Raw genomic sequence first — 72,089 nt, forward strand, 5'->3', positions numbered from 1 at the left:
AACAGGTCCTCCTCAGAAACCAGGCGGTTAGCTGCAGGAGTTCCACTTCTGGATGACTTACTGTCCCCTGGGATAACAGATCTTTTCTGAGTGGTAACCTCCATGGGGGCTTCGAGGCTAGGTTTCGAAGACCCGCGAACCAGGGTCTTTTTGGCCAAAAAGGAGTGACTAGTATTAAGTCTGTCCTTTCTTCCCTGAATTTCCTCAGTACTAGTGGAATTAGAGGAAAGGGGGGAAAGGCATAGCACAGCTGGTAATGCCAGGGGTGAGCGAATGCATCCAACCCTATTGCTGCATCTCCTCGGTGAAGAGAAAAAAATCTGTCCACCTTTGAGTTCTGCTGGCTGGCAAAAAGGTCTACCTGTGGAACCCCCCAGGCCTCGGAGATCATCAGGAACACTTCCTGATTCAGACTCCATTCTGCCTCTAGCAATTTGCGCCTGCTTAGGAGGTCCGCAAACAAATTCTGAGAGCCCTTCAGATGCACTGCCGATAGTGAGGCTGTGTTCTGTTCTGCCCAGGCTAACAACAGATTGGCCAGCTCCATCAAGCTCCTGCTTCTGGTTCCCCCTTGCTTCATAATGTAGGTAACCGCTGTTGTGTTGTCTGACAACACCTGAACATGGTGGCCTCTCAAACTCTGCTGAAATGCCACTAAACCCAGAAAGATCGCCTTCAACTCCCTCCAGTTGGATGATCTTTGAGCTTCCTGTTTGGACCAGACCCCCTGAGATGTCTGACCATCCAGATGGGCTCCCCAGCCCCAGGCACTTGCGTCTGTAGTAAGGCGCTTGTCCACAGGAAAGGTCCACACCAGGCCCCTTGAGAGGTTTGCCTGGTCTCTCCACCACCAAAGAGCCCTTTTCGTCTTTGACGAAATTTTTAGCTGTTTTTCCAAAGGATCCTGATGGGACCAGCTTGACAGAACCTCCCTCTGAAGGGGTCTGGAATGGAACCTGGCCCACTGAACAGCCGGGATTGCTGCCGTAAGCAGGCCCAGAACTGCCATAGCCATCCTGACTGAGACTGTCTGGTTGCTCTGTATCCGCTGTACAGCTAGCTGTAACTTTTCCTGTTTTTCCAACGGCAGGAAAACTTTCTGGAGAATCGAATTTAATGTATACCCCAGAAATTTCATTTCCTGTGAGGGGGTCAGGATTGACTTCTCTAGGTTTAGAAGCCATCCCAGGCCCTCGAGGTGAGACTGGGCCCTCTGGAGATTGACTAGGACCTGCTCCCTGGAGTCTGCAAAAAACAAAAGGTCGTCCAGATAAGGAACAACTGGAATCCCCTTCAATTTCAGGGGTTCCAAAGCCTCTGCCATAATCTTCGTAAAGACCCTGGGAGAGGACGAGAGTCCGAACGGCAGAGCCCTGAATTGGAGGTGCCATACCGAACTCCCTACCTTCAATGCCAGGCGCAGGAACTGCTGCGATGCCTGATGAATTGGTATATGAAGGTAGGCATCCCTTAGGTCCAGGGATGCCATGAAGCATTCTGGGGTCAACAGCTTTGTGATGGAGAAAATTGTATCCATCCTGAAATGTTTGTACCGAATGAACCTGTTCAGGAATTTCAGATTCAGGATTAGACGGTACTTCCCTGAGGGTTTTTTCACCAGAAAAATATGTGAATAAAAACCCCCGCCCTGCTGGCTTACTGGGACTTGAATCAGAACCTCTTGCTGTATCAGCTCCTGTAACAACAGCTTCATTGCAGAGGCCTTCTCCTGATCCCTTGGCAATGTTGTCACATAAAACCTGCTCGGGGGTGGTTCTGAAAACTCCAACCTGTACCCCTGATCGACAACGCTCTTCACGAACAGATTTGGAGACAGCCTGTCCCATTGTTCGCGAAAAGCTGACAGTCTCCCCCCCACTGGGGAGATATTGTCACTTGTTCTTAGGGGACTGCTCTGGGGGAGATCTAAAGAGGACTCCACCCCTGCCTTTGCCCTTCTGTGAACCCCATCTGCTCTTGTGCTCCTGGTCTTTTTTATGGGACTGCTGAAAAGCACGAAAATTCTTTTTAGCCATCTGCTTTTTCTTAACTGGAAAAGCCTTCTTTTTATCGGCTGTTCTATCCAGCACAGACTCTAAATCAGGACCAAAGAGCAAGTCACCCGAGAAGGGAAGACCACACAGCTTGACCTTAGAGGCAGTGTCCCCAGACCATGTTTTCAGCCAAACTGCTCTCCTGGCTGAATTTACAAGAGCCGAAGACCTAGCGGCCAGTTTAACTGATTCTGCTGATGCATCCGCCATGTATTTGACTGCATTCAGGATCAGTGGAAAGGACTCTAAGAGATCCTTGCGGGGTGTCCCCGCCTCAATATGGCTCTTCAGCTTCTCTACCCAACATTCCAGATTCCTGGCCACCACCGTAGCTGCCATTGCTGGTTTTAGACTGACTGACGCAGCATCCCAAGCTTTTTTAAGGATGGAGTCAGCTTTTTTGTCCATTGGGTCTTTAAGGATCCCCATATCTTCAAAGGCTAGATCCGTTCGTCTGGATACCTGCGAGAAAGCTGCATCGACTCTGGGTTTCTTATTCCAAACCTCTGAGTCCTTATCTTCGAAGGGAAACCTTCTTTTGAGAGCTTTAGAGAAGAAAGGGGCTTTTTCTGGGTCCTTCCACTCCTTTCTCACTGAGTCTGAGAGGACCCTGTGGACAGGAAAAACTCGCCGTTTTGTTTCGTCCAACCCCTGGTACATTTTGTCATGAACTGACAGTTGTACTCTTTCTTCCTGAATTTCTAGAGTAGTGTAGATTGCTTTTAAAATATCATCTACTTCCTCTAGTGATAGCTTGAATTTGGAGCCCCTGCTATCTTCTTCCTCTTCCTCCTCCTCAGAATCCCTGAAGGAGATGAGAGTACTACCCCCCTTCGTCTCCAGACTCTTCAGTTTCCACCTGTCTGGATGACGACGCCCTGGGGCTGGGCGGTAAGTTCTGAGGCTCGGTCTGTGCGGGAGGGTTTTGTATCAGGATGGACTTGACTGAACTCAAAGAGTTTGTCAGCTCTTTAACCGAAGAAAACAAATCCTTATATTGTTGAGATGTTTCCTCTTCCACCAATTCTCTGATACAATTTCTGCACATTGCCTTCTGCCATGAATCTCTGAGGGGGGTTTTGCAGGAAGGACATTTTCTCTGACCTGGTCTAGCTTTTCCTAGTGATTTTTCCTGAAACGACATACAGGTTTAATTCACTAAAAGCTCTCAACAACCAGTTGCTTAACACCAAGCCAGTGCAGAGACCCACCACCAAACAGACCTACTAGTGAGACCCCAGAACTAGGCTGCAAAAGGTCAGAGCGAAGTCCACCTCTGACCTGCAGCGACAGGCCCCCAAGAGGGGGGAACAAACAAAGACATACCCACAGTAAAGCAGAGGGTGCCAGTGCACCTTACGTACCTGGGCTGGACCGGTGCTGGGGGCGCCTGTCTCCGCCATAGCTGGCTTGCACTCTTCCATCGTTTGAGTGAGGCAGCTATTTTACAAACAGCTCTCATTTTAAATTTTCCCGGCCGCCGCGTCATCAAGGCCGGCCGGAAGCGGAAGCACACGGTCACCTGACCCGCCCCATGACCCCTGCGTTCCAGGCGCTGAACCACGGCGCCACGCCCCCTCAGAGCGCCCGCGCGTCACCGTGAACGACGCCGTCGCCGCCCGGGACCCGGCGCCGAAAACGGAGCCATGCCGCTGACCTGCAGCGGCCTCCGCCAGCAACAGAGCCCTCCCTGCGCTAACAAGCGGACACCGGGCACCCGACGCCGGCACTCCGAGGGTCCTTACTCCCGTGAGATGGCGGGACCAGGAGCTCCAGGAGTCCTCTCCCCGTGGAGATGCTGCTGGGGGTCAAAGAGAAACAACCTGCAACAAAAGGTAAGCCTTACTCCCCTGCAGAGAGTGTAGCTCTCCCTGGTTCAGGCACATGCTTCCTCCAAGGAGGAAACACAATAACTGAAGCCATGGAGGAGGAGGAGGTGTTTTTAAAGTGGGCATGTGTTTCCTGATTGCAAGGTGGAGCTACTCTCTCCGTGGTTGTCCTGAAAGGCGATTTGAGAAAATCTGTCAAAATGTAAGCTTTGATATCCATCATTGATTCCACACAAAAAGAAGGCAGCAAGCCACGTACAAGAAACTCGAGACCTCTTAAGAAATGGTCAACATTGTTAATAAATATTTTAGAATACAAACAGTAGTAGTGTATGCAAAAAAAGTTGACATAAACAGACTATAATATATAGTTGACATAAAACATAGATTATAATATATTAAGTTATGCAGTCTACAAATACATGTTTAATACAGAGAAATTTAGTTCCAGGATTTTAATCCAAGTCCAGTATATTTTCAATGTTACAAAATAAAAATAGGAAGACAAAAGTGACCGCTGCAAGAATTTAGCAAAAGTATCTTCCAATATTAGAACTAATTTGCAGCGCCCCTGCTGGTGAAATGTGAGAATTTTCAGTCATATCTAAAATAGACAACGTGTCCATTTATGAAGGATATTTATCATGAAAGTATCTACAAATACAATATTTAATAAGACACTAAATATTACATAAAACGGTCAGCTTTCCAGTTATTATACCAAATGGGAGCATAAAGCAGTCTTTGCATTGCAATGTAAAATCCACTAAAGTGGCTGCATCCACCTCCCGCCAGTCAAAACATTGCGTTACAGGAAATCCTTACAGTAACTTCACCTTGAGGGGGGGGGACACACACAATTCCCCCTCTGGGTGATCTATGTGCATTACAAGTATTTTTACAAACAGTTTCAGATTCCTACCTTTTGTTATTCTGAAGGAACAGCTGTTTGTCTATGTCCATGTGCACAGTAATGCCTCGTGCACACAATCGGAAAAAACGGTGATGGGGTTCCCGACGAAATTGCAACGGGATTTCGCTCAAGCTGTCTTGCCTACACGCGGTCACACCAAATTCCGACCGTCAAGAACGCGGTGACATACAACACGTAACACGGGACTAGAAAAAGTAAGTTCAATACCCAGTAGCCAAATCCTATGAGAACACTCTTCTGTACCATGCAGTAGTGTCTCTCCACCCCCCCACCCCCCCTTCTGAAGATCCCTCTGTGAGGCTCAGTGATACAGAGTAGCTGGAACTCAACTTGTATTAGTGTATTTTTTTTACTTATTACTGTAATACAATGAACTGGGCGGTTGGGGGCAGCCACATTATATGGACCTGGCATCTTAGTGCAAGGTTCACTTTAACCCACTAAATATATACAGATACATAATCTAACCAGGAGCAGAATCCTAGAGGGGGGGGGGGAATAAAAAAATAAAAAAGGTGCCTGCACCATTTTAAGAATCGTGCAGGACCAAAAAACACATGTACATTGGTACCATGTGTTTTGGCCCACACAAAAAAATGCAGTATCAAGATGTGCGGGGGTGCCCTTAAGAATTAATGTCACTGCTGCACATCTACAAAAGAGCTGCAGAGTTTGGAAGGATTACAATCAGTGTCTATTTGCATAGGTGATAATACCTGAAACAGAAAGTGATTTTGCAGTTGCAAAGAAAAAAAAAAAAAAAAAAAAAGCAAAATCTTTCAAACGATTGTGGCGACAGCTAATTCCCCTCACTTTATAGATATTTCTACAACCCCAATTCCAAAAAAAAGTAGGGGCTCTGTGTAAAATCAACTTAAAAACAGAACACAATGATTTGCAAATCTCATAAACCCATATTTTATTCACAATAGAAAACATATGTTTAAAACGGCCAAAAAAAATAAAAACGTGTGAAATTGATGACAGCAACACGTCTCAAAAAGCTGGCAAAATTAGTTAACAAGGAAGAGCTAGAAGAACATTTTGCAACAGGTCAGTAACACGACTTGGTTTAAAAAACAAAAAGCATCTTAGGCCGCGTACACACGGGCGGACTGTTCGCTCAACTTTGTCCGCTGAACAGTGTTTCAGCGGACAGTCCGCTCGTGTGTGGGGCTTCAGCGGACAGTTTGACGACCAAAGTTTTTCGGAAATTCCGAAAAACTGTCCGCTGAAACTTGGTTTGAGCGGACAGTCCGCCCGTGTGTAGGCCACTTTCGAAATGAGCAAACTGTTCCCGCTCGGAGGAAAGTCTGCTCATTTCGAGCGCGTCTCCAGGTAGGCGGGGCCCGCGAGGGAGAAGTCGCGGGCCCCGCCGCCTGGTATGGACTTAAAGGGGAACCCCAACGCCGAAAAAAAAATCGGCGTGGGGGTCCCCCCAAAGTCCACAACAGACCCTTGTCCGAGCACGCTACCCGGCCGGCCAGGAAAGGGGGGCGAGCGAGCGCTCCCCCCCTCCCGAGCCGTACCAGGCCGCGTGCCCTCAACATGGGGGGTGCCTTGGGGAAGGGGGGGCCGCGCGGCCCCCCCACCCCAAAGCACCTTGTCCCCATGTTGATGAGGACAAGGGCCTCTTCCCGACAACCCTGGCCGTTGGTTGTCGGGGTCTGCGGGTGGGGGGCTTATCGGAATCCGGGAGCCCCCTTTAATAAGGGGGCCCCCGGATACCGGCCCCCCCACCCTATGTGAATGAGTATGGGGTACAATGTACCCCTACCCATTCACCTGTAAAATAAAAGTACCCAAAAAAAAAAAACAACACACGAGATAAAATATTTTATTGCACAGCTCCGGGGGTCTTCCGTCTTCGGGGGTCTTCTCGCCGGACTCCTCTGCTATCTTCTTGTAGCTCTTTTGCTAGCGGAGGAGTCCGGCTTTCTTCCTCCCCGCCGCCGGCCTCTTCTCCCGACTTCGGGGGTCTTGTCCCCCTCTTCGGTTCTTCTGCCGGGCCACCGCGCCTTCTTATAGCTCTTTTGCAGGCGGTGGCCCGGTCTTCTGTCGCCGCCGCCTTCCGTTCTTCTGCCGGGCCACCGCGCCTTCTTATAGCTCTTTTAGAGGCAGTGGCCCGGTCTTCTGTCGCCGCTGTCGCCTTCCGTTCTTCTTCTTCTCCAGGAGATGTTGACACGTCGCTCTCTCCGGCCGGAATGCCAGAGCCGCGCTGTGCGGCCACTTATATAGTGACAATGGGGCGGTGTCACATGGTATATGTCACATGGGTTGATGTCACATGGGGACTATGACATCGTAAGGGGGCGGGGTCACCATGTGACCAACCCATGTGACATATACCATGTGACACCACCCCATTGTCACTATATAAGTGGCCGCACAGCGCGGCTCTGGCATTCCGGCCGGAGAGAGCGACGTGTCAACATCTCCTGGAGAAGAAGAAGAAGAACAACAAGAAGAAGAAGAACGGAAGGCGACAGCGGCGACAGAAGACCGGGCCACCGCCTCTAAAAGAGCTATAAGAAGGCGCGGTGGCCCGGCAGAAGAACGGAAGGCGGCGGCGACAGAAGACCGGGCCACCGCCTGCAAAAGAGCTATAAGAAGGCGCGGTGGCCCGGCAGAAGAACCGAAGAGGGGGACAAGACCCCCGAAGTCGGGAGAAGAGGCCGGCGGCGGGGAGAAAGAAAGCCGGACTCCTCCGCTAGCAAAAGAGCTACAAGAAGATAGCGGAGGAGTCCGGCGAGAAGACCCCCGAAGACGGAAGACCCCCGGAGCTGTGCAATAAAATATTTTATCTCGTGTGTTGTGTTCTTTTTTTGGGTACTTTTATTTTACAGGTGAATGGGTAGGGGTACATTGTACCCCATACTCATTCACATAGGGTGGGGGGCCGGTATCCGGGGGCCCCCTTATTAAAGGGGGCTCCCGGATTCCGATAAGCCCCCCGCCCGCAGACCCCGACAACCAACGGCCAGGGTTGTCGGGAAGAGGCCCTTGTCCTCATCAACATGGGGACAAGGTGCTTTGGGGTGGGGGGGCCGCACGGCCCCCCCTCCCCCAAGGCACCCCCCATGTTGAGGGCACGCGGCCTGGTACGGCTCGGGAGGGGGGGCGCGCTCGCTCGCCCCCCTTTCCTGGCCGGCCGGGTAGCGTGCTCGGACAAGGGTCTGTTGTGGACTTTGGGGGGACCCCCACGCCGATTTTTTTCGGCGTTGGGGTTCCCCTTTAAGTACATTCCAGGCGGCGGAGCCCGAAATGAGCGGACTGTTGCCTCGTGTGTGGGCGAGTCCGTTCATTTCAAAAGTTGCGCGGACTGTTTGACGAACTTAGTTTGCCGTATTTGTCCGCTCAAAAAGTGCCGTGTGTGGGCGTGTTCGTTCATTCAAAAGTTTGAGCGGACTGTTTGACGAACTTAGTTTCGGCAGACAGTCCCCGCGTGTGTACGCGGCCTTAGAGAATCAGACTGTCTCAGAAGTAAAGATGGGCAAAGGTTCACCAATCGAAAAGCCGCATCTAAAAATTGTCAAGGACCCCGCAGATTCAATAGATCGTTTTGGCCCAATCCCTTGCCGATGATGATTTCTCCAGATTCTTGGAATCTTGATATTATGTACTGTAGCTGATGTAAAATTGCAAGGACTTGAAATACATCAGCTACAGTACATAATATCAAAAGATTCCAAGAATCTGGAGAAATCTTTGTGGGCACAGGACAAGGCCGAAACGCAATATTGGATCTTCAGGGTCCTCAGACTGCACTGCTGCATTAACCACTTTCAGACCGGACCATTTTGCTGGTCAAAGACCAGACCACTTTTTGCGATTCGGCACTGCGTCGATTTAACTGACAATTGCGCGGTCGTGCGACGTGGCTCCCAAACAAAATTGACGTCCTTTTTTCCCCACAAATAGAGCTTTCTTTTGGTGGTATTTGATCACCCCTGCGGTTTTTATTTTTTGCGCTATAAACAAAAATAGAGCGACAATTTTGAAAAAAAACACATTATTTTTTACTTTGTTATAATAAATATCCCCCCAAAATATATAAAAAAAACATTTTTTTCCCTCAGTTTAGGCCGATACGTATTCTTCTACATATTTTTGGTAAAAAAAAAAAATAATAAAAAAAAAAAAAAAAAAAAAAAAAAAAAAAAAAATCGCAATAAGCGAATATTGATTGGTTTGCGCAAAATATATAGCGTTTACAAAATAGGGATAGTTTTATAGCATTTTTATTAATAATTTTTTATTATTTTTATTTTTTTTACTAGTAATGGCGGCGATCAGCGATTTTTATTGTGACTGCGACATTGTGGGGGAACCATCGGACATTTTTGGGACCATTGTCATTTATACAGTAATCACTGCTATATAAATGCAGTGATTCCTGTGTAAATGCCACTGGCAGTGAAGGGGTTAACCAGTGGGTGGCAGTGTAGGGGTTAAGTGTTCCTAGGGGTGTGTTACTAACTGTGGGGGGGTTGGGCTTTCATTTAGTGAACACTGATCTCTGCTCCAATCACATGGAGCAGAGATCAGCGTCATTAGTTGCTAGGCAGAATGGAGAAATGCTGTTTACAACGGCATTTCTTCATTCGGCCGCTCCGTGAGACGATCGCGGGTATGCCCGTGGTGATCAAGTCCGCGGGTCCCGCGACCGGACTCACGGAGATCCCGACCAGCGCGGGAGCATGCCGCCGCCGGCGCGCTCCCGATGGCAGGGCGGCAAAATTTAAAGGGACGTAAATGTACGCCCATTTGCCTGCCCGTGCCATTCTGTCGACGTACATAGTCGTGCGCTGGTCGGCAAGTGGTTAAAGAGGCACAATTCTGGACATCACTGCATGGGCTCAGGAAGACTTCCAAAAATCACTGTCTGAACACAGGTCACCGTGCCATCCAAAAATTCAAGGTAAAGCACTATCGTGCAGAAAAGAAGCCATATCTGAACATGATCCAGAAACTCTGCCGTCTTCTCTGGGCCAAAGCTCATATAAAACGGTCTGTTGCACAGTGAAAAGCTGTCCTGGGGTCAGATAAATCCAAATTTTTGGCATTCATGGGCCCCACATTCTCCGGCCGAAAGAGAGGGACCTTCCAGCTCATCAGCACTCTGCTTAAACGCCTGCATCTCTAATGGTTTGGGGTGCATTAGTGTGTATGGAATGGGTAGCTTGCACCCCTGAAAAGGCACTATCAATGCTGACAGATATATACAAGTTTTTCAGCAGCATATGCTCCCATCCTGACAACATCTTTTCAGGGAAGGCCTTGCACATTTCAGCAGAACAATGATAACTGCATGGCTTTGTACTAGAAGAGTCCAGGTACTTAACTGGCCTGCCTGCAGTTCAGACCTTTCACCAACTGAAAATATTTGGCGCATTTGGAAACAAAAAATAAAATAAAAAATATGACAAATAAGATCAAGGACTGTTGAGCATCCTCTATCAGACAAGAATGGGACAACATTCCTCTCCCAAAACTCCAGCAATTGGTCTCCTCAGTTCCCAGACTATTGAGCAGGCCCTTTGCGAAGGGACAGGCAAAACGAGCAATTGCTTGCCCCCCCCCCCCCCCCCCCGAGCTGGCCTGGGGCCCCAGCCGCACACCGCTTCCTTTAAGCTGCAGGCAGCCTGTAGCGTGGCCGAGCTCCTCTGCCTTCCTCCTGCAGTCCACGCGGTACAGGAGATTCAGTTTCCTGTTCCCGGCCGGAAGTGCACACACCGAGTACTCACATCCTTTCAGTCATTATATGCAACAGCAGTATTTGCTCTGTAAACCTTTTTTTATTTATATAAAGTGTTGGTGAACTTAAACTGTATCGCTATGATGCGATGTCCATTTTGCTTGGGGCCCCCAAATTCCTTCAAATGACCCTGCTATTAAAAGAAGAGGGGATGCTACACCTTGGTAAACATGGCTGCGCCCCAACTTTTTGAGACGCTGCCATTAATTTCAAAAAGATCTTATTTTTTTTCCCCTCACAATAGTACATTTTCTCAGTTTAAATGTTTCCCATTTTCTATAGTAAATAAAACACAGGTTTATGAGATTTGAAAATCATTGAATTCTGTTTTTATGTAGATTTTACACAGCAGCCCAACTATTTTGGAATTGGAGTTGTACATCTGGGACAGGAAGTGAAATCTCCCCAACAGGACACAGGCAGACAAAAAAATAAGCTGACAGGAGAAAGGAAACCTCAACTGAAGACAAATACAGAGGAAGCCACTGCTGACCTCATAATAACAATATAGATACCGGCCTAGAATAAGTGCACAATCAGGAAACTCCAAATCTTTATACTTGCTCTATATCAAATGAAAAGTACCAAATCTGCTGGATCAGCGTGACAGGCAGAAAGTGAAGGCTAGTAAACACCATCAGGTTTTTTTTTTTCCATTCAACCCAGTGGGCCGAACAAAAAAAAAAAAAAAAAAAAAAAAAAAAAACTCGGAGCTCTCTGTACCGACTATCCAAAGTTAGTACAGCAATATCCACGCTGAGTTATTGTGTTCTGACAGGGGTACTGCCCCCCCCCTCGCCAGAACACACCAGTCAGCCAATGGCTGAGAGCACTGATCAGATGCCTATCAGCAGATCTTTTTTGGTCATGCTCTTTGACAGAAGCCGGACATTTGGCCAGTTTCTGTTGGGACAAGGTGTCGTACACAAGGACTGAACGTCAGCCGGTTTCTGTTGGGACAAGGTGTCGTACACAAGGACTGAACGTCAGCCGGTTTCTGTTGGGACAAGGTGTCGTACACAAGGACTGAACGTCAGCCGGTTTCTGTTGGGACAAGGTGTCGTACACAAGGACTGAACGTCAGCCGGTTTCTGTTGGGACAAGGTGTCGTACACAAGGACTGAACGTCAGCCGGTTTCTGTTGGGACAAGGTGTCGTACACAAGGGCCGAATGTCAGCCAGTTTCTATTGGGATAGGGTGTCGTACACAGGGGCCGAATGTCAGCCGGTTTCTATTGGGATAGGGTGTTGTGCACAGGGGCCAAATGTCAGCCAGTTTCTATTGGGACAGGGCATGTAGCACAGGGGCTATAGGTCAGCAGGTTTCTGTTGGGACAAGGTTTCATACACAGGGGCTATATTTCAGCTGGTTTCTGTTGGGACAAGGTTTCATACACAGGGGCTATATTTTAGCCGGGTTCTGTTGGGACAGGGTGTCACACACACGGGCTGAATGTCAGCCGGTTTCTAGTGGGACAGGATGTCATGTACACAGGCTGAATGTCAGCAGGTTTCTGTTGAACTGGCCAATATTCGGCCCATGTGTACAGGGCTTAAGGATAAAAGTCAGCAATAGTGTAGGTACAATCTGATTGTTTAATCGCTTTACAAAATCTCCTTTGAATTTACCAAAACTATGTAATATGATGACAAACCTAAACAACCCATTCCATTTACATAAATCAGGTGAGCCCCTGTACTACATAGTTGATGATAGATCTAAAGAAATTGCATGGTATACGGTCACACAATTAGAATATTGGAGGAATGATCGTCCATTTTGCTGCATGCTAGTCTCATATCGAAAATGAAAGGTAGCGCAAGTTACAAAAATTCACTGAGCTTCAGTGACGCAATGTGTTGTATTATAATGTATTCTGTCACTTCCAAGCATGCGTGGTCTAGGTCTTCCATGTTTTTTTTCTCCCGGACGAATACTGTATGTTCTGGTATCGTAGAAGAACATTTTTTGTGTTTGTCCCTTTGTATAATTTTCCAAGAACTGTCGTGATCGGCTCTCGAAAGCCAAGTACCAACGATCAGATTATCGCTTCCAAATCTGTATTTTTCGGCCAATTTTCTGATCCTGTATCGTCTAGGCTTTAGATGCAGTTAGATTTCTCAGGTCAATCCAGGGTGTCCCAGTGAAAATACTGTCTGTGCCTGCTGCCTGCACTGCATCAACCAGCCATACAGCTTACACAGAGATAGAGGCTCCTTTTGCAGAAAGAAGTTATTTTTTTTCCCTGGTCCAGACCTGTCTACATGCTAAGGAGTACTAATCTATAGTCCAAAAATTGAACAGCCGGAGTTCTATCAGATTAGCGAACCCGTCAGATAAATGTAACAGAAGTGATGTTCCATCAGCTGCTCATGCCTTCCATCGCTGTCAGGTTTGCTAATTTGACAGAACACCTACAGTCGGAAGAAGGCAGTGGACATCTTACTACACCCAGCTATGTCTTGAATTGCAGAGTCATTTTAGCAATAAAGTGAGGGTATATAAATATAGTATATTGACATCTGTGGTGCTGTTTGGATGTTTAATTTTGAAAGCGTAAAAGGTTTAGAGCTGAGCAGTGCGGGGTGTACCAACATGCCCTCAGCCACCCTCCTACGGCTAGCTTCCAGCTTCTTTCAAAATGCAACATCAAAACAGCATCACACATGTACCCATACTATATTTATTTAGAATTACTTTGAAATTCAAGACATAGCTGGGTGTAATAAGATGTCCGCTGCCGCCTTCTTCTGACTGTAGGTGTTCTGTCAGATTAGCAAACCTGGTAGCGGTGGAACGCATGTGCAGCTGACAGAACTTCACTTTTGTTCCCTAATCTGATGGGTTAGCTATTCTGATAGAACCACTGGCATGTGCTTTTTACACAGGTACAAAGCAGCGATTACGTTTATTTTAAAATGTAATATGGATTCAAAAAGGAAAGCTTATAAACGACCTAGATAAATTATAAAATCATCCCCAGTAACGGGACTTAGTTTGTACCCTAGGTATAGGTAGGTTATCCTGTGCATGTACACGTTTAACGCACACACACACACACACACACAAAATAAAAAAAGAAAGATATATGATCATAACTAACCGCTTTCCACATGCAGTGAGGAAGAGGGTCTCTTCCTGCTCCACTAAAAGGTTCATACACAAATATTTGGACCGCATTCAGATCAGTTGTGTTAAAGCATCCTATTAATTTGAGTGCTGTCAATACATCACTACCTATAGAGCACCACAATGCCAGGCAGTGTGTCACAGACTCGTATGCTTCCACAGAAGTGTGTTCCTTCAGTACATTGGAGTGTTATTCAAAATAAATGGCATCACAATGCACTAATGCGTGCAAGGTATGCATTGTGGTAATGCAAAGGTGTGAATCTGACCTTAAAGAGGAAGTAAACCCTGATGGGTTTTACTTATTTTTTTTTCCCCTGCAAAGTAAAAGCATAATGTGCTAGTATGCATTGCATACTAGCACATGCTGTGACACTTGCCTGCAAACGAAGCCCGCGCTGTCCCCGCTGCAGGCTACATCCATCTTCACCCCTCTACCTTCTGGGGCCGTGGACTCCGGCTCTGCGACTGGCCGGAGTCACGGGTTGTCACTCCCACGCACATGTGCGCGGGAGCTGCTGGTCATGGCAAACGGCACAGGTAGGCGCTTCTTCGCAGCACATGTGCCGATGACATCATCAGCGCAGTGTATAGCAAATATCTCCTAAACGGAGCAGGTTTAGGAGATATTTACAGTACCTATAGGTAAGCCTTATTATAGGCTTACCTATAGGTACAACCTCTTTAAGGTCAATGTCAGAGTAATGCATCAGGTCTAGGTAAACTGGAGAACACAAACCCCATTAGCTTTGTGCATCTTCTTGGGACTCCAGCAGTCGGATCTCCCATCAGAAAAACACCTTTAACCTTGCAACAGCTGTACCGCTGACAAAGCCAGGAGCGATGAGATCTCCATTAGAGTTTGTAAAATAAAAGAATAGAAAAAAATAAATAAAAAATGTAACATATATGTAATATGTGGTCTAAGCCAACCGCATAATTGAATGTGACCCACCAATATCAGTTTTAGACATTTGTGGGGGAGGGGGGGGGGATTTAAAGAGTGGTACAGGCTCTATTCACGCACCACTCCTAAAGCTGAGGAAATTGATCCTGCCCAGCTAAGGTCAAAAAGGAGGAGGGCTGTGCAGGCTCTACTCATGCAGTGTATGTGTGAGAAGACAGAGGAAGTGCTGACAACTCTCTTGTGCCATGTCTACCCTGGCAGGGATTTACAGCAGTTCACTATACTGAAAACTGCCGCAATCTTAGTTCATTAAGTGCAGAACTTGCTCTGGTTCGTGTGGCACAGATAGAACTGAAACAAGTCTATCTGCTCTATTAAATGTGGTGCACGCTGCTTACACTTCGCTTTGGTGCAGGAAGCTTACAGAGGAATTTCGGTTAGTTTTACATTTTTTACAGGTATTATAACATTTGTAGCTGCTGGGTAATTATCAGTGCCTGGTTGGCGAAACAGTTTTCCTGCAGTCCGTTTTTCTTACCAATGCCGCCATCTTGGATGCGGGACCTGGCTGCGCCTTCCTAAGGAACCACAGCTGGCACCCTACTGCACAGCACTTTGCGAATGGCCCTGCAGCCTCCTAGGACATGTCACATGTCCCAGGAGGCTGCAGGAGGGGAGGGGACGAGGCAATGGGCACAATCCTCTCCTAGGTGAAGATTTTGGTAGTGGAAGCAGGTGCTAACATTAAATCAATACTTGTCGCCCCCCCCCCCCCAAAGAAAAAAATAAATAAAAACCAACCCCTCATTCACAGGCTTGGGGAGGGAGCGAGTCAGTGGGACTTCGCTTTTTGAGGGAAGTTACCGTATATACTCGAGTATAAGCCGAGATTTTCAGCCTCTTTTTTGAGGCTGAAAGTGCCCCCCTCGGCTTATACTCGAGTCATCGCTGTCTGTCTGCCCGATCAGCGTGTCGAGCAGACAGACAGCGGCCATTCTAGGATTCAAAGGCCGCGCCTCCGTCTCCGCCTTCGCCTGTGATAGGTGGAACACTGAATTTCCCAGCAGTCTGTGTTCCGCCTATCACGGACGTCCTCTCATCCTCGTCCGTAGTATGAGGATGAGCGGACGTCCATGATAGGCGGACCACTGACTGCTGGGAAATTGAGTGTTCCGCCTATCACGGACATCCGATAGGCGGAACACTCAATTTCCCAGCAGTCAGTGGGAAATTGAGTGTTCCGCCTATCACCGACGGAGGCGCGGCTTTTGAATCCTAGAATGGCCACCGACGAAGAGCTGCGGGACGGGCCGGGACGCAGGCCGGGACGGGCCGGGACGCAGGCCGGGACGGGACGCAGGCCGGGACGGGACGCAGGCCGGGACGGGACGCAGGCCGGGACGGGACGCAGGCCGGGACGGACACAGGCCGGGACGGACACAGGCAGGCTGGACACAGGTAGGCTGCACGGACACACACACACACACACACACACACACACGGATGCATGCACACACAGGGATGGATGGACACACACGGATGCATGGACACACACGGATGCATGGACACACACACACACACACACACACACACACACACACACACACGGATGCATGCACACACACAGGGATGGATGGACACACACACACACGGATGCATGGACACACACACACACACACGGATGCATGGACACACACACACACACACACGGATGCATGGACACACACACACACGGATGCATGGACACACACACACACACACGGATGCATGGACACACGGATGCATGGACACACACAGGGATGGACGACACACAGGGATGGACAGGCATGTCTCACCCTCGGCTTATACACGAGTCAATAATTTTTTCCAGTTTTTTGGGGGTAAATTGGGGACCTCGGCTTATATTCGGGTCGGCCTATACTCGAGTATATACGGTACTCTTAAATTCCCCAGTCTGTTTTTAGGTATGTGAACTCCAGGCAAACAGCTAAATACAAAGATGAAAACACATAGAGATTGGTTTTTACTACATATACATACACATTGAAATTATATATATATATATATATATATATATATATATATATATATATATATATATATATATATATATATATATATATATATATATATATATATATATATATATATATATATATATATATATATATATATATATAGTCTATTCATTTCTGGGATCTCAGGATACCACAGGACAGCTAGAGGGGTGGTGCCACTTAGTTAATGAAAACAGTGGTGTCATCTGCTCATCTTTACCCTTCTAACTGAACAGTGCTTGCTCCCTCCGATCAGCATGTTCTCAGTCAGCACATTTAAATGCTGCACACCTAATTGGTTCTCAGTCCTGTCCCTACCTCTGTCTATCTGAGCTCTGCTGTCTCAGGCAGTGGTCTCCAAACTGCAGATGGCATTATTTGCCCCTTGGGGCACTTTTCCTTCCACTGACACCAGCAATTGGGCAATAATCCTGCTACTGTTACCAAAGATGGAGCACAATTTCTCCCATTAACAATAATGATGGAGCACTATTCCTCCCACTGACAGAGATGGGGCATTATTCCTCCCCCCATACCAAAGATTCATTGTTTAGTCCAACAGGACAATTTCTAATCCCAAAAGGTCACAGCCCAGCCCCCCCGCCCCCCCCCCTAGTCTGGAGGCCAGTAAACTGGCCCTTTGCAATTCCCTAGACCAGGGGTTTCGGAACTTGGACAAAGGGCTGATACCAACAGCTCACTGGGCAAATTATTCCCCAGACTAAAGGGGAAGACGTAAAGACAACTCCAAAATTGAAATACATCAATGATGTACAAAAATAATAAAAAAAAATTTGGATTGGGTAATAGGCAATCTGCTTAAAATTTACACCACATCCCTCACATTGGAGGCTTTTACATTACTGTCAACAAAAAGGCACACAATCTCTGGCTTAATACTGCCTACGGAAATGCATTGACCTCTAAATACTTCTGGTTACCTGATGACGACAGGAGCCTGGCAACATCGCAAAACACGTACCACTAAGACTAGATACAACCACACAAAAAACACAGATTTCATAGAAATATAGAATAAATAATATAAATTGGCATAAAAATAAAATAAAAAAAGGTTTAAATATTATTTCTGTTAATTGCACACCGGATTGAATGTTGAAAAGGTCATGTACCATCAACACTGAATTCCATCACACCAAATCCTTCATACGCTACTCCACTGGACGGGATTCTATCTCAGTATTAAAACCAGGGATCAAGATGGATATTTCAGGCATATTAAGACACACTATGGCGTATGCGCCAAGTTACCCACATCCTACCAGATGGGTACTGCATTGTGACCATGAACCACATTCTATCATAGCTTAGGAGACCTTCCATGGGTCTAGATTCTCTCAGACATCTGTTCTAGCCTTCTCCTGGCCTTTGTTGACTCTCGTGGTTCCGATTCCACATTGGTGGCTTGTGGTTTGGGGGTGGAGGTGAAACAAGGCTTCTCTTCCTGGACAAGCCTTCCTCTTACAGAAGAGGGAAGGATGCCAGATGGTAGCAAATGGTAGCCTCGTTTTGACATAGGGTCTTCTATTTCTGGAACGCCAGATTCATCATGGGAAATATCAGACTCCTCACACAAACTTCCCGTATCTTCTCCAATGCTCCGGTGGAAGTTGCTGTTGGTGGGCAAACTCAGAATAGGGCTGACACACATAACCTGAATATTCTCGGTCTCACTCTCTGGCAACTCTTTTAGTGGGCTATCAGTCTGAGGTTTCATGCAAATTTCCGGAACACCCAAGTGTGAATCCTTCCCCGGTTGAACCGTTCCTTCAGCGTGTGCGCTAAAGTACAGTGTTGGGCTTCCAAGGGCTCCGTTGCCTGGAGAACAACCAGCATAAACATCTGGAGATTTTCCACAGTACCCCAAAGATTCACACGCCTTAATTTGGTTCTGCTCTCTCTTTGGGTCAAAGTTTTCCGTTTTGGAGTTTTCAAGCGTAACATAAGCAGAACATTCATGTAGAATGTACTTATGATCCTGGCCAATGTCTGTTTGTCCTGGGTCCAACATCCATGGAGTAGACTTTAAAGAACTAGTTTTAACATGTTCAGTTTTTTTTTCATCAGCTAAGGCACAGTTCTGAATTAATGGTTGCTGGACATTTTGTGCACATCCAAGTGCAAAGAGGTCCCCAAAACCACCCTCGCCAAAGGCAGCGTTGATTTTTGACATGTTTCCAGTTTTCATGGCAAGTTTCAGTAGAAGCAAGTGATGCCGCTTATCAGCAACCTTCTTCCAGGGAAGATCTTCATCGCCTGCAACACCTTCATGGTTTTCAGCCTTTGGACTCAGTTCCTCTCTTCCGAATAAGTCATTGTTTTCCTTCTTGGGAGTTCGGCTCCACCATCTGGAAGAGGGACTAGTTGCATCCTGTTTGGTGCGATTTGTTCCAGTTTTCTTACAGCTTTGGGAAATCTCTGTGGATTTCGGGTGCAGGAGAGTGTAGTAAATGATTAAGGCAGCACAACCTGAAAAAAAGATTAAAAATAAAATAAATTTTTTCAAAACACAAGCACTGGTGTGAACATATAGGACACAAGGCTATTTACCTTGTCACTGGGTTAAGACTGTGCTGGGCAGCCTTGCCTAATGTACGTGACGTGATCACTTAATGAGCAACTCCACTTTTATTGAGAAAAACATTCCCCTCTGGGTGATCTATATACATTGCAAGGATTTTAAAGAGGAGCTCCACCCAAAAGTGGAACTTCCGCTTATCCGATTCCTCAGCCCCTCCAGTGCCACATTTGGCACCTTTCGGGAGGGAGGAGGGAGCGGATACCTGTCTTTGACTGGTACCCTGTCCCCACTTCCAGGAGACCAGGCCGCGGCGAAGTACATCACAGCTCGGTCCCCCTCCCTTCCCTTCTGTCGGACCAGTGAGCGCAGTGCGCTTCGCGCATGCGCAGTAGAGAACCGGCTGCGAAGCCGAAAGGCTACACTGCCGAGTTCCCTTACCGGAAATTGTGGCGGTGCAGACATCGCTGGACTTCAGGACTGGTAAGTGCCCTAATGTTAAAAGTCAGCAGCTACAGTATGTGTAGCTGCTGACTTCATTTTTAAAGAGGCGGGTGGACCTCCGCTTTAACAAGCTTTGTTGCAGATTCCTGCCTTTTATTCTGAAGAAATAGTGAATGTGAATTACTTCATAATTATCAATCAGCTGCCATGACATAACAGCCCTTTAGATGTGATTTTCCTTTGGAGTATCTCACCGAAAAGTTTTTTGTTGAAGGGGGATGCCCAAAATTTGACTTGTATTTTAGTGCAGACTTCTGGGAAAATGGGTGAGCCAATCAAAACAGGCATCCAAAGATATTTCTGATGGGTGTTCTGTATGAATGCCTCCAGGTTGCCACACAGTATAACTTGTGGAGCGCGAAAGTGGAGGTACCCTGTAAGTATACTGAAACCCCAACTTCATTTTGGGCCCTTAAACACCATTGTAATAGCTGTGATAACATGTAGACTTGGAGCACCACTCTGACCCAGTGCTTCAGTTGTGGATATGGCTGTATATGGCCTCAGCCAGCGCTACTCTGGCTATGCCCCCAGACATGTTTCGCCCCAGCCTACTGGGGCTTGGTCACAGAAAGTTGCTTTTGAGCGGCGTCTTACCCCATATACATGACCATTGGTATAGTTCTTCATTAATTGCTAAATATAAAAACTAAAACAAAACAAAAAAAAAGGGCAATCTTGGAACAGTATGAGTAAATTTCAATCAATGGTATTGGCCCTGCAGTTCTCTGAACTAAAGAAGGTCTTCTTCTATGTTATAGAGGTGAGGAGAGTGAAAGATGTTTAGTAGCCCTAACACATCCTCTCCTATAGGATACTTTACAGTGAGTATTGTCACCCTAAGAGAAAGTATGTTGCTGGAAGGATCAGTAAGTAAAAAAACAAAAAGGCAAAAGCCTGAAACAAAAAAAATAAAAAATAAAATAAAATGAACAAACAATGAAGACATTACATTGAAGACAGGCAAAACTTAGAAGGGATTTCCTTTTTGTTTTTGGGTATAGATAAACTGTAAAGTTAGTTGGCACAGCTTGCAAAACATTATCAAAAGGCAATAATTGTTAGCCTACTGCAATACCAAAATTCAGCAATGTAAACACATAATGGACTAGTCAGACATTTCAATGCTTTAAAATGAACAGTTCAGCCTAACAGTAGGTACCCTAATGCCACATACACACGACCGGACTTTGACAGCAAAGGTTCGACGGAACGAATTTGGACAATTTGATCGTGTGTGGGCTCCATCGGACCTTTGCTGTCCAAAAATCTGACAGACTTTAAAAATAGAACAGGTTTCAAATTTTTTTGGCCGGAACTCCACTGGACCCAGTTCCCATCGAGAAATCAGTTAGTGTGTATGCTAGCCCGGAGGACAAAAACTGATGCTAGGGCAGCTATTGGCTACTGGCTATGAACTTCCTTATTCTAGTCCGGTCGTACGTCATCACGTTCCAATCCGTCGGACATTGGCGTGATTGTGTGTGGCCAAGTCCGTTCATTTGGAATGTCCGTCGAAACTCCGCCAAAAGTTTGTCGGACCTAGTCTGTCGAAAAGTCTGGTCGTGTGTACGCGGCATAAAAGAGGTTTAGCATTTCGATCTGGCTTAAATGGGTTTTTTTAGGCAGTAAAAGTTATTTTTTGTTCACAGTAAAAATCCTTTCACTGGAGTTCATTGGGGGACATAAGAGGTCCTAAAACTTTGGTTTATACTGCCACCTACAATAGGATTAGACAGTAGCAAACAGAACTGTATGGCAGTTCAGGATCCCCGATTCTACTATCGGTTTGCCTCAGTTTTGTAGTAAATTAGTACTGAAAGCACTGATCATTAGACTTATGAGGGACGCTGGTCCCACTGCTCTGTGTTTAAGAAAATAATTGTACTGTGAGTAGAAAATTTGGATTTTCTCTCTCGTCTATTGAGGACACAGGGAGGCTCACACTTTCTGGACATCCAAAAGCAATTCAACTGAGGGGTGAGCAAAACAGCAAACAATGACTAACAGACTCAAGAAACCAGGGGAGAACTTGAGACTGCCTGCAGCTTAAAAGAAGCCTGAAGGACCTTCAACCTGGAGCTGGCATCAGATGAGGCCCAAAACTTCCACCTGATAAAATAGAGAACGAGTGAACAGAAGGCCAGGTGGCAGCCTGGCAAATCTGGATACAGGTGCGCCAGCAGATCTAGCCAGACGGGCATGGACAGGAAAGGCTGTCCGAGCCACCTAAAGATTGTGTAGTGAGAAGACAGGGTGCCCTACCAGTGTCCACCCAGAGTCACAAAAAGGAATCGTTATATCAAAAAGAAGCAGTGGCTGCGAGAGACTCGCACAGCCTGAACCACATCAAAACAATGGAGGGAAATTTATTTTGATGAACTGGAACCAAAAACGTAGGTTGAGGTGAAAAGCAGGAGAAGAGAGAGAACAATGTCCCGGTTCAGGTGAAAAAGCAGAAAACAATCCTAGGAAAAATAGGATTTTTGATTGATGTACATCATGGGACAAACTAATATTCATTACCTACTGTATTATGCTCTATCTCCTGGTCAATGGACACTGGTAGACCAAAGGTGATGTGATCCCCTATATAACCCCTCCCATACAGGAAGCACTTCAAGTTTTGTAGCAAGCACTAAACCCTCACAAAAGAGGGGAGGGATCTCTGTGTCCCATGATGTAATCAAAGAAAAGCATTTTACAGGCAAGTATGATGAAAAAAATCCTATTTTATTTTTCATACATCATGGGACACAGAGACAGACTAATATTCATTACCTACTGGGACATCCCAGAGCAATAAAAAAAAAAAAAGACTTAAAAAAAAAAAAAAAAAACCCAGTGTAAAAATAAACAAGGCAAAATAAATAAGGGGAAAAAAAAAAAAAAAAAAAAATTAAAAACATGCCCCGTCCTGCCGAGCTCGTGTGCAGAAGCAAACGCATAGGTGAGTATCGCCCACATATGAAAAAAACGGTGTTCAAACCACACATGTGAGGTACCGCCGCGATCAGTAGAGCTAGAGCAATAATTCTAGCACTAGCTACCTCCTCTAACTTAAAACATGCAACCTGTAGCATTAGTGGAAAAGTTTGTCGCCATTCAACGAGCGGGCGCAATTTTGAAGCATGACATTTTGGGTATCAATTTACTCGGTGTAACATTATCTTTTACAATATATTAAAAGATTTTAATTCTCTAGGGTGTTGGGGGGGGGGAAGAAGGGTATAATGTTTGGAGGTTCCAAGTAATTTTCTAGCAAAACAAAACAAAACAAAAAAACCCCAAAAAACTGTTTTTAACTCGTAAAACAACAAATCTCAAAAAGGAGGCTCGGTCCTTAAGTGGTTAAGGAAGAGACTGCTGCATCTACTGCTGTCATGCTCCATTTTTTAATGAACTTTTCATTAATGGCATATAAGAAAAAAGAGAAAAGGAAAACCTCCTTGGGAATATCCTGAAAGGATTTTTGTTCCTCCCATCAGCATTCAGAGGGAAAGCCTGTGCGGCCTGAAGAAAAAAAAAAAAAAAAAGGACCAGGGGGCTCAGTCACCTCTGGAAGAGGCAACTTAAAAAGGCAGAACGAACCATTTTGGTCAGTCAGGATCAAAAGCCTCTGTGACTGTGACCTCTTGTCCAGATTGCACAGAAGCAGACCCATCTGCTGGGCCCGCCACAGAGTCCTGAGCTTTAAGCTCAACCCATTCCTGCTCCAGACTAGGAGGCTCCAGGGAGGGGGGATCTGTCACGCTTCCTGCTACCCTACGGGATGGAGGCAATCATTTTCCAGCAATCCTGTGCTCTATCCCGGATAGGGTTAAGCACGGTTTATCCTTAGTGATAAAGGGTGAAGCAGCAGTGTTGACTGTAGGCACAATACCAGATAGGTGCATCGGCCCAGATTGCCCAGAAGCCTCTGGTCTTTCAGGGGATACAACACTAGGGATATGACTAGGTTCATCAGGAACTATCGATGACATTGGTGTGCCCTTCCCTATAGTGTTAGTCCCACTCCTCTTTTTTGAAGACATTTACCCGCCACAAAAAGAGTACTTGGGTGTAGTGTTAAAACAATTCAGAAGTGAGACCCTTTAATAGGGCTCCCAAGTCCCTATGCAACAATCCTGCTAAGCACATGTAGCCTGCCAAGCAACACTTGGTGACTTACGTGACCCGTTCAAGAACGAATGAACCACTGCAAGTGTCTGTTCAGAGCCTACTGTGTCCCACAGCTGCCCTCTGGAAGCACCGCATGCTTGCACTATACAGCTTAAATAAGCTGGATGTGTGCCAGAATGTTCTGTGGGTGTGCACATGTATGGTCCCAGCAGTGCTTTTGCGAATACATGTGCGCCAAGGCCGCCACGTGAGCCACGGCGAAATGGTGCACCGTCATCATACAGGTAAGAAACAGCTAGACAAGAAGGGGGGGGGGGGGGTAGAAAAAACAAAAACACACAAAAAAAAAAAAAAAAGGTACATTTTACAAACACCCACAGCTAGCCCAAAACTCCCCCGTATGGTCACCGCACATAGGTGTTCAGCCTCTAGCTAGCTTGACTGATTTTAGCAATTGCTGGGACACCCCACAATAAAAGTAAAGGGGTTTCACTTACCTGTCCAGGTGCAGGGCAGCTTAGAAAGTAAGAATCCAAACTTCACCCTTTACGGCGTGTTCCTGTCACTTGAGAACCTTCAAGGACTGGTACCCTTTGCATGTTTAGGGTCCACTCCATTGGACCTGTACAGCACCCTGCAAGAACGCCTTAGCACTGTGGTGTCCAGGATTCCACTTCGCAGGGTCCAGCGCCCGGAGGCTGCATTACAGGCAAAACCTTGCAGGATCTTCAGTCTTCTTTGCGAGGCTTGGGTACCATTTATCTAAGAATATAAAGCCTGTCACATGGATCTGATCGGTCAACCCCTTGATTAATTTAAGAACCATTTGTGAGACTAGAGACCTGGAGTTCAGAAAGCTAAAACAAACCGTGCCATCCACCCTACAGACACTGGTAAAACACTGAAGTTCTTCTTGTGTGGGAAGGGTTATATAGGGGATCACTTCCTGTCTGAAGACCTTTGGTCTACCAGTGTCCATTCACCTGGAGATGGGAGTAATACCCAGTAGGTAATGAATATTAGCCCGACTCTGTGACCCATGACGTATTAAAAAATAAAAAAAAATAAACCTAAGGAAGTCCCAAGCCTTAATGCCACCTTCTCCCTATATAAAACAAAAAAGGGGTTCCCTGCAAGATAAGGCCACCAGACCAGTTCAGATACTAGCCTTGCACAGGTGATGGCTACAAAGAAAACCACCTTGTGGATGAAGGTAGAGGCAGGAAAGTCTTGAATTGGTACAAATGGCGGTTTCTGAAGTACAAAGAATGCAAGATTCAGATGCCACAAAAATCACTTGGAAACAAATGGGGAAAGTTAAATGGGAGACCCCAGGTACAAAAGTGAGAGGCCAACCATCTCTGAAAAAGAATGGAAAGGGCAGACACCCGACCCTTGATATTGTCGAGAGCCAAACATTAACAAATTATTTTTCTTGCAGCTGGGTTTGGACCAAACTGAGAAGTTTCGGAGGAGCGTAGACCTTGCGCAAAGTAAACTAAGCACTGTAGGAATCACTCAGATACCCATAGTTTTTAGAACAGAGACTTCAACAGCCACGCCAATAATGCCAGAAGGAAAAACTGTTTTTTGGGACAGATCCCAAAAATCTAGCAGTGCCAGCAGACTTACCAGGTCAGTGTAGGGCACTTGACTGGGACAGTGCAGAGTAATGGGGACCACTGAAATGCCCTCTATCTCGATCCTATAGAGCAGACAATTACATTTCAAGGAAGGAAAAGCAGAGATCAGGGTGTAATAATCCCAGAGAGCTACCAGTGCATCTACTGCTTCCATTAGGGGTCCCTGTACATGGATACAATACTATCCAGCCTGTTGAACCTGGAGGTCCACATTCAGCATCCCTTACTGGTGACATGGCTCCTGCGGGCCAAGGAAATCTGATTGCCAATAGTCTATGCCTGAAATGTACATAGCTGGCAAGGCTGGAAGTTCTTCAGGTCAGAATCCGCTCTCTTGTAGCTGTATAAACTCTGGTTCCTCCCTGATGTTCAGAGACAGAACAGCAGAATTGTGTGTTGCAAATGTCTGGAGCGAAATAGGGTAAAAAGAACCGCCCTGAAGGAAGCCAGCATCAGCCCCAAGACTCTACAGAAGTAGGGAGTAGCTTCTTGAGCTTAAAGTCCATGAACGAGTGGCTTGAAAAGTTTTTCCCAGGAAAGCGAGACATGACTAGAACAAGGTACTGGGCCGATTTAAGCAACTGTGTGTGAAGCCTACCACGAAAATTCAGATTTGCTGGAAAGAGGAGAACAAGCAAGCATTTGTCCACCTAAACCAAAAAAGATCTCTGGTGGATCAAGGTGATGACAGATCTGGTGGATTAGAATTGGGAATTTTTGGGCTCAAATGTAAACATTCAGAACTTTGTGATCCAAGGTTGAGTGCATCTCCCCTTTCAGTTTGGGAAAGTAAAAAAACACCTAAATTGTTCTGCCACAGGGACTGGGGAAAATAAACTTTGATCCAGAATGATAAATTTGATCATCTATGTGGAGACAGAAGAAGGCTGTAGGTGAGGAAATGAAGAGTGGGCTGGGAGAAAAACTTAAAATTTGAAGCCCTGGGACACTACCTCCTGTACCTAGGCATTTGGAATGCAAGCTGTCAAACTGTTTGCAAAGTTTAATTTTCAGGTGGGGACACACCATCAGAGTAAAGCCGGCCACACATGGATTGGAATTCTGCTGGTTCAGCAGGGACTGGCTGAATTTCAAATCATGTATGGGCAGGGTGGTTCTTTACAAATTTTCCTGCTCCATCAGAACTGTCACCTATAGCCATCAGTATGGATTAGTGTATTCTGATGGTGGGGAAGTCTCCCTGCTATTAGAATATTATAGCTCAGCAGGGAGGCTTCCCCCATTCGCCTTGAATGTGGGATGGGGATAACGAGTCATTTTTTTTTCATTCAACCCACTGATTGAAAACGTAAAAAGTGGCTTGTCGAGTGGCGAGTAAAAAAAAGTCACATGAACAGTGATGCAACGCGTCAGTGAAAGAGCCGGGTGATGTCACTTCCGGTTGTGGCAGAGACCGGATGTTTTCTACACACTACTATGCTGACGATTATTAAAGTGGTTGTAAACCCTTACAAACCCCTTTGACCTACAGGTAAGCCTAGATTAAAGAGGAAGTAAACCCTGGTGGGTTTACTTCCTCTTTGTCTCCCTGCAAAGGTAAAGCATAATGGACTACTATGCACCGCATAGTAGTCCATTATGTGTCACTTACCTGACACAGGAGCCAGTGAAGTCACCGCTGTCCCCTTTAGTTCCGAGCGTCCATCTTCTTGGTGGGTGTCGCTGCTCTGGCGGTGTGATTCGCAGGAGCAGTGATGACGTCACTCGCGCACGGGAGCCGACACTCGGGGCATATCGCTGCGGCCAGTGCGCTTGCGCGCCGCTGTCTATGGCCCAGCAGTGGCTGTCTTCAGATAAATATCTCCTAAACCGTATAGGTTTAGGAGATATTTCTTGGACCTACAGGTAAGCCTTAAAGTGGTTGTAAACCCTTACAACACACTTTGACCTACAGGTAAGCCTAGATTAAGGCTTAGCTGTAGGTCCAAGAAATATCTCCTAAACCTACACGGTTTAGGAGTTATTTGCCGAAAGATGGGCACCGCTGTCTACGGGGCATGCCACGTGTGGCGGCTCCCGTGCGCATGCTTGGGAGTGACGTCATAGCGACTTTGCCGAATGACAGCGGCGGAGCAGCGAGACCCACCGAGAAGATGGATGCGCCGGACTACAGGGGACAGCGGTGACATCGCTGGCTCCTGTGTCAGGTAAGTGACACATAATGGACTACTATGCGATGCATAGTAGTCCATTATGCTTTACCTTTGCAGGGAATGAAAGAGGAAGTAAACTCATCAGGGTGTACTTCCTCTTTAATCTAAACTGCAAGTTATTCTTATTTAATAAATGTGTCATTGTTTATACTGCACTATGGAGTCTTACTCTCTTTCTATGAGCGTTTATATCCTGTGATAATGCTGAGGAGATCCAGGGAATCAACCGATCAGTGTGGCAGCATCAATAAGGCTTACTGACTAAGCCTATGGAGGCGAGAGAGGTCTGATTCCAAGGACACATTTATTTGGATCTATCCCTATGGAATTTCCAAGTAAATTTTTTTATACTAGGTGCTTCTGGTGATTTTACGATTAGAATTTGTACGTTTGAGGATTATAAGAAAGAAAAAGAAAGTGCTGGGAGGAGGTTAGAAATGCAGTTAAAACTTGCCGCTTAGCCGTCTAGGAACAAGCATGCAACCAGGAAAAAGTCAGGACACTCGACATACATATTTGCAAGTATAACAATCACCACAGGCTTATATTCTTAAAAAAATCAGTAAAGGCAGCTCCTATGTTATTATTCCCGCAGGTTCTCTTTAAAAGAGAGACAGTCATCCATTGATTCAGGGAAAAGCGATAGTACCTCCTGATAACCCCAAGTTATACTCACCAACCCACACTCCCTATTGCAGAAATCCATCCTCCTGGTGTTGGAGCTTACCTGGGTGGATGACATCAAACCCCCCCCCCCCCCCCCCCAGATGACCATGTTCAGGGCCTTGCAATTGGCTACGGAAGTTAGAGAACCATCACACGAGGGAGGTCACATGCTCTTCCATACCTGGAAGCCCCGCTTCATAAGCTCAACAAAGCCAGGGCTCAGTCAGAGCAAGAATTGATGGGTACAGTGCCTTGAAAAAAGTATTCATACCCCTTGAAAATTTTCCACATTTTGTCATGTTACAACCAAAAATGTAAATGTATTTTAATGGGATTTTATGTGATAGACCAAGTGGCACAATTGTGAAGTGGAAGGAAAATGACAAATGGTTTTCAATTATTTTTTACAAATAAAAAAAATTTGAAAAGTGAGGTGTGCATTTGGATTCAGCCCCCCCCCCCCGAGTCAATATTTTGTAGATCCACCTTTCACTGCGTTACAACTGCAAGTCTTTTTTTGGGATGTCTCTACCAGCTTTGCACATCTAGAGTGACATTGAGATTTTTGCCCATTCTTCTTTGCAAAATAATTTAAGCTCTGTCAGATTGAATGGAGAGCGTCTGAACAGCAATTTTTAAGTCTTGCCACAGATTCTCAATTGGATTTAGGTCTGGACTATGACTGGACCATTCTAACACATAAATATTCTTTGATCTAAACCATTTCAATGTTGCTCTGGCTGTATGTTTAGGGTCGTTGTCCTGCTGGAAGGTGAACCAGTCTCAAGTCTTTTGCAGACTAAAGCCCCATACACACCATCAGTTTTTCTGCTGAGTTTTTACTTCAGATCTACCAAAATCATATAATATATGAAGTCAAACCTTAGGCGTTTCAATTTGTATGCAATCAGGCAGGCCCTTGCACTACATGGTTTTAGTAATATTCAGCAGAAAAACTGATAGTGTGTATGGGGCTTAACAGGTTTTCTTTTAAAGGTTGCCTTGTATTTGGCTCCATCCGTCTTCCCATCAACTCTGACCAGCTTCCCTTTCCCGGCTGAAGAAAAGCAAAGCATCTCCACAACATGTTTCACGGTGAGGATGGTGTGTTCAGAGTGATGTGCAGTGTTAGTTTTCTGCCACACATAGCATTTTGCTTTTAGGCCAAAAAGTTAAATTTTGGTCTCAGCTGACCAGAGCAGCTTCTTCCACAGTTTGCTGTGTCCCCCACATGGCTTCTCGCAAAACGGGACTGCTTATGGCTTTCTTTCAACAATTTCTTTCTTCTTGCCACTCTTCCATAAAGGCCAGATTTGTGGAGTGCACGAATAGTTGTCCTGTGGACAGATTCTCCCACCTGAGCTGTGGATCTCTGCAGCTCCTCCAGAGTTATCATGGTTTTCTTTGCTGCTTCTGATTAATGCTCTCCTTGTCCGGCCTGTCAGTTTAGGTCATGGGTCTTCAAAACTATGGCCCTCCAGTTTTTTTTTTTAGGAACTACAATTCGCATCATGCCTAGTCATGTCTGTAAATGTCAGTTTTACAAAGCCTCATGGGATGTGTAGTTTGGCAACAGCTGAAGGGCCGTAGTTTGAGGAACTCTGGTTTAGGTGGACGGCCATGTCTTGGTAGGTTCGCAGTTGTGCCATACGCTTTCCATTTTCAGATGATGGATTGAACAGTGCTCCATGAGATGTTCAAAGCTTGGGATATTTTTTCTATAACCTAACCCTACTTTAAACTTCTGCACAACTTTATCCCTGACCCGTCTGGTGTGTTCCTTGGACTTCAGAAAGCGGTTTGTTCTCAAACAAATCTGAGGGGTTCACAGAACAGCTGTATTTATACTGAGATTATATTACACACAGGTGGACTATTTATTACGTGATTAGGTGACTTCTGAAGGCTAGGTTCTACTAGATTTTAGTTAGGGATATCAGACTAAAGGGGGCTGAACACAAATGCACGCCACACTTTTCAGATATTTGTAAGAAATGTTGAAAACCATTTATCATTGGCCTTTCACTTCACAATTACGAGCCATTGTGTTGGCCCATCACATAAAATCCCAATAAAATACATTTACGTTTTTGCAAAGGTTATGGATACTTTTTTTTTATTTTTTAAAGGCACTGTGTATATTGCTGGGGTTGAATGGTTGGAGGGGCTATCGGGGGACTCTGACACTTCTTTCTGAAAGGCCAAAAGTAACAATGCAAAAAAAAAATAAAAAATGCAAATGTGAGAAACCTGCTAGAATACTTGGATTTGTGTGGTTATTTAAAAGCAATTTCACATACAAAGCATGGGAAATGCCAGAAGATGCATATAATGACTGTGGTTCACTTTAACAAAGAGCACCATTGAAGCAGGGCTGTGAGGCTGTTACGCTGCTAACAAGACAAAATTTATTCTGACCCTGACGAATCTTCATTCACTCACCAATCAGGAATCCTGACATGACAGCTACAGGCAGCTTCACATTACTCCACACTGCCCCCTGCAGGAAATCCGTGGCCAGCAGCAGCAGAATGCAGTTCTCCAGCAACATAATCTAAAGAGAACACAGAAGAGGGAGAAGAATGAAGTATATTCAGACACCGTCCAATGCAATAAGCTTCTTACAGGCTTTGCTTGGGGGAGAAAAAACAAACAAACACATTTTTATACCCCCAGAGCAACCAATGCCTGCCATACAACTTTCCATAGTTGAATTTAAAAGTGATCTGTCCCCCAAAATGAACACTTCTACATGCAACAGCTCTGTAAGGGCTCATTTTAATTATAATATTTTTCGCGTTGTGGTAACTAGTAACTAAGTGCGGCGCATTTCAATGTTTTGAATAGGCTGCATATAGCCAGCACAATGGCATTGTGCATTTTAGTCCAACACAACACACAGTAGGGAGCAAAGATAAAATAAGAAACCCAGATTTTGCTGCAATATTCAGCTTCAATTCAGAGATCTCCCCCACAGTACTTTTTTCTTCTGCTGCTAGATAAAAAAAAAAAAATGAGTGTCAACTGCATGTATAGGTACAAGGGGGGGGGATAAGGCTGCTTTCACACGGATACACTGTGCTTTACCCACACCGTGGGTGCAGTGCCATGCACCTGCGGCTTTTCTGCAGGTAAAGCTGGCCATACATTATACAATTTTCTTATTCAATTTCCTTTAGGATTTACCTTCAACTATGTAGTACAAGGGCCTGCCTGACTACAAATTAAAAGGGTTTAGGTCTGACCTCATTATATGGTTTTGGTATATCTAAAAGAAAAATTGTCCAAAAAAAAATAAAAAAATTAATAAAATTGTATAATGTATGGCCAGCCTTAGCTGCGCTTTGTCATAGACTTCCATTATATCTTGCAGGTGTGCTGCACTTTCTGCAAGTGCACCAAACCTCCTGGATTCAGGAGTTTTAGTGAGATTTCAGAAAGTGCACCAAACCAGCAGAATACAATAGAAGTCTATGGCTCAGTGCAGGTAGCCTGCAGCTGTGCTGCATTTGCATATCAGTGTGAAAGCTGCCTAGTAACCATTGCTCATATATGCCCATTGCTACTGTGATATTCATAAACTGACCTTTTATACTGCACTTTCTGCTGGCATTGCTGGCTGTAGGGAATGTTCTTGGCCCAGGTGGAGTGCATTTAGTATCACTCCACCTGGGACAGGAGCTGATGCTATAGATAGAGGAAGCATCAGCTTCTACAACTCCTGATCACTCTGCAGCCGCTTGCTTCCTCTGGCGCCGGCTCCATCCACAGGTCCACACTGAGGCTCTGGGATTGGCGGGTCGGCAACACACATCTGGCTTATGGACCCGCCACTCCAGAGCAGGAGGTCGCATGCCATCAGTTGGGCAATCCATGGTTAAAGGACTAGAACTAGCTTGACATACAGCATGTTTTAACAATAATTTCAGAGTTATTAAAAAGTATCCCAATAACCGAGGGGCAAATGTATGCCCTTCGCATTTGCTGTGGTGCAAAATATATTATATATATTATATCTTTTTTTTTATTTATTTAGTTTTATATTATTCTACTATTCGTCCCTTAAAGGATACGCTCGGTACACATTACACCAAAACTTTTGCAAGCAGGATTTTCTCTTTTTCTCTCCATCACAAGAAACATCTAAAAATGTAAACTGCGCCTTGGAGATGCAGTGAAAACTTTAAAAAACACTGTATTAACCACTTCTGGACAGCCCCACGCATATATACTGTGGCAGAGCGTCCCTCCTGCGTGAAATCATGTACCTGTCCGTGATTTCATGCACTGGGTCAGGGGAGCATGACGTCGCTGCTACCCCCCCCCCAGCTGTGATTGGACACAGCCGGAGCCAATCAGCATGTCGGGTGTTTCATAGTTTCATAGTTTGTTAGGTTGAATAAAGACACCAGTCCATCAAGTTCAACCTGAGTGTCTACAATTGTCCCTATCCCTGTACATTGCACACTCACATCGGTCCCTAACCTTAAAGAGCCCACAATCCAAGGTCCCCATTCATATGCTATGGCCAATTTTTTTTGACCAAAGCCAATTAACCTACCTGTATGTCTTTGGATGGTGGCCGGCACCTCGCAATTTTTCAGAGTAGAGGCAGAACAGTGGTCTGCCTATGTAAACAAGACAGATCGTCGTTCTGTCAGAGGGAAATATGGAGATAGTGTTCCTTCTAACAGCAGGAACATGGATCTCTGTCTTCCCTCCAGTCAAAGCACATCGCCCCCAATAAGAAAGTACTCCCTAGGAGCACATTTAACCCCTTCCTGCCAGTGTCAATAGTACAGTGACAGCGCATTTTTTTAGCACTGATCACTGTATTGGTGTCACTGGTCCCCAAAAGGGTCACTTCAAGTCAGATTTGTCCACAGCAATGTCGCAGACCTGCTAAAAATCACTGATCGCCGCCAATACTAGTAAAAAAAAAAAAAAAATCCATAAATATACCTTGGTTTGTAAATGCTACAACTTTTGCACAAACCAATCAATATACACGTATTGTGTATTAGATTTTTTTATTGAAGATGTATTATAGCAGAAAGAAAAAAAAAATTTTTTATAATCAAAACTGTGGGCCTTTTTTGTTTATAGCACAAAAACAAAACTATTTGTGGGAAAAAAATTGCGTAAAGCGTTGCAGGACCACGCAATTGTCAGTCACCAGTGCCATATCGCAAAAGATGGCCTGGTCATCAAGGGGGGCGTTTATAAAACATTACGGGGTTAAAGAGGTGACATCCAAAACCAAGTATGTAATCTATCGCAGCTTACTAATTATTAGATGCTGCAATAGTAAGCACTAGTCGGTGGTAAAATGGTTTATCTCATCTCTCTAAATGTTATATATGCAGAAGAGCTCTTTTGGATAACACTCTAATGCAAACTAAAATTGCATCTAAGAATTAGTAAGCTGCAATATAATAAGATTTGCTTTTGGGTTTAATACGGATTTAAAGTACGTTGTATTGCCAAAGTATTGTGACACCTGCCTTTACACACGCACACACACACTTTAATGGCATCCTAGTCTGAGTCCATAAGGTTTAATATTAAGTTGGCCCACACTTTACAGCTACAACAACTTCAACTCTTCTGGGAATAAAGCACAAGCACCAATCTAAGTGTAGGACAAGAGTGAGTTTATTGCACAAATTAATATAGGTACTCACAAGAGTGAAGTAATCACAAGCATTGGGTACAAATGGCAGGATGTCCGTGGAGAGTAGATCCGTGAGGCTTCTTGCTGATAGATCAGAGTGGGCTGAGCCGGTGGTTGCTGACGCTTCCTTGTTCTCGAACGCACAGGGAGTCGGGGGATGATGTCACTTCCGGGACGTGATGGACCAATAGGCGACATGTTTACGGAGCATGTGCTCCTTTTTCAGGCCTAACAGGGGCCACCATGTTGGATGTGGGCTTTTAAACACTATCCCCATCGCTGCTGGGTCTTAAAGTCACGCAGCTATGAAACGTATATATTACTGGCCATGACAGTGCATACCAGGTCACAGAGCTACCTAACTGATTGACTTGCATAAAAACCATTGTACAAAACTTTGTTAAAACCATTTTGGAAAACATTTAAAAACAATAAAAACGCTTGAGAAACTTGAGATTTGACCATAATCGTCAAATTGTTTTATACTATATATTCACCATGATGTTTATTTTCCATGATGTAATCCGATAACCAACTGATTGTAGGTAATTTTAATCATTAATCATTTATTATCTTTTACTTTTCTGCGTTTTGTCCATTCCATTCTACTTCCATCCACGGATTGTGATAAAAACACATGATACCTGTGTGTGTGTATACACATATAAGTGTGTTACGCATGTGTGTAACCACATACATATCTCTCGCCATGGAGTGGCTACACCACCTAGAATTGGTTAGACATGATATTCTGGGAGGAATTATATATACACTTTTTCCTCTGAATTTATTCAAAACTATTTTAATTTTAAAAAATTGTTGTACATTTTTTTTTAGGAAGAATGATGTGATCACCTTTGTGATGAATAACAGTGGAGACTGCGATTCAGACCTTCTCATCCAACATCAGTGCCTGACCTCACAAATGCGCTTCTGGAAGAATGGTCAAATATTCCCATAGACACACAAGGATATGTAAAGGTTCTTAAAAAAAAAAAAAAAAAAAAAAAAACACCACATCATGCTTACCTCCTCTGTGCAGTTGGTTTTTTACAGAGTGGCCACGATTGTTCTCTTCTGGGGTCCCTCAGTGGCGCTACTGGCTCCTCCTCTTCTTGAGTGCTTCTTTGGAGAGCCGCTCTCCCTCAGAGCACTCATGCGGGCACGCTCCTGTGTCCATTGACGCAGACGGCAGGATTCGGGCCCGCCTCATTAGATTTGATTGACAGCAGTGGGGGGGCAATGGCTGTGCTGCCATAAATCTATCCAATCAGGACCCGAGACACCGGCTGGAGCTGGTGTGCTCGTCCCCATCGCATGCATTAAAGGTGAAAAACCAAAAAGTTTACAACCCAAAGTTGAGGTGTGTGTAAAGGCAAGCATCCCAATACTTTTGACAATATAGTGTATATCCAAGCTCAAGAACACAAATGTAAAATATTGCAGTTTACCAGTCCTTAGGATGTGGCGGCTACATTTGTTTTCTTTTCTTAGTCTTATGTTTTACAAAGCTATACCTGCAAAAGGGACCAGCCGGAAGTGATCTAGCAGGACTTAATTTTCTGACTTCCACTTTATATCTTTTAAACAGTAGAATTTCCCTTAACTAGATGCATGAGGGTTAAACAAAGTACAGGAATGCCTTACCACATAAAAGATAGCAACACGATACCGCGAGGGCCCATCCCTGACGTTAATAAAGCAGAAGACATAGACAGCACCGAGGAGGATATTGAAGAGTCTCCAGTAACACGGCCTGCTGATAACATCAGTCTGCTGAGCCACCAGCCAGAAAGACATCACCAGCCAGTGAGCACCTGTACAAAAGAGACACAGACACTTAGTACATCTTTCCAAACTCAACACCAAGAGACAGATAAGATACCTGGCGGTTCTGTCCAGATACTTTAATCAAGTAACCAGTTCTAGTATCAACCTGAACCTTTGTAAAAGTTACATTACCCAATAGCAGCATTGCTGACTTTTCCCTCAACAAGTCATCAATATATCCCACAACAGGGTGTCCTGAAAAATGCAACAGGGTCGACACTGCAGCCAGTACCTTGGTGAACATTCAAGGTGTGGAGGACAGGCTGAATAATAGCAGGGCCATGAACTGGTAGTATAGGGGTCCTATAGCAAAACTGCAGAAAGTGTTGGCGTGCTGCAAGCATCCATGTCCACAGAAGTCAGAAAGTCTCCCTGGTGAAGGGAAAGGAGGACAGGACAGAGCTAGTGGATTTCATCTGGAATGTTTGGCCCATATGTAAAACTTTCAAAGCATTAAAATCCAACATTTGGGATTTGCAACCCGTGAACAGACTTGGGAAGGCTTGACCTAAGTAAGTTTCTAGCAAAAAGTACAGTAGATTTTTACATATATGTGAGAAGTGTCAAAATTGGCCCGGTGTTGAAGCGGTTAAAAATAAGTTGCAAATCGGCAATGTCAAGGGAGAGGAGGCTAAACTCTGACTCGCGTGCAATGTAATGGGCCTATTGGATGTGAACTATGATTTTAGCACAATTACAATAATTTTTGGACGACATTACTAATTTTACTTTAACAGTAGACTGATCTTCCAAAGACTAGCTCAGTTTATTTTTACCCTGGAATAATTGTACCAGAAAATTGTAAAATGTATGGCCAACCCAAGTGCTGCCCAGGTAGACCGATACTTAACTTCCCCCTGAATCCCCCAGTGATCTTTGCAGACTTTACACCAAATAGAAGGAAGGAAGTGCCACCTAAGTGCAGTATCACAGGTGATTTTATTCCCAGGCTGTGTGGATGAAAAAACCTTTTGTGCGACCTGTGGCCACCAGGAAACAGGGAACATAATCAGTGTGGAACACAGCTGGACATGACATCACCGGAAAAGGAAGCAGCCGGGCTGTCCAGACAGAGAATGGGCAGAATACAGGCTACGCACTCTGAGCAGCCTGCTCCTTCTGAAGGCCTCAGCCCAGTTGCTTCCTAATCTGGTGACGTCCTTTCCGGTGCGGCTGTGTTCGACACGGATTATGTTCCCAGCTTCCTGGTGGCCACAGGTTGCACAAAAGGTTTTTCCATCCACCCATCCACACAGCCTGGGAACTGAAAGTGCACCTGGGAGGGGCAGAAAGGCTTCCATACTTCCTCCCCCTGTGAGTGTGATCTTTCCATCCCCACTGCTTCCCAGGGATCTGAACCCGGCAGACCATCCCGGAGTGGACATCCTGGCCGTTTTACCTTACCTGTTGTAAGTGTTTTTAACTATTGTATTAATAAAATCCCCTGCGATATTGCACTTAGTTGGCGCTCCCCCCCCCACTTGTGTTTGTTTGTAGAACTGGCTCAACTTTAAATCCCCATACACACTATCAGATTTTCTGCCGATTCTTGCCTTCAGATTTACCAAAACCATGTAGTGCCAGGACCTGCCTGATTGCATACAAATTGAAACTCCTAAGGTTTGACCTCATATTATATGGTTTTGGTAAATCTGAAGGAAAAAAAAAAAAAAAAAAAAAAAAAAAAAAAAAAAAAACACAACCACAGCAGAAAATCTGATAGTGTGTATGGGACTTAACCTCCCTGGCGGTATGATTATTTCAGATTTTAGGTGCTGAAAGCAGTACAATTATTTTGCATGGAAATTTGGCGTTTTATATTGTAGGTCTGTAATTCTTAGAAATAATTCACATAAATCTGTGCAAACAAGAGAGTCTAATAGACATACCGGGTATGATAAAATTTGAAATATTTTTTTTTATAAATATATATATATATATATATATATATATATATATATATAAATAATTTAAATAACAAATATAATAAAAATGATTCAATAATGTAATCAAATCAAAAACACTGAAATATGCCGAGTTGCAGAATTATCGCTGTCATTACTTTTAGTGTTTGATGATGAATTTCCCCACAAATTACTATCGCTCAATTCTGTGAGAGTGATTCTAATTTATTATCGCCGTTTTCTAGTTGGTCTATAACCACTTTTGACAAACAGACACTTTTTGGTTGCTATGGACAATCTCCAGTTTCCAGGCATAAAGAACAGTATTTATAATATAAATCTGTATGCAGGGCACTGGAGAAACCACTAGTGACAAAGAGGATGTGTAATTAATTTGATACAGTAATCTTACAGGATTACAGTACTGTATCTATACTGTGTATTTTACTTTTTGAATTTGGCGCCGAACTCCATCCCCGTGCGTCGCAACGCTCGCAGGGAACGCAGCCGGCGATATGGCAGATCGAGCGGAGGACGGCTCACAGATCACAGAGGGGGGACATCGCTGGATCCAGGGGACAAGGTAAGAAAACCCCTCCATGGATCCAGCGATGTGATCCCGAGTCTGGCTCAGGAATACCGCTTGTGGTATTTAAATCTCACCCCGAGCCAGACTCGGGAATACTGCCAGGGCGGCTACAGATAGCCGCCCCCAAGTGCATCACACAACAGTGCCCATGCATCAGAGACTGTTATTACCATCCAGCAGCTAGTGCTGCACATCTTGCCAGAACTACTGTTCAGCATAGAAATCTGTGCGTCTGATTCTAGGACTTTTTCCACCAAATAGGTTTCTTCTTAGTGAGCATGTGTGCCACAAACAAATTAATTTCTATGTAAATGGTGTACTCTGCTTGACACTGCCATGAATATGGTCCACAAAGAGGAAGGAATGGGGCCGCACCATGCATGCGCACCAGGAGAAGGATACAGTGGGGTAGGTTGTTGCTGCAATGCCTGTGCAGCTCTGGGCAGGGGTACTCAGAAGCTCACTGGATCGAGGAGGAAAGCAAGTAATTACCTAGGTTGGCTACACCCAAGGGAAAGGCATTATTCTTTAAGCACAGATCTGCTTTAAAAAGTTATCGGCCTGTTGTGCTATCCCACTGCATTCAATTAAATTCTTTGAATCCAAAACACCAAGGCTGCACAGATACCGAGTAACGATACCTTTGCATCCATACAAAATGAATGGGTGCAAATCGCACTGCAAAGAATTGCTTGCGATTTGAAAAGGAATGTGGTACGATTCTTGTCCAAAAAACAGATTTTGCCCACCTCACCCATGTGTGAACCCATTATAGAAAGGGAAATGCAATCTAGTGTGCAGCAATGGGCAGTTTATGAAATATTTTATAACACCTTACAAAAAATAAAAGTACATCTTTCGTCAAATCCAAATCTACATAGCGTCCCTCTTCCACCAGTGATAGAAAACCACTGCCGCTGAAGGTGCTCACAGGGCTGGAGAAGTTCTGGGAACCCCCGTGGGTATAGGGCGTAAAGTGAAGTCAGCTTGGGGGCGGGCCACCTATACATTCCCTCCAGCGGCTGTTATTTGCTGTCATCGTCAAAACAGGGACACTATGCAGATTTGGAGTTGACTAGATACAGTAGGGAACATTTGATCCCCTACAGATTTTGTAAGTTTTCCCACTTACAAAGAAATGAAGGGTCTATAATTTTTATCATAGGCGTATTTTAAATGACAGAGACAGAATATCAACCAAAAATCCAGAACACACACACACACACACGATAAAATGTTATAAATGGAGTTGCAGTTAGTATTTGGTCCCCTACAAACAAAAATTCTGCCTTTCACAGACTGGCTACATTATGTGCTCATGTGGTACACATTAGTCCTGTCAATTTAAGAAGGTGCTCCTAACGACAACTCGTTATGTGTATAAAAAAAAAAAACAAAAAAAAATAAAAAATAAAAACCCTGTCCACAGAATCTCCATCATGAGCAAAACCAAAGAGCCATCAAAGGACATCAGGGACAAGACTGTAGACCTTCACAAGGCTGGGATGAGCTACAAAACCATCAGCAAAAAGCTAGACGAGAAGGAGAGGACTGTTGGAGTGGTTATTGGCAAATGGAAGAAATACAAAATAACCATCAATCTCCCTCGGTCTGGAGATCCATGCAAGATTCTCCTCTTGAGGTAAGAACGATCATGAGAAAAGAGAGGGATCAGCCCAGAACTACACATGAATGATCTCAAGGCAGTTGGGACCACAGTCACCAAACAAACCTTTGCTAACACAATACATCACAATGGATTGAAATGCAGTGCCAGCAAGGTCCCCCTCCTCAAGAAGGCACATGCACAGGCCCGTCTGAAGTTTGTCAATGAACATCTAAATAATTCAAAGAAGGATTGGGACCAAGTGCTGTGGTCAGATGAGACCAGACTTGAGCCCTTTGGCATTAACTTGACTCATCGTGTTTGGAGGAAGAAAAATGCTGACTATGACCCCAAGAACACAATCCTAACACTCAAGCACGGAGGTGGAAACCTTATGCTTTGGGGTTGTTTCTCTGCTAAAAGGTTGACAGGCCGACTTTTCCACATTGAGGGGCCAACAGACAGGCCATGTATTGTAAAATCTTGGATGTGAACCTTCTTCCCTCAGCCAGAACACTGAAGATGGGTCATGTATGGGTCTTCCAGCATGACAATGACCCAAAATATACCACCAAGGCAACAAAGGAGTGGCTCAAGAAGCATATTAAAAAAGGGCATGGGGTGGCCTACCCAGTTTCAAGACCTTAACCCTAAAGAAAAAAAAGTTATGGAGGGAGCTGAAACTTCAAGTTGCCAAGCAACACCCTAGAAACCTTAAGGATTTAGAGAAGATCTGTAAAAAGTGGACCAAAATCCCTCCTGAGATGTGTGCAAACCTGGTCACCAACTACAAGAAACATCCTACTACCTCTGTGCTTGCCAACAAGGGTTTCTCCACCAAATACTAAGTCATGTTTTGCTTGGGGACCAAATACTTAATTTACTCACTGAACTGCAACTCAATTTATAACATTTGTATCATGCGTGACTTTTGGTTGATACTCCGACTCATTTAAAATACACCTATGATAAAAAAAATTAAAAAAATTCATAGACCCTTAATTTCTTTGTAAGTGGGCAATCTTACAAAATCTGCAGGGGATGAAATAATCATTTTCACCACTGTATGTACTTTAATGTGGGTTGTTAGAACATTTTTAATAAACTTTTATATTGGGTTCACACACAAACAGAAGCTGTGGGGGCAATTGCATGCACCGCATTTCTGTTCAAATCTTATGCATTTCCTTGAAGTGCAATTTGCGCCCATTAATTTTGTATGGATGCAATTTGCACCGCAAAGCTTCAGTTTTAGGTATCAGGAGCATTTTCACAAGTACTATTGGCGCCGATACCAATGCATCCCTAAAAAAACACCACAGGAGTATGCAGACCAGAAAATTCAGCTGTCTCAAGCTATACATTTTTCAAAAGGTAAGTAACCCAAATTTAAGAAAAAAGGTAGGCATGCATGTTAGCATTATCAGAATGAAAAGGTCATCAATGACAGCCTCCATACAGTACAGTACGTGCAAGTTGATTTCTCACCTCCCACAGCAAACACCCAGAAATGAAAGACTGTGGCAAACACTACCAAGGCCATCACACGGGTCCCAACCATGCCCATCCTCCACAGGAGCTGGCACAGCACCGATGCCCATGGCAGACACAGGTTCCCAGGTCTCAGGAGACATAGGAAATGACTGAATGAGACCAGTGCCCAGGACACAGACAACAGGCATGCCAGGGAACAGCTAGCTGGAAAAAAAAAAAAAAAAAAAAAAACACATGTGAAGTCAGAATATCAGAAAGATTTATAACATTTTACAAAATATTCCAACATTACACAAACAGTTCAGAATAAATACAAGACAGTTGGACCTCATAACAAAGACCTTCTGAGGACCTGTTAGCTCTTGCACACTTTGAATTTATAAATGTGTTTCATAAGAGGAGGGAAATAAGTCCTTCCTGAAAAAATATGATGCTACCCTGGCATTTACGTCCATCTCTACGGTAGGTACAGTGGCAACCTAACAAACTGCTGTGGCATGCAGGATTTCAAAAACAAAAAACAAATACATTATGGAAGGGAGCGCATAAGATGGACGTGTCTTGAACAGCTCTGCACCAGTTTGGGGAACAATCGGCTACTACAGCTCAGCAGCCACATTTCCCCCAAAATGGCGGCCATGGATATGTTCTCCTCGAGAGCCCCCCTGCTTCCCAGAATCTTCAGATTCCGTGGAGGAAAAGACCTCCTCCTTAAAATAAAAAAAAAAAAAAAGAACAGATTACCTCACAAGTAGGGATGGGATCAGGCATTTGGATCGTAGTCCCAATCCACCTGAGCAACCCTACCAGGAAGTGGTCATTGCACACCGCCAGTGTGTTTATGTGCAGCCGCGGGCTGGGAAATGCCTCACTGCCTATGACTAGCGGTGTGCAGTGACTGCTTCCTGGCAGGATTACTCAGGTGGGTTGGGACTACGGTCTGGACATACCTGGGCCCACCCCTACCCATAAGTATTGCTGCCGCAATTCAAAAGCTACACAGCCCTAGACAGAATCTCAAAGCGAGTTACATTGCAACCGATTATGGTGACGTGGAACCCTGGCAAGAGTACCTTGGCCCTATAGAGATGGTGCAATGATAACTACCATTTTTGATGGGCAAGAGGATGAAGGTGAGTGCTTATGTTCTGCTAACCCCTCTTGTTTGAGGCAACTGGAGGATTCCAAAAAACTGACTGCAAGCCCATTCTTGGGCTCCATGGTATACCAGAATACATGGTAGACTTACAATCAACATTGACCTTTCTATGCCAGGAGCTAGTGCTGTATGTGCCCATCCATCGAATAGTGTTTGACAGAACCCACTGAGCACTCACAGGAAGGTCCCCAGAGGGCCCTCCACAGGATGTTATAGTGCGCATACATTATTATCATACCAGACAGCAACTTCTTTAGAGTGGATCTTCACTGCAAGTTTAACTGCAAAATAAAATGCCCACATAGTGTAAAACTGTATGATATCGTTTATTAATAAGGTAGTAATGCTAAGCACTTACAAGAATCCAGGTAAAATCCAGCATGTGTAAATTCCAACGTTCTCAGGAACCAGTCAATACGAGTACAGGTTTGGCGTGCGTGGTAACCTCACGGACATGGACTCCATGGATTCAGCTAAGTGCTTAGCATTACTACCTTTTAACTATCATACGGTTTTACATTATGTGGGCATTTCATCTCTTCCTTATGGCCCCTGTTATGGGGTAACTTTGCATCAGCCTTGATTGTAGCATCGTTAGAAGTTTTCTTTTATCTAATATTTAATCAATTAAATAATGAATGGATTCTATCTATCTCTATATATGTATATGGACTGCTTTTACTTCATGGACACTTGTATAAAGATCATTAGCATTTAGCACGGCAATGTTTATTTCTGACTGCGTTTATCACAAATGATCCTGTTGTGTTTTTGCCAGCATTTTGCACTCACATATTTGTGTCTATCTGCGCAATCATTTTTTTTAATTTTATACGGTGGAGAGTGGTTGATGGGGGTCTCAACTGCGGCTCTTTACATCAAAGAACTGTTCAAGGTTTATATTGCTAAAGAAGATTGTCAGAGACTGCAGAAATGCTGTAAAATGTGGATTTTTGCATTTGCAACAAAATTTCTTCCTAATAGTGGCCCTACACTCTTTGATTTTTAAAAAAAATCCAAACAAACATCGATGAGCAATTTGATCAAAATAATCAAATTAGTAAACAACTGAATAGTCATAACTTCCCTTCTGATTGATTTAGTCTCGATTTCGATCAGATTTGATCAAAATGAGTCGATTGGCCAGGGGCAGAAAGTTATTGATCATTTTGCATCGATCAGCAGCACTGAGATGCTTTGTTTATAAAATACGATCTTATTTTGGTTCATCAGATTTTAAAACTACATGGTAGAAACAGATTCAGTCGATGACCTTCAATTAGTAGTAAGTTATGATCATATGTTTATATGAAATATATAAATAAATCAAAAAGAGCTCACACACTGAAATTTCCCCCCTAAACAGACTAAGCAGCTGAACACTTATATTAATAACACACACAAATAAAAAAATAAAAAGGAAGTTCAGTGCAGGGCTATAAGTTAGGGGTCAACCTATATTATTTATTCAGGGCCGATACTGATTTTTCGGCTGCCTATAAAAAAGGCCAATAGTATTTATTTTTACACTGCCCTTTTCAATATTTTTTTTTAAAATCACTTTTATTGCTGTCACAAGGAATTTAAGCATCCCTTGTGACGGTAATAGGCAGGGACAGCTAATCTTTATGGAGGGATCTGGGGTCTATAAGAATCCAAACCCCTCCACTGCACTTAAAAATGGCAAGATCAGTTTTTGAATACTTTCTATTTTTTTTTTTAAACTAGCGCCTTTAGGATGCCAGTAATCTAGAAGTAATGTCATGACATCACTTCTGGGTTGCTAGATCCAAGGCCCGAGTAAAGCAATCGGCTTTGTTCAGGTTTCTGTCCAGCCAGTGGACATGCTGGCTGGTCACGCTTGTGATAACGGGCGAGCAGCTGCTTAGCCACATTAGTTGTTATTACAAGAAAGCCGACCGTCCGCTCTAAAAAAAAAAAAAAAAAAATATTGAATCAGGGTGTGATGCATGCATCACCCTGGTACAATCCCTTGAAGAAATATCAGTAACATCAGTACGCTACCGAATCTTAAAAAAAATAAATAAATAAAGTGATTATCGGCTGCACTGATAATTGCTTGACCCCCACTATAAATTAGCCTACCCAAACATGCAACAAACTTCAGCAAACAGTTAAAGTGTGCCAAAATAAGTCCATAACCAGCGAATAAATAAAGCCCCATAATAGTTATTCTTCACAGTATCTTGCATCAATACACAAAAGTGCCCGTGATACCAAACAACGCTCCATCTGTTAAAAAAATTAAAAATAAAACACACCATGCCCACCCCTCCAAAGACTTCCACGTTATAAGAGGTCTTAAGTGCACCAGAATAAAAAAAAAAAAAAAAAAATAAAAAAAAAAAAATAAATCGATTTGAATCTTGAATCGAGTTGAGGTCAAATAGATTTCAATTTTCAGTAAATCATTTTTTTTTTTTTTCACCAGGACCGGTGCCGACACCACCAATTTACTGACCCGATCCCGCAGCTGAATCAAATGTAAGATGATCCTGGCGCTTGCTGGACTTTCTTGTGCACCCTGAAGCCTTCTTCACAACAACTGAACCTCTCTCCTTGAAGATCTGATAAATGGTTGATTTAGGTGCAATCTTTGTAGCAGCAATATCCTTGCCTGTGAATCCCTTTTTGTGCAACGCAATGATGACTGCACGTGTTTCCTTGCAGGTAACCATTGTTAACAGAGGAAGAACAATAATTTCAAGCACCACCCTCCTTTTAAAGCTTCCAGTCTGTTATAATTAAACTCAATCAGCATTGCAGAGTGATTTCCAGCCTTTTCCTCGTCAACACTGACAAATATGTTAATGAGAGAATCACTGACATTATGTCAGCTGGTCCTTTGTGGCAGGGCTGAAATGCATTGGAAATGCTTTTTTGGGGGTTTAGCCCGTTTTCATGGCAAGCGGGACTTTGCCATTAATTGAAATGTATCAGATTACTCTTCAGAACATTCTGGAGTATATAGAAATTGCCATCATAGAAAGGAAGGCAGCAGACTTTGTGAAAGTTATGGTGCGTATAATTCTCAAAACCTTTGGCCACTGCTGTATACACTTAAGCCTGGAATTTACAGCAGCGCATTAGAGCTTTGCTCTCCCATGCAAAGAGTTGTTTTTCTTCCATTGTTTGTCACACAACTTACCTGCATAGATATCAGCCGGCTTCAGAGTCATATAGAGATAAGTCTGAAGTAATAACTGGGGGAGAGCTTGAAGAAGAGCTTCCATGAGCCGCAGAAGAGACAGGTCCCCTTGCTTCATCACCAGCTCCCTTGCCCGACATGTTTCATCACCTCTTCTGCACACAGCCAAATGCAAACAATCTACATGCCTGAAACACAAAATACATACATTGTTGATACCTTGGAAGTGGATACCCACTATCAGCTAAGGTACAACATACAACGTAAAATATAGCATTTTTCACCACCTGGCACATACAAGTTTTGAGTACAGAAAATGGTAAAAAGGAATTACATGATACGGCTGTGTGGGTAAAGCGCAAACATACATATGGGCATGCTAGGACCATCATACAGCCGCATCCTGTACTCTATTTGTATAGGCAGCTGTATGCAACACCTTTGATTCCAGGGAGCCAAAATGAAAATATTTTACATTGTATAGCCATATACACTCCTGTGCATGAGCCCTTGAGGTCCTCTTATTGCAGATCTACATCCAGGCCGATCTTCAAAGAGCTTAAAAAGTAACAAAAATTTTGTTCAGGAAAAAAACCTCATACACATTCTCCCCCCGGTGATTTTAACACACTTTGTTGCAGATTCCTACCTTTTGTTATTATGGAGAAATAGTTCTTTGTTTGTCTCTGTCCATATCCAAAACAAATGTGAATGGGAGTGACTTTAATTATTAATCAGCTGCTGCACTTACAGGGTTCCAATGAGGAAAGGGTCAGGCTCTTTTACAGGCGATTAAACCTTTGGTAGTATCTCAAAAAGGTTTGTTGCAGGTGATGCCAAAAATCGGTGAGCCAATCACATTCTGTGTAGAGAATGCCTTCAGGTAGCCATATTGTATTTTACAGAAGATTATAGCATTGCAGATTGAAAAGTAAAAAAGGTATTTTTAATAACATTAAATTACAATATGACTTGTGTTGCAATTTTATAATTATTATATAACTAATTTTTTTTTTTTATTGGCAATATTTTTTTCCCCACGAAAGTGGAGTAACATTATAACCCTTCCGCTGACAGCGAGGGGTTTCACACACACACACACACACACACACACACACACACACACACACACACACTTCCAGCGACTGCAGCCACCAGGACTGTGTGTAAATCTGACAAAGATGCCTGGCTGTCAAGGTGGAAGCATTCAGGTGGCTGCGCTGCTGCCCAATTGCTTGCACCCCCCCCCCCCATGTATCCTGAGCTCTGCTGGCCCATCTGCAGGCCTGGAAACAACATAGCGGATGCCGTCAGGTAGAGGGGGAGAAGCAGAGCAGACACAGGTTCATTCTGCTTCCCTCCTCATTGCTGACCCAAAAAGTGATGCTTTTGACATCACTTTGGGGTCCATCTCTCAGTGTCCCTGGCCAGCATGGGCAGGAAAGGATGTAATGCAATGTGATCTGCATACATGGCATGACGCACAGAGGGAGATCTCCAGGGTCTTTTAGATGTGATGAAAATATGATTTTTTTTTTTTTTTAAATAGTAGAAGCTTAAAAGTTACTCAAAGATCTGAGGTCCCCCCCACATGTATAAATGTAAAACGAATGCGTGGGGGGCGCCTACACACGAGAAAAAAAAGAAAAAAAAAAATAGCGCAGATTGCAATACATGTCACATATCGCCACACATGCCAGAGTTAGAGCAATATCTAGAACCAGACCTCCTCCCCAACACTAAACTGATGACCTATAGGGGGTTCTTAGCGTCGCCAATGGAAAATATGGGATACTGAAGTTTGTCGCCATTTCACAGATATTCTATAGGGTGCCTGCCTTCAGGTAACATGTTTGGGGGAAGGGGGGGGGGGGGGGGTAATGTAATCTTCAGGCCTAAAATTTTAATCATGCGTGAGAAAAAAAAAAAAAAAAAAAAAAAAAGGTCTGACAGCAAAAGGGTTAAAGCACCATATTTAATACTAGAGATGGGCTTAGGCGCATTCAAAATCCCCCCTGCCAAGAAGCAGACACTGCACACGGCTAATCAGAGGCAATGAGACATTTCCCGGTTTGCAGCAGCACAGATCGGGAAAGGTTTCACTGCCTGTGATTAGCCGTGTACAGTGTCGACTTCCTGGCGGGATCGGGCGTGTGGGATTTCGAACACACCCGAGCCCATCTCTACTAAGTACCAAAATTTAGATAAGCAGCCCATGTCAAAACAACTTACTGCTTTATTGAGTTTTAGCCATCACAAAAGAATGCATGTCTATCAAGCAGTGAACTTGCCTTGATCAGGTGCATAGAAATGATTTACAACCTTGAGAGATAAGTTCACCTTTGTAACATGTTCCAGCATCTTCAGAATCTCACTTTTAATTCCCCCTCTCTGTGCGGGTGGGGCTCTTCTCCCCGCACCCACCATCACAATTTGGAAACAGCGAGGTTGTGCATGGCTTCGCCCACACAGCCACATTATTCAGTTTCCTGGGAATGAACGCCTACAAGTATCAACATCCATTGCAGCTGAAGGCTGGTAGTTCTCAAAGACCTGCGAGGGCCCTGGTGAGCACTCCGAGTACATAGATCTTTCTGCTCTCAGGCAAATGCCTGCCCATACGAGGCATGAGCAAACCGCTATGCTGACTGTCTGCAGGAGACTGAGATTTCACCCACAATCTGCTGATCGAGGATGCAATCAAAAAAATAAAAAAGGGAACCCCCCCCTACAAAAAGTGAGCTTATTCTTTCAGTGTAGATACTGCTCCAGTTTAGATCACAAAAGAAACAGCCAAACACATAACCCAACATGACAAAAATTTTGCAGTGATCTCTGTCCTGGCTGGAGTCGTTCAGTCAGTCCTTACCTCTTCAAGATACCCAGCTGGAAGATGTGGACCAGACTCAGTGCGAGGCATCGTGGATGTCCATCAGAGTGTAGCCAGACGAAGCTGAGAGCCTGGATCAGGCAGCCAGGAAGGAGCAGGCCGAGAGTCCATCCTGCCCACAGGTACTGGGCAGTAAGGAAGTAATGTACCACCACCGCGCACTCTATAAATAAAACACAGTATGAGAAGTTTAAAAAAAATGTGTATATAGAGGCAGATTACCCCCAACCCCTGCAAGCCTCCTCTCCCATGCAACAGATGCCATGATCTGCTTGCATCAGGGAACACATTACCATATTTTGAGCTGCAAATACTGTGCTTTCAACCAGCTGCCATATCCCGTTTTCTGTAACCTACACATTCAATAAAGATCCTTGAGGACAAGAAAAGATATTTGGCGAGTTCAGTTATCTAAAGACTGTCCGCAGTGATTATATCTGCTTATAGGTCTCAGCAAGGAATAAGTAATATTACAACAAGAGTCATAATAGTGGGACTGTCACCTAAATCACGACAGGGATTCATTGTATTGACAAGAAAGGAGCCAATAAAAAGAGACTAAAAGTTATGTCTGGAATCCACTCATTCCAGCGCAATATAAAAAAAGCACCGGTTAGGGAATTTAGAGCTCCTTATTGGGAAAAAGGGGTTGACAATGACTTCAGAGAGGTCAAGAATAGAAACAGCAGGTAGGCCCCAAGAATCAGGGATGGGTGCGACCAGATCATGAAGTTTTTACATTGGGCATCAGTAGTTTCCTCCCAGGGAGCCTAGATGGGGAGGGAGAGATGTGTTGGTCACCTTATCAAGTGCGGGTTTCTGTTTCAAGATTCCCATCCGGAGATGTTCTTTCTGGCCACCTCCTTACAAGAGACGACACTGATATGATTACTACAAGGGTACATAGACATTTAGCCGCATTATTAATAATATGGCTTACTCTAGCCGTACTAAAACGGCCTGGCTTCCCCTGCCAAATTTGAAACAAAGATTTCACTTTTCCTGACGACAAAAAGAAAAAAAAAAAAAAAAAAAAAAAAAAAAAACACACAACACACACACCAGGAAATTACATGAAATCTGCAGAATATCTTGTGCTGAACACAACCAGCTCTGGCTTTCACACCAGCTTAAATCCATTCATAAAAATTTCAGTACTAGTGGTTGTCTTGAGGTATCCTTGGCTAGCTTGCTCCTCTCTAACTGCCAATCAGTAAGAGAGATCTGACTGACAGATCGGTTGTGTTTGTTTGCTGTGACCCCCCGAGACACGACACTTTATCCAGCCAGCATGATTCCAACAAAACTGCCCACATTTATAATGTATAAAGGGCAGAACATCTCGGGGAGGTCAGAACACAGTATCAGAATCGCACAGTAATGCTGCAGAGTAGAGACTGCTCACTAAGCAACAGACAGACGCTCAGTGTTATGGACCTACTTATGGTTTACTAAGTGCAATAAAAAAACAAAAAAAAAAACCCAACGCAACAAAAACACCTAATTTCACTGCATTTATGATTATTCACTTTATACATATATATGGGAATCTCTGCGCTTTCGCAGAACTGTTGATAGAATATCACAACAGCTTATACTACCCTGTTTCCCTGAAAATAAGACCTAGAGTGATTGTCGGTAATGGCTGCAAGTCCTAACCCCCAAATAAACCCTAGTTAAAGTCTTTGCAGGTCTTAATTTTCAGGATAGGGCTCATTTTGCAGCCATCACCGACAATCACGCTAGGTCTTATTTTCGGGGGAAAAAGGGTATGCAGCTGGCTTGCCCTACTAAATCAAGCTGCTGATCTTTATTTTCAATTGCAACTGGGGAAGTTTTGTGGTTTGAGCACCCTTCAGCCTTGGGCCCTGTACACACGGTCGGACTTTCCGGTGGAAAATCCGATTGTGTAAGGGCTCCATCGGAAATTTACGACACACAAAGCTTGAGACCTGGATCTAAAGTTTTCCGACAACAAAATCCGATCGTTTAAATTCCGATTGTGTGTAGACAATTCCAACTGACGGATTTTGTCATCGGAATGTCCGTGTGTATGGGGCATTAGAGCTTACCGCAGCTCCGCCCTAAAATAATAGAGCACACAAGAAACGTTGCAGCACAGTGGATCATGTGACAAGAGGATGCCGCTAACAAGGGCTTGCTACGTCTAGCTATAATGGATGGTATGAAACTAAAAATATAGAGTGACACTACAGTTGTGCTAAAGTCAAATCGTGTGTCCTGGAAGAATTTTCAGGTTACTGATTTTCCCCGGACCTTGATGATCCTTTATTTGCATACACCAAGAACGTACATCAACATTAATACCTGACCCATTGCCTGCACAGCCAATATTCTTTTCTTACTTATGCTACATCATTGTATTCTGTGAAGCCCTTCATAATTGTTCCCTGCCAACTGCCACGTTGCAGCAGTTGAATACAGAAAAACAAACAAACAAAAAAAACACCACACACACACACACAATATTTTTTACTTTTGTCATTTTTTTTCTAAATTGTCGCTTTTTTTGTTTATAGCACAAAAACTAAAAACCGTAGAAATGATCAAATACCACAAAAAGAAAGCTCTATTTGTGGGGAAAAGGCGATGTAAATTTTGTTTGGGTACAGCTTCACACGACCGCGAAATTGTCAGTTAAAGTGACGCAGTGCTGTATCGCAAAAAATGCCCCGGTCATTGAGCATCCAAATCATCAGGGGATGAAGTGGTTAAAAAGGTGCAGAAGAGGTTGTTCTCTATAGGTTCCAGGGGGGTGATCGGGGGGGGATTTGTGTGCCTATGTGTACCTACATGTCAGTGTAGTGTTGGTGCACTTACTATCTCTGCTCTCCTTGCAGTCTGGTCAAAAAGACCGCCCCGAGGAGAATGACATCACTTCCTCCCTGCCTGTGTTTACACTACACAGGCAGGGGAAGCTTCTCATTCGCCGATCAAGAGGGGATGGCCAGAAACCAACGGCCATCCCATCATCCCGTATCGCTCCTGAAGCGAAACGGACCATCGGAGCCAGCGGGAGGGGGTCCGATCGGACCACCCACCCGCTGGAAGGCCAGCACGTACCTGTCGGTGCCATTGTGTCGACGTATATTTACATGCGGCGGTCCTTAAGTGGTTAAGGAATTATACCAAGAATACCCAACTGTAGGAGGCTCCAAGTTGGGACTAGAATATTGTGGAAGGATCATGTTTTCCTGATGACTTGGGGGTACCTGAAAATCCCCTGTGAATAGGTGGGGGGCCCATTGCTGGGCAAAGGGAGGTCTGCACTGTGCGCTGCCATGCCTGCACCACCCACGCAATCCATAGAAGGCCAGTCATAGACACAAATTTTATAGAGAATCTAATTTTGCCCATTCAGGACAAAAAAACACCCCCTAAATAACCAAGCAAGGTTCACCCCTTTCTTGGAGTTCTTCCAGGTACGTGGAAGCAGGTAACCTTTCCCCTTTATAAACCAGGATGCAGTACTCTGATCTGGATGGCCAACTTCCATGCCCAAACCTGTAACATTAGGAGAAAGGAAGGTGGTCAGTAACCCTGTGCAAGCTCTGACATAGAGCTTAGGCAAGGATTAGTCTCTAGACAAATGGAGTGGCAGAGGAACATGGGGAAGTATCATAACCAGATTTTTTTAGAGGCTGGCTTCACACCTATGCAGTAACTCACCCCCTTGGTGCATCGGTGTGCTGCTCTGTCTTTAAATTATGAAAGCACTCCAAGACATGGTAATGAATGTGCATTGTAGTATGCAATAAAAAAAAAAAAAAAAAAAAAAAAAACAATAAATACTGTGGGGTAGGTTTTCTTTATCCAGTTTTGGGCATTGGCAGCCCACAGAAATGAATGGGCTTCGTTAACACAAACACAACAGAGGAGACAAGCATGAATCTAAGAAATGTGACTTTGAGATGAACTCTAGAAGAACTTGGTCACAAACAATTGCCACTTTAATCAAAAGAACGACATATTTCCAAGTTCTTTAGATCAATCCAGCAACCTTTTGTCTCCTAGATCAAAAAGGTTCATCTCAAATCCAGGAATTTCTTGTGCTAATAAACCTAAAAGAGAAATTGCGGTAAAAGGCCTTAAAAGCAGCTGGCACAACTATTGATAGAAACTGTAGTAAATATAATCAAGAGTTCTGTGCTTAAAAAAAAAAAAAAAAAAACAGTACACAAAGGGACTAATAAAAAATATGTGCACGTCCTTGTGCAAGTGCAAAAATAATATGAATAATAGTAACAAAAAAAAGGGACAATGACACAAACTTTCCCAAATGATGAATGAGTCTTGTGACAGGAGTCACTTTGGGTGGGGGGGGTTTGTGGAACACAGCTTACCTTGGAGAGCTCTGGAGACTCCGTGTCCAGCTCCCCTGGCCCCTCTTATGTGTAAATCACCCTGCGTCCATTAGGGGCACAGGGTGACCAAGAACCCCACTATGATCTGTTGTCACAAGTTGCGAAGTTTGGGCGGCCCAGTGGTGTAGTGGTTAGCACTCTCACCTAGCAGTAAGAAGCGTCGCTGGTTCAAATCCCAACCACAACGCTACCTGCCTGGAGTTTGCATGTTCTCCCTGTGCCTGCGTGGGTTTCTTCCGGGTACTCCGGTTTCCTCCCACACTCCAAAGACATGCATGTAGGTTAATTGGCTTCTGTCCAAAAATTGGCCCTAGTATATGAATGGGGACCTTGGATTGTGGGCTCCTTGAGAGTAGGGACCAATGTGAGTGTGCAACGTACAGGGATAGGGGTAGACACTCAGGTTGAACTGGATGGACTGATGTCTTTATTCAACCTTACTAACTATGAAACAAGTCTAAAAATAAAATAAAAATCTTGAACTGCACAATCAGTTGGTACACCAAGCATTACGACACCTTAAAGCAGAGCTCCGCTCAAAAGGCGAAACTCTTCTGCAGCAAGATCCCTCTGAAGTTTGGCCCCCTTCCTGCTTCCCCTGCTGCCAAGCCATTCAGAAAGCTCAGCGAGCATGCGCAGTAGGCAACTCCTCTTTAAGTGCTCCACCACCTCGTAGAAAAAACACTTAGAGTCACATCTGAGGCTGTCGCCCCCGATTACGTCAGATGTGACAAAACAGAGCGGAGATATCACTCATGACATCTTCACGCACCTTGTAACCAGAAAGCTCCCCGTCTGACTCCCAGGACCGGTCTCTCATAGATAAGCGCTTATTGTTTTTAACTCTTAAGTGGTTAGTACACTTTTTAATAAAAAATTTCCATGTGGTTTTAAGCTATGTGGCTGTCATTGCTCTTTTCCTATGTCATGGCTGAATACCTCTGGTTGGAGGAGGAGTTGCCCATGAAGATGTAGCAGGAACCCAGAGGAGACATATTTCTCCAAGCAGTGACCACAAGGATACACACGCGCATTTGACTCTTTGTTTAAAGAGTCAATTAGCTTTGGTAAGAGTTTTATTGTGCACAAGGTGGCAAAGCAATTAAGGTGTCGAGAGTACCAACTGATTGTACAGATCAAGATGTTTTCCATAGAGTAACTCATCATTTGGCACAGTTTGCATCATTGCCAGATGGAAAATGGCCGGTGTTTTTTTTTTTTTTTTTGCGTATGCCCGTTTTTCAAAATGTTGACACTAATAAAAAAATTTATATCAAAAACTATCTGACTGAAGAGAATCGTGAGGGGTCATACAAGATATGTCTATTAATGAGGACAATGACTACAAACATGACAAATGGAATCCAGACGGTGTCCTTGCAGAATGCCAGTACACGAGCGATCCTGTTAATTTCCGCCACATGTTCAACCTATTATAAAGGGTGACCATTTCCATATGGGAGTCATATCCTGTGCACAGGTCTGAAAACATCAGTATGCCATCTCTACAAAGGGCAGATGACATTAGTCTACTGGGAGCTCACAGTCACCTGACCAATTAGAATTTCATAGGACTGGCCACAGACATGCAAATGTTTCATGGAAAACAACAAGCGGGGTTGTGGTTAGCACTTCTGTCTTGCACACTAGGGCCCTTGAATTAAATCCTGGTCTGGACACCATCTGCATGGAGTTTGCATGTATTTCCCTCAGGTCCTTCCACACCCCAAAAAACATGCTGGTAGGTTAACTGTCTGCTGTCTGAATTGAGCAGCTGAAAACCACTGTTTTACAGTGAACTTGTTGCTTTGCCCTCTACGTTCAAGGATCAATGGTTCAAGGGTGTCCCCAGGGAAGGAAGAGAAGACAAGCGTCAGGATGTCCCCAGGGAAGGAAGTAGAAGACAAGTGTCAGGATGTTGTCAGGATGTCCCCAGGGAAGGAAGTAGAAGACAAGTGTCAGGATGTCCCCAGGGAAGGAAGTAGAAGACAAGTGTCAGGATGTCCCCAGGGTGGGAAGAGAAGACAAGTGTCAGGATGTCCCCAGGGAAGGAAGAGAAGACAAGTGTCAGGGTGTCCCCAGGATGGGAAGAGAAGACAAGTGTCAGGGTGTCCCCAGGATGGGAAGAGAAGACAAGTGTCAGGGTATCCCCAGGGTGGGAAGAGAAGACAAGTGTCAGGGTGTCCCCAGGGTGGGAAGAGAAGACAAGTGTCAGGATGTCCCCAGGGTGGGAAGAGAAGACAAGTGTCAGGATGTCCCCAGGGTGGGAAGAGAAGACAAGTGTCAGGATGTCCCCAGGGTGGGAAGAGAAGACAAGTGTCAGGATGTCCCCAGGGTGGGAAGAGAAGACAAGTGTCAGGATGTCCCCAGGGTGGGAAGAGAAGACAAGTGTCAGGATGTCCCCAGGGTGGGAAGAGAAGACAAGTGTCAGGATGTCCCCAGGGAGGGAAGAGAAGACAAGTGTCAGGATGTCCCCAGGGAAGGAAGAGAAGACAAGTGTCAGGATGTCCCCAGGGAAGGAAGAGAAGACAAGTGTCAGGATGTCCCCAGGGAAGGAAGAGAATAAAAGTGTCAGGATGTCCCCAGGGAAGGAAGAGAAGACAAGTGTCAGGATGTCCCCAGGGAAGGAAGAGAAGACAAGTGTCAGGATGTCCCCAGGGAAGGAAGAGAAGACAAGTGTCAGGATGTCCCCAGGGAAGGAAGAGAAGACAAGTGTCAGGATGTCCCCAGGGAAGGAAGAGAAGACAAGTGTCAGGATGTCCCCAGGGAAGGAAGAGAAGACAAGTGTCAGGATGTCCCCAGGGAAGGAAGAGAAGACAAGGGTCAGGATGTCCCCAGGGTGGGAAGAGAAGACAAGGGTCAGGATGTCCCCAGGGAAGGAAGAGAAGACAAGTGTCAGGATGTCCCCAGGGAAGGAAGAGAAGACAAGTGTCAGGATGTCCCCAGGGAAGGAAGAGAAGACAAGGGTCAGGATGTCCCCAGGGAAGGAAGAGAAGACAAGTTTCAGGATGTCCCCAGGGAAGGAAGAGAAGACAAGTGTCAGGATGTCCCCAGGATGGGAAGAGAAGACAAGTGTCAGGATGTCCCCAGGGAAGGAAGAGAAGACAAGTGTCAGGATGTCCCCAGGGAAGGAAGAGAAGACAAGTGTCAGGATGTCCCCAGGGAAGGAAGAGAAGACAAGTGTCAGGATGTCCCCAGGGAAGGAAGAGAAGACAAGTGTCAGGATGTCCCCAGGGTGGGAAGAGAAGACAAGTGTCAGGATGTCCCCAGGATGGGAAGAGAAGACAAGTGTCAGGATGTCCCCAGGATGGGAAGAGAAGACAAGTGTCAGGATGTCCCCAGGGAAGGAAGAGAAGACAAGTGTCAGGATGTCCCCAGGGAAGGAAGAGAAGACAAGTGTCAGGATGTCCCCAGGGAAGGAAGAGAAGACAAGTGTCAGGATGTCCCCAGGGAAGGAAGAGAAGACAAGTGTCAGGATGTCCCCAGGGAAGGAAGAGAAGACAAGGGTCAGGATGTCCCCAGGGTGGGAAGAGAAGACAAGGGTCAGGATGTCCCCAGGGAAGGAAGAGAAGACAAGTTTCAGGATGTCCCCAGGGAAGGAAGAGAAGACAAGTGTCAGGATGTCCCCAGGGAAGGAAGAGAAGACAAGGGTCAGGATGTCCCCAGGGAAGGAAGAGAAGACAAGTGTCAGGATGTCCCCAGGGAAGGAAGAGAAGACAAGTGTCAGGATGTCCCCAGGGTGGGAAGAGAAGACAAGGGTCAGGATGTCCCCAGGGTGGGAAGAGAAGACAAGGGTCAGGATGTCCCCAGGGAAGGAAGAGAAGACAAGTGTCAGGATGTCCCCAGGGTGGGAAGAGAAGACAAGGGTCAGGATGTCCCCAGGGTGGGAAGAGAAGACAAGGGTCAGGATGTCCCCAGGGTGGGAAGAGAAGACAAGGGTCAGGATGTCCCCAGGGTGGGAAGAGAAGACAAGGGTCAGGATGTCCCCAGGGAAGGAAGAGAAGACAAGTGTCAGGATGTCCCCAGGGTGGGAAGAGAAGACAAGGGTCAGGATGTCCCCAGGGTGGGAAGAGAAGACAAGGGTCAGGATGTCCCCAGGGAAGGAAGAGAAGACAAGTGTCAGGATGTCCCCAGGGAAGGAAGAGAAGACAAGTGTCAGGATGTCCCCAGGGAAGGAAGAGAAGACAAGTGTCAGGATGTCCCCAGGGAAGTAAGAGAAGACAAGTGTCAGGATGTCCCCAGGATGGGAAGAGAAGACAAGGGTCAGGATGTCCCCAGGATGGGAAGAGAAGACAAGTGTCAGGATGTCCCCAGGGAAGGAAGAGAAGACAAGTGTCAGGATGTCCCCAGGGAAGGAAGAGAAGACAAGTGTCAGGATGTCCCCAGGGAAGGAAGAGAAGGGATCTCCCTAGTATGGACACAAGCAGCAACAAAGAGAAGTTCTATTATTTCCCAGAAGCTCAGCCCCACCTCTGCACATTATAGGACACATTATGTGATATTCACCACAACTTAACACACAGCAGCTGGAACAGCAACCAATCATCTGCCAGCTTTCATTCTCAAGGTAAAGTGAACAAGCTGAAAATGGAAGCCGATTGGCCGCTCCAATTTTCATGAATCCCCTCTTGAATCACGTGACCAATCTGTCAGGCAGGTGGTGTAAGATATGGACCCCCATTATGTGTCCCCATGAGTCATGTGACACCCCCAATAATACTACATTGCTGTGCGGTACACCGTGTGCTCTATACTCACCCGTCCCCCGCTCTGCCAGGTACAGCACCAGCGACCCCGCCGCCAGCCAGCCGGAGCCCGCTACCCCCATCCCGGCCACCGCCACCCGGATCCGTATTTACCGCCTTCCCGCCTCACCGCCACTCACACCGCAAACCCCGCCCATCGGCAGGATCAGCCCGCCCCCCTCAGCGATGTTATCCCGCGCTGCACACGCCCCGTAGGGATTTTTCCCTCCCGCCCCTTAGCGTTCTGTCTCCGCCCATACTGGAAATATGTTTCTCAGGCCACGCCCATCACCGAAGGAGGGTTTGTGTCAGCGCAGTGTGGCCGTTCTGTCCCCGACCACACTAGTTAGAGAGCGACGTATTAGACTTCTGTAGCGGGGGCGGCTCAGCGTTCTGTCTCCGCCCACATTGGTTGGATTAGTTGACGCCCTTGATAGCGGGAGAGACTGTAGAAGTTTAGTATAGCATCCTGTCTCCGCCTACACTAGTTGTAGAGAGTTTATTAGGCCACTCCCCTGATAGCGGGTGCAACTTGTGGTTGTTTAGTATAGCGTTCTGTCCCCGCCCACACTAGTTGGAGAACGTTGTATTAGGCTTTTATAGCAGGAACGGTGGTATAAGATCAGCGTTCTGTCTCCGCCCACATTGGTTGGATTAGTCGACGCCCCTGATAGCGGGAGAGCCTGTGGTCGTTTAGTATAGCGTCCTGTCTCCGCCCACACTAGTTGGAGAATGTTGTACCAGGCCACGCCCCTGATAGCGGGAAAGCCTGTGGTCGTTTAGTATAGCGTTCTGTCCCCGCCCACGCTAGTTGGGAAGTGTTGTTCAGGCCACGCCCCTGTTAGCGGGAGAGCCTGTGGTCGTTTAGTATAGCGTTCTGTCCCCGCCCACACTAGTTGGAGAGCGTTGTATTAGGCTTTTATAGCAGGAACGGTGGTATCAGCTCAGCGTTCTGTCTCCGCCCACATTGGTTGGATTAGTCGACGCCCCTGATAGCGGGAGAGCCTGTGGTCGTTTAGTATAGCGTCCTGTCTCCGCCCACACTAGTTGGAGAATGTTGTACCAGGCCACGCCCCTGATAGCGGGAGAGCCTGTGGTCGTTTAGTATAGCGTTTTGTCCCCGCCCACGCTAGTTGGGGAGTGTTGTTCAGGCCACGCCCCTGTTAGCGGGAGAGCCTGTGGTCGTTTAGTATAGCGTTCTGTCCACGCCCACGCTAGTTGGAGAGTGTTGTACCAGGCCACGCCCCTGATAGTAGACGCAACCTCATCCAGGTGCAACAGATTTCATCCTCTCATGCTTTGTACACAAGGTCGGAAATTCAGACGGAAAAGGTCCGATCGGATCGTGTGTGGGGCTCTATCGGACTTTTTTTAGACGGAAAAAAATTGGAGAGCTGGATGTAGAATTTTCAGTCAAAAAAATCCAATCTGACTTTTTCTGATCATTTGTAGAGAATTCCGACGGACAAAGTGCCACGCATGCTCAGATCAAATTACAAGACCAAAGCTCTTGGCTACTAGCCTCTACTTAGTCCCGTCGTACTTACCAAACGTCACCTCGTTTTGAACAGTCGGATTTTCTGACAACTTTGTCCGACCGTGTGTATGCGACACAAGTTTGGCACAAAATACGTTGGAAAAAATCTGACGGATTTTGTGCTCGGAATGTCCGACCATGTGTATGGGGCAATAGAGTTTGACAGTCAGTGTCGGGACAATCGGGTCACTTAGAGCCCAGGGCGAGCATGCCAAACTGTGCCCCCCCCCCCAAATGTATGAGCGTTATGTGTCAGCAAAAATCCCCTCCCCCAAGAAAGAATTGAGGGGATGAGCTCAGGTGTATTTGACAGGAAGCTGACACACCGCAGCGCTAATCCCAGGCAGTGTGACATTTCCCGATCCGCGGTTGCACAGATCAGGAAATGTCTCACTTCCTGTGATTAGCGGTGCAGAGTGTCAGCTTCCTGGCGGGAATATGGTGAACACGCCTGAGCTCATCCTTATTGAGGGCTAATCTGCATGCTTGGCTAAAATCCTCTCATTCCACATATACTCCCACCCAGTGGCGGCACTGTGGGCACACGGGTGCTGCCCCCCCATCCATGAGCCTGTCCCTTTCAGGACGCATGGATTCCTATGGCGGAGGTGATACTTTTGAAGCACCTGATTAGAACCAGAGGCTCTAATATGCTTCAAAATAGGGTATATATATATATATATATACACTGTATATATGTTATTAGAGTTTTTTCCGATTTTTTATTTTTTGGTATTTTCCTTTCTCCTCCCTTCTTTTTTCTCTCTATTGCCTGGATAGATATATGTAGTAAGGACCATATATTATTAGGTGCCTATGTTACTTACAGTTGTATTTTGATCGGTATATTGAAGTTGTATATGTTTAGCATCTGTCACATTTGAGACACAGTCCTGAAGAAGCTGCGTAACCGCAAAATGCGTAGGTTCATCAAGTGACACAAACTATTTTGTCTTTGATGTGGTTCTAATACCTTTTGATATTCTGTAATCATTGTTATATGAGAAATAGTTTTTAACTATGCATTAATAAATGTATATTTTATTCATAGTTATATTTGTGTTAATACCAGTTGGTCATCCTTGCCCCTGTTGCTCTTCTATGTCTGAACTTTTTGGGGTGATGACCAATATGGTTTAAGTGGCGGAGAGATTTGCCCCCTTTTCCACTATCATTTATTGATGTTTTGTAAGTTTAGCTCCCAGTCACTTTATTATGGCAGTTGTATAAATTCTGTACTTTGAAAGCACGTAGAGAAGAGAAGACTGCAGATAAACAGGTGCAACCTATGTAGGAGGATTTGTTTTATCTCTGTGTATCACTTGAGGCCAGTCACTTCACAGGGTTTATGTGAGGGATTTATAACCACTTTAAGGTAAAACATATTCTGTGCAGATGATCTCCCTCCGCTTTATATTTACCTGAGCCCAATCTCGATCCAGTGCTGTACCCAAGAGCAGTGGCTCTCTTTGCTCTCTCCCTTCCCCATATTCTCTGGCTATATAGTCTCTGCAGTTCAAATGTGTGAATGTGGAAATTATCTAATTTTGGCCACTAGATGGCGCTGATTTTCATAGAAAATATGTAAACACCTGATCGCCATCTAGTGACCACAATGAGGTATTTTTTTACATAAACACGTTCGAATAGCTGGAGCTTATTAGAATTTCCTTCATTCACACAGAACAAATTTACATGCAGCTTCACTGGACAATTTTATTTTATTTTTTTAATAAGTACATTCCCTGGTGCATTATTGCAAATTTATTGCTGCACAGTTTTCAGATATAGCATTGTACACATAATGTACTCCAGGTAGGATTCCCGAACCGGAGAGTTTGTACAAGCTAGCATATTGCAGCGAAGGAACAATTGCTCGCTGTGAAAGCAGTGGTCCCTCTGCAGAGACCTGACACAGCACTGCTGAGTCAGAGCTAGAGTCAAAGCTTATGCTCATTGCCGATTGAAGGTATGTAGTTCTGATTTAGCAGGGGGTGTGTCGGACCTTTTCAGAGAGACCACTGCTTCCACACAGTGAGCAAGTGTCTTTCACTGCAACATGCTGGCAGGGGACAGGCTCAGCTACTCAGTCTGTGGCTGTTTTATTGTAGGACTTTGAACACCTTTGTTTTGAAGCACCTAGATTGTATGTAGTTGTTTTAATCGCTTACCGACCAGCCACCATCATTATACTGTGGCAGGTCGGCGGAATCCCGCGAGCCGTTGTAGCCAGGGGCGTAACTAGAAATCACAGGGCCCCATAGCAAAATGTTGTATGGGCCCCCCCCCCCAAAAAAAAATAACTAATGCCATTGAACAACAGATTACCACACCCATGTGGCACAGTACCCAGGCAACAGCTTATATTCATTTCGAACAACAAAGTATGCAGTATACTGTATGCAGCCCCTGAAGGACACAGATTGCTGACCTCCATCAGTACAGTGCAGACCCCCCAGCAGTACAGACACCCCCTACCTCAGTGCAGAACCCCAGCAGTACAGACACCCCCTACCTCAGTGCAGAACTCCAGCAGTACAGACACCCCCCCCAGTGCAGACCCTCCCAGTGCAGACACCCCCCTCAGTGCAGGACCCCCCAGCAGTATAGACCCCCTCAGTAGTACAGACCCCCCAGCAGTGCAGACACCCCCCTAGTGCAGACACCCCACCATTACAGACCCCCCCCCCCTCAGAGCAGGACCACCCCAGCAGTACAAATATCTCCCAGTGCAGACACCCCCCAGGCCAGACCACCCCCTCAGTACAGACCGACCCCAGTGCAGACACCCCGCTCAGTGCAGGACCCCCCTCAGTGCAGACACCCACCCTCAGTGCAGACCCCCCCCTCAGTAGTGCAGACTACCCCTCAGTGAAGACCCCCCTCAGTAGTGCAGACACCCCTCCATTACAGACCCCCACTCAGTGCAGGACCCCCCAGCAGTACAGACACCCCCCAGTGCAGACACCCCCTTATTACAGACACCCCCAGCATTGGAGACACCCCCCAGCATTGCAGACACCCCCCCTGAGTAGTGCAGACCCCCCTCAGTGCAGACACCCTAAAGTAGTGCAGACAACCCCCCCATTACAGACCCCCCTCTGTGCAGGACCCCCCAGCCGTGCAGACACTCCCCTCAGTGCAGACACCCCCCTCAGTAGTGCAGACTCCCCACCTCAGTGCAGACCCCTTCAGAAGTGCAGACCCCCCTAGTAGTGCAGACCCCCCTCAGTAGTGCAGGACCCCCCTCAGTAGTGCAGGACCCCCCTCAGTAGTGCAGGACCCCCCCTCAGTAGTGCAGGACCCCCCCTCAGTAGTGCAGACTTACCCCTCAGTAGTGCAGGCGCCCCCCACAGTAGTGCAGACCCGCCCTCAGCGCAGACCCTCCCCCTCAGTAGTGCAGACCCCCCCCACAGTAATGTAGACTCCCCCTCAGTGCAGACCCCACTCAGTAGTGTAGACCACCCTAGTAGTGCAGACCCCCTCAGTGCAGGACCCCCCTCAGTAGTGCAGACCCCCCTAGTAGTGCAGGACCCCCCCTCAGTAGTGCAGGCTCCCCCCACAGTAGTGCAGACCCCCCCTCAGCACAGACCCTCCCCCTCAGTAGTGCAGACCCCCCCACAGTAATGTAGACTCCCCCTCAGTGCAGATCCCCCTCAGTAGTGCAGACCCCCCTAGTAGTGCAGGACCCCCCCCCTCAGTAGTGCAGACTTCCCCCTCAGTAGTGCAAGCTCCCCCCACAGTAGTGCAGACCCTCCCCCTCAGTAGTGCAGACCCTCACCCTCAGTAGTGCAGACCCTCACCCTCAGTAGTGCAGACCCTCACCCTCAGTAGTGCAGACCCTCACCCTCAGTAGTGCAGACCCCCCTCCACAGAAATGTAGACTCCCCCTCAGTGCAGACCCCCCTATGTAGTGTAGACCCCCCTAGTAGTGCAGACCCCCCCTCAGTAGTGCAGGACCCCCCTCAGTAGTGCAGGACCCCCCTCAGTAGTGCAGGACCCCCCTCAGTAGTGCAGGACCCCCCTCAGTAGTGCAGACCCCCCTCAGTAGTGCAGACCCCCCTCAGTAGTGCAGACCCCCCCAGTGCAGCAGACCCCCCTCAGTAGTGTAGACCCCGCTCAGTGCAGCAGACCCCCCCTCAGTAGTGCAGACCCCCTAGTAGTGCAGACCCCCCTCAGTGCAGGACCCCCCCTCAGTAGTGCAGACCCCCCTCAGTGCAGCAGACCCCCCCTCAGTAGTGCAGACCCCCCCTCAGTGCAGCAGACCCCCCTCAGTAGTGTAGACCCCCTCAGTGCAGCAGACCCCCCCTCAATAGTGCAGACCCCCCTCAGTGCAGCAGACCCCCCTCAGTAGTGCAGACCCCTCTCAATGCAGGTCCCCCCTCAGTAGTGCAGACCCCCCTCAGTGCAGCAGACCCCCCATAGTAGTGCAGAACCCCTAGTAGTGCAGAACCCCCTCAGTGCTGCAGATCCCCCCAGTGCAGGACCCCCCTCAGTAGTGCAGACCCCCCTCAGTGCAGCAGACCCCCCCCCAGTAGTGCAGACCCCCCTCAGTGCAGCAGACCCCCCCTCAATAGTGCAGACCCCCCCCCCAGTAGTGTAGACCCCCCTCAGTGCAGACACCCTAAAGTAGTGCAGACAACCCCCCCATTACAGACCCCCCTCTGTGCAGGACCCCCCAGCCGTGCAGACACTCCCCTCAGTGCAGACACCCCCCTCAGTAGTGCAGACTCCCCACCTCAGTGCAGACCCCTTCAGAAGTGCAGACCCCCCTAGTAGTGCAGACCCCCCTCAGTAGTGCAGACCCCCCTCAGTAGTGCAGGACCCCCCTCAGTAGTGCAGGACCCCCCTCAGTAGTGCAGGACCCCCCCTCAGTAGTGCAGGACCCCCCCTCAGTAGTGCAGACTTACCCCTCAGTAGTGCAGGCGCCCCCCACAGTAGTGCAGACCCCCCCTCAGCGCAGACCCTCCCCCTCAGTAGTGCAGACCCCCCCACAGTAATGTAGACTCCCCCTCAGTGCAGACCCCACTCAGTAGTGTAGACCACCCTAGTAGTGCAGACCCCCTCAGTGCAGGACCCCCCTCAGTAGTGCAGACCCCCCTAGTAGTGCAGGACCCCCCCTCAGTAGTGCAGGCTCCCCCCACAGTAGTGCAGACCCCCCCTCAGCACAGACCCTCCCCCTCAGTAGTGCAGACCCCCCCACAGTAATGTAGACTCCCCCTCAGTGCAGATCCCCCTCAGTAGTGCAGACCCCCCTAGTAGTGCAGGACCCCCCCCCCTCAGTAGTGCAGACTTCCCCCTCAGTAGTGCAAGCTCCCCCCACAGTAGTGCAGACCCTCCCCCTCAGTAGTGCAGACCCTCACCCTCAGTAGTGCAGACCCTCACCCTCAGTAGTGCAGACCCTCACCCTCAGTAGTGCAGACCCCCCTCCACAGAAATGTAGACTCCCCCTCAGTGCAGACCCCCCTATGTAGTGTAGACCCCCCTATGTAGTGTAGACCCCCCTAGTAGTGCAGACCCCCCCTCAGTAGTGCAGGACCCCCCTCAGTAGTGCAGGACCCCCCTCAGTAGTGCAGGACCCCCCTCAGTAGTGCAGACCCCCCTCAGTAGTGCAGACCCCCCTCAGTAGTGCAGACCCCCCTCAGTAGTGCAGACCCCCCCCAGTGCAGCAGACCCCCCTCAGTAGTGTAGACCCCGCTCAGTGCAGCAGACCCCCCCTCAGTAGTGCAGACCCCCTAGTAGTGCAGACCCCCCTCAGTGCAGGACCCCCCCTCAGTAGTGCAGACCCCCCTCAGTGCAGCAGACCCCCCCTCAGTAGTGCAGACCCCCCCTCAGTGCAGCAGACCCCCCTCAGTAGTGTAGACCCCCTCAGTGCAGCAGACCCCCCCTCAATAGTGCAGACCCCCCTCAGTGCAGCAGACCCCCCTCAGTAGTGCAGACCCCTCTCAATGCAGGTCCCCCCTCAGTAGTGCAGACCCCCCTCAGTGCAGCAGACCCCCCATAGTAGTGCAGAACCCCTAGTAGTGCAGAACCCCCTCAGTGCTGCAGATCCCCCCAGTGCAGGACCCCCCTCAGTAGTGCAGACCCCCCTCAGTGCAGCAGACCCCCCCCCCCAGTAGTGCAGACCCCCCTCAGTGCAGCAGACCCCCCCTCAATAGTGCAGACCCCCCCCCAGTAGTGTAGACCCCCCTCAGTGCAGCAGACCCCCACTCAATGCAGACCCCCTCAGTAGTGCAGACCCCCCCTACATACCTCAGAACAGCGCTGATACACAGTGCAGTGTGTGTCCCTCGAGCGTAGGCTCCTCCTCCTCTGTGGATGTAAACAGAGAGGAGGGGGAGGCGGCTGAGGTCCGTGCTGCTGTGTCCCTGTCCCGGCACGAGGTACAGCGGAGAGCAGTGTTAGTGATGCGGGCGGCTGCCGCTACCCCAGTGTGTCACCCCTCTGGCGGGTGTCACCTGGAGCGGCCAGCATCCGCCCGCTAACACCACTCCCCAGGCCCCAACTCGGCTGCGGGCCCCATAGCGCCCGCGTGGGTCGCTATGGCGGTAGTTCCGCCACTGGTTGTAGCTATACGTCAGCTTGTGGGATCGACATAGCAGGCGCACGCTCGCGCCCGCTGCACCACGGGGGGCCGATGGTCATGGCCGATGGTCACGATGATGACTGCCGGCCACGAGCAATCGCGGGCACGAGAGGCAGAACAGGGACATGTGTGTGTGAAAACACAAATTCCTGTTCTGTGACAGATCTTGTGTTCCTAATACCTAGGAACCACAATCCGTCACTTTCTCTAGATCAGTCCCCTCCCCTTACAGTTAGAAACAAACACAGGGAACACAGTTAACCCCTTGATTGCCCCCTAGTGTCAACCCCTTTCTCTACCGGTGACATTTTTACAGTAATCAGTGCATTTTTATAGCACTGATTGCTGTATAAATGCCAATGGTCCCAAAAATGTGTCAAAAGTGTCCGATGTGTCCGCCATAATATCGCAGTCACAATAAAAATAGCAGATAACCGCCATTACTACTAAAAAAAAAAAAATGCTATAAATCTATCCCCTAAAATATCTGAACCGGCTCAACAGAGAGACGGTCACAATCTCCTGCTGTTGCGAATTGGATGCAGCGAAAAACCACATCCAATTCACAATTATCGTGTGAACCAGGCCTTATGGACACCTCCAGGATCATCCCTCATATGCGCCTCTGTTGATCTAAGAAACTTGCTGAATTACTTTCGTAGAATAAACACAATTATACTGTTTTTCATTTTTAATTTTAATTAAACACTAGACCTTTCAATGAGACAGAAGACAATGCACAATTAAATGATTAGGGATGACACAGTTGCTACTTTGGCCAATGAACACAAAGTATAACACAATGTTCTTGTAGAAGAGGTGAAAACTCCTTCTATTCACAAAGTGTTCATAAATACTCTCTGCCATAACACAAAGGTATAGAGAGCCACTGCAAATCTACAGGGACGTCCAAGCCTGAGAGTACCATGCGTGTCGTGTGGATGGTGTTCACCCCATTACTCTGGTGTGTCTTTGCAGGTAAACAGTTAGGGACATATTTATAAAGTGGGGAATGGGACTTTCACCAAACATTCACTGGTGGTGAATCCATCGCTGCCATTTAACCACTTCAATACCGGGCTTATTCTGGCACTTCTCTCCTACATGTAAAAAAAATCATAATTTTTTTTTTTGCTAGAAAATTACTCAAAACTCCCAAACATTATATATGTATTTTTTTTAGCAGACACCCTAGGGAATAAAATGGCGATCATTGCAACTTTTTATCTTGCATGGTATTTGCGCAATCATTTTTCAAACGCCTTTTTTACTAGAAAAAAAAACTGTTTCATGAACTAAAAAATAACAAAACGCAAGTAAGTAAGTAAGTAAAGTTAGCCCAATTGTTTTGTATAATGTGAAAGATGTAGTTACGCCGAGTAAATAGATACCTAACATGTCACGCTTTAAAATTGTGCACACTCATGGAATGGCGCCAAACTTTGGTTTTTAAAAATCTCCATAGGCGACGGTTTGAAATTTTGTAGAGGTTACCAATTTAGAGTTACAGAGGAGGTCTAGTGCTAGAATTGTTGCATGCGCTCTAACGCACACGGCGATATCTCACATGTGTGGATTGAACGGCGTTTACATATGTGGACGGGACTTATATGTGCGTTTGCTTCTGAACGCAAGCTACCGGAGACAGTGCCGTTTTTTCTTTTTATATTTTATATTTTACTTATTTTTTTTATTTTTGCACTTTTTTTCATGTTTTTTTTTATCACTTTTATTCCCATTTCAAAGAATGTAAACATCCCTTGTATCAGGAATGGTGTGTGACAGGTCCTCTTTATGGAGAGATGTGGGGTCAATAAGACCCCACATCTCTCCTCCAGGTTGGAAAGCATGAGATCGGGAAAAAAAATTAATTGATCTCATGCTGACAGCCGCGATCGCGGCTTTATTTATATCTGGGAACCTGGGCGTGACGTCTTAACATTGCGCCCGGGCCTCTGGTGATCGTAGCAATGACTGGTGACCATCTGGTCACCGGAAATCTCTATGCTCGTCATCCGGCGGCGGGCAATTCTTTCTCCGGGCCCCCCTTTGCCTATAAAAAAGATCACACGGTGGAACTGTCGCTATGATCATTCTTATCGTACACAGAATCGCTGGCCGGAAAAAATGATATCTGAATGATGCCTGTAGCTGCAGGCATCATTCAGATATTCCCACTCAATGTCAAGGGCATCATATGACGCTCTTAGCATTGAAGTGGTTTGCATCGGGAGGATTCACCTGCACTGAGTGTTTAGGGCATGTCGGATTACCTGCATGCAGCTTCGAGCTTTATTATATATTTTTTTTGTAGTTTTTTATTATATAGTATGTATATAATGTGTATAAGCCCTTGTACACACGGTCGGACATTCCGACGGAAAATGTCCGATCGGACCATGTTGTCGGATAATCCGACCGTGTGTGGGCTCCATCGGACAGTTTCCATTGGTATATCCGACGAACCAAGTTTTCCAGCTTGGCTATAAAACTTTCCGACAACATGATCCGATCGGACCTTGTCTGATCATGTGTAGAGAATTCCGATCGGACAAAGTGCCACGCATGCTCAGATCAAATTCCTAGATTAGAGCTATTGGCTACTAGCCTGAACGTAGTCCCGTCGTAACGAAATAACGTCATCACGTTCTGAACGATCGGATTTTCCGACAACTTTGTCCGACTGTGTGTATGCAACAGTTTTGGACAAAATCCATCGGACAAAAATTATTCTTGTGCTACCGTGTGAAAAGAAGGAACAAATATAGGAATATAAAAGGGGGGGGGGGCAGGAAGAAGGGGGAAGGGTAGGGGAAGGGGAGAGGCAGGCAAAAGAGAACTGCCGCAAACACCTGTATGGATCAAACCACAGGGATGGGGTAGGCGTTCTAGATTGATGCAAGCAAACGAGCTTGGCGCTCGTCGGGGATAAGCATTATTGTTTTGTTTTTTTATGTGAGTACCTTGGATTACATTAATAAATGCATTGCTGATTTTAAATATACTACACTATATGGCACTGCTCCTTCTTTTGAGCTATTCCTGCTACTGCTGAGAGACAAAGACGGTTCAAAGATAACCCGGGGGTCCAGGTATATATATAACCAGCTCAGATCCTAGGACATGGGAAAAAAAGAAGTGAAATAGGCAGTGTCTTTATATGCGGTTACCTCTTTACCGCAAGGTAAGGGGCCATTGCTTACTGGTGTGGTTTGGCACGAAGAGGATAAAAACACTGTTACACATGTGGAATATTTGGCACATCAGTTAATTTTGCACAGAGAAGCACCTGCACTTTTTTTTATGTTGTTTTGCACATACGGAAATCCTTTATATATGGTGAGCAGATATATATATTGATCCCTCATCCTGGAAAATCTTTTTCAAGTAAAAAGATTGGCATCTCTGGACTATTACATTGGTCTATACGGATTAGTGGATGTGTATGGACTAGGCATTATCAGCTTCCTGATGACGCAATAAACTTTGCGAAACGTGTAGTGGCTGTCGGGATCTCCGTTTACCAGGTTTGGTGTAAAAGGAAGAGGCTTGGGACGCACGCGAGCACCGCGCAACGCGAGCACATAGAGGGATAGATTGAATCTATATTCTCACGTACATGGGCTGGACATGCTTGGTGCCGGCTCAGGCACAAGCACATGTGAGTGTGAACTTTGTCATTTTTAACACTTTTAAATAAATTTGTTTTGATATACTGCACTATGATGGCCCCTTATATATTTTTGTGAGGAAAACTAGCACGAGAGGTGTCTATTTCCTGTTCGGAGAGGCTGTTGGTGAGATCCCTAAAAGGAGTGGTTATCCTAAATGAACTAAAGGCGCATATACAGATTATATATATATATATATATATATATATATATATATATACATATATACAACATATACAGATTAGGTCTGGTGAGTGGCCATTTCATTTGGTGGTGGTGAAGTCACTTGGTTGGTGATTATAAGAAGCACTTTATATCTGAAAAGAAGCAACTTGAAATAGGAGGAATTAGTTAGCACCGGAGTGATCGCTCGTTTATTTATTTATTATTATTTATTTATTTATTTCAGTTACTTATATAGCGCCATCAATTTACGCAGCGCTTTACATATACATTGTACATTCACATCAGTCCCTACCCTCAAGGAGCTTACAATCTAAGGTTCCTAACTCACATTCATAAATACTAGGGACAATTTAGACAGTATCCAATTAACCTACCAGCATGTCTTTCGTTTACTTTATGACATGTATTGTGCACTTGAATTAATTGCTTAATTATAGGAGTGATCACTCACTTGGGACATTTATAGTATATTTGGTCATTTGTTGTTGTCACATTTTTATGTGGTTTAAGGCACTGTTTGGCACTTTAAATATTTGACACCACTGCAGGGGTGACAGGCCCGCAACGAGGGGTAGGTGGATAGCTCTGCAGAAGTGTCAATATTTTTGAATATTTTTGAATATTTTGAACACCTTGTTTATGAGCTGCACTTTTATATAGCACTTTTGTAATATTTATTATTATGTAAGAGGAGTGATTTGTTTTGCTAAAGAGTCTTCTACATAAGCACGGCACTTTGGTTCTAAAATAGAGGTGAATTTAAAAGTTAGTGCAACCCACGCTTCATATATACATTACCAGATTGACTATATTTTATTTATATATATATATATATATATATATATATATATATATATATATATATATATATATATATATATTTTTTTTTTTTAATATATATATTTTTAAATATATAAATATATATATATATATATATATATATATATATATATATATATATATATATATATATATATATATATATAAGATATATATATATATATATATATATATATATATATATATATATATTTGTTAGAGTTTTGAGATTTTGTTTACTTTTTCCTTGATATGTATTTTTCTTTCACGTATAGATTTGCACATATTTTGCACAGGAGAACTTTGAAAGCACTCATTAAGGATATATAAAGCATAAGATATCAGTCTAGTATAGGACAATATTTAGCCTACACATGGTCAGAATTTCTGACCAAAAGCTCTCATCCGACTTTTGCTGGCAGAATTTCTGATGGTGTGTATGGGGTATTAGTCCATAGGGTTCAATATTGAGTTGGCCCACACTTTGCAGCTATAACAGCTTCAACTCTTCTGGGAAGGCTGTCCACAAGGTTTAGGAGTGTGTCTATGGGAATGTTTGATCATTCTTCCAGAAGTGCATTTGTGAGGTCAGGCACTGATGTTGGACGAGAAGGCCTGGCTCACAGTCTTCTCTAATTCATCCCAAAGGTGTTCTATTGGGTTGAGGTCAAGACTGTGCAGGCCAGGCAAGTTCCTCCACCCCAAACGCACTCATGCTTGTCTTTATGGACGTTTCTGGTGTGCAGTCATGTTGGAACAGGAAGGGGCCATCTCCAAACTGTTCCCACAAAGTTGGGAGCGTGAAATTGTCCAAAATGTCTTGGTATGCTGTTCCTTCACTGGAACTAAGGGGCCAAGCCCAACCCCTAAAAAAACAACCCCACACCATAACCCCCCCACCAAATAATATGGACCAGTGCACAAAGCAACAAGATCCATAAAGACATGGATGAGCGAGTTTTGGGTGGCGGAACTTGACTGGCCTGCACAGAATCCTGACCTTAACCCCAATAGAACACCTTTGGGATGAATTAAAGCGGAGACTGAGAGCTAGGCCTTCTTGTCCAACATCATTGCCTGACCTCACAAATGCACTTCTGGAAGAATGATAAAACATTCCCATAGACACACTCCTAAACCTTGTGTACAGCCTTCCCAAAAAAGCTGAAGCTGTTATAGCTGCAAAGGGTGGGCCAACTCAATATTGAACCCTACTGACGAAGACTGGGATGCCATTAAAGTTCATGTGCGTGTAAAGGCAGGTGTCCCAATACTTTTGACAATATCGTGTATAATATATATATATATATATATATATATATATATATATATATATATATATATATATATACACACACACACAAATTATTCAAGAATGCCATAATTTCATTCTTGTATCAGGGTGATGGTGCATTCTTTTGATGCCTTGTTACGGATTTGTATGGGGACTTTTATCATACTTGTGGTCAGGGCCAGTGCTTGACTACTGTGGCATGTAAGGTAAAATCACAAAAACACTTAAGCACTT

At 45.5% G+C, this 72,089-nt stretch overlaps 1 protein-coding gene across 1 annotated transcript; it reads right to left on the reverse strand.

The window, feature by feature from the left end:
* Positions 1-17,732: 17,732 nt before the first annotated feature.
* On the reverse strand, positions 17,733-57,867 carry XKR5 (XK related 5). Its single transcript, XM_077489028.1, has 7 exons — positions 57,776-57,867; positions 48,612-48,795; positions 45,743-45,930; positions 41,409-41,618; positions 35,639-35,808; positions 30,760-30,871; positions 17,733-19,159 (listed from the first exon to the last, which is right to left on the reverse strand). The coding sequence occupies exons 1-7, from the start codon at positions 57,843-57,845 to the stop codon at positions 18,018-18,020; spliced, it is 2,076 nt and encodes a 691-aa protein (XP_077345154.1). The 5' UTR covers positions 57,846-57,867; the 3' UTR covers positions 17,733-18,017.
* Positions 57,868-72,089: the final 14,222 nt, after the last annotated feature.

Source organism: Lithobates pipiens, unplaced genomic scaffold (assembly GCF_037356315.1).
Source record: "Lithobates pipiens isolate NorthernLeopardFrog02 unplaced genomic scaffold, aLitPip1_a1.2 Scaffold_18, whole genome shotgun sequence".
Classification (NCBI taxonomy): Eukaryota; Metazoa; Chordata; class Amphibia; order Anura; family Ranidae; genus Lithobates; species Lithobates pipiens.

Coding starts and splice junctions, on each gene's coding strand:
- XKR5 (XM_077489028.1), bottom strand. CDS start 57,845: ATGGGGGTAGCGGGCTCCGGCTGGCTGGCGGCGGGGTCGCTGGTGCTG. Junction 41,619..45,742: donor GCCGGCTGATATCTATGCAG/GTAAGTTGTGTG, acceptor TTTTTTTTCCAG/CTAGCTGTTCCCTGGCATGC. Junction 19,160..30,759: donor CATGTCAGGATTCCTGATTG/GTGAGTGAATGA, acceptor TCTTTTTTTCAG/GTTGTGCTGCCTTAATCATT.